General features: G+C 39.0%; 2 pseudogenes; both read left to right on the top strand.

The window, feature by feature from the left end:
• The first annotated feature begins 20,226 nt into the window (after positions 1-20,226).
• LOC111164803 (serine/arginine-rich splicing factor 11 pseudogene) lies at positions 20,227-27,020 on the top strand (annotated as a pseudogene).
• Positions 27,021-27,067: 47 nt separating this feature from the next.
• On the top strand, positions 27,068-28,459 carry LOC149749454 (uncharacterized; annotated as a pseudogene).
• The last annotated feature ends 43,630 nt before the right edge of the window (positions 28,460-72,089 follow it).

Raw genomic sequence — 72,089 nt, forward strand, 5'->3', positions numbered from 1 at the left:
GTACCTATTGAGATTTAAATATCTCTACTATATTTTTCATTTGTAATTATATCTGATTAGTTTCTAATTCTCTAAGCGATTGTCATTTCCTCTTTGGTGACGCCCCCTAGTTCTCTATCACTCTGATAATTTTAGAAATTATTCTTTAGAGTTTCTTTGAGAGGATTCCCTTTTATCCAGTTTTCAAGTATAATCCTCCTCTTCCTTGTGTTTGCTTTCTGTCCCTCCTTGTGGTCTCTTCACATGTCCATCATGTCTTATCCTTCATCTGGATTGCATTAGTATCCTGTGTGCCTTGGGTTATGGGCGTGTCCCTACGGAGATATTTGACCTTTGCTTTTACAGAGTGATCAGCTTTTTCACAGAATTTGGTGGAGTTTAAATGTTCATTTTTGAAATTACATTCATAATACACAGGATGTGTAAATTTGGACTCTACCTACAGAGCCCAGGTCTGGAAGTGTAATTTCCTCAGCCCCCTTCTCTACCCACATATACACTTACAGCCCGGATAGACAGAGAACCTCCTTGCCACTTCCAGTTTCATGGGTAGAGTTATTTAAATTCCTTTTTTTGGAGGAGCTACCCCTGTAGGGTCCTGGCTTCACGCAGAAGCCTCTATTCCAGTCTGTCATCTGCTATCCACGGGAAGGGTAATAAACGGAGGCCCTAGGACATAGGACCAGTATCTGATCTGAAATTCTCCAGAGCAAGGCATTTGTACTTTGTTTCTGGAATAAGAATTTATTTAAGCTCAAATACATATACTTTTAAAATTACTGTTACATTTTTCACATATTTTTATCTCTATGGGCAGAGATGGGAAAGTTCATTTTAATTCATTCAGATAGGTTCAGGAGAGGGCATCAGTTATGTCCAGGACAACTTGAATGTCAAAACAGATGTCTGACCCCCCTCACGTAGTAATGGCTAAACTTCTAGCGTTTATGAATTCAGTAAAGATACTAAATGAACGTGTGTTTTATTAATCACCACTATATACACGAGAAATGTGGGTACGGATGTACAAAACGTGATTATTCAGCCTAATTCTAAAGGAAATCATTTGATTTATGTATTAATTTCTACACTCATTACAATAACCAAAAGATTTCTTAGGTGTGTGTGACCAGTATATTCACATAGGAGTGTATGTACCCCTACGGTTCTGCTTAACTACTTTGGAGACTAAGTTTATGCTTTGGTATATACCCTCCATTCAGGACTAGCTACATGAACCTACGTTCCTATACATAATCTGTAGCAACCGGTGAAAAGTGCAAATGGGAGGCCCGTTTTACAAATTATTAAGAATTTCAAGATAGAAAGCAGGGCATTAAGCTGCCTTCTGAGCAGGGAGTTCCACGTGACTATACAAGTCACAAGCCCAGGAAGCAGGCTTTGCTTCTCTCTCTACTACTTCGAGATTCAGTAAACCTAATTCACTCATTGATTCAATGTGTTTTTTTCTTCTTTTTTGGGGGTGAAGTAGAAATGAATAGCTTTATTGCTTTGCCAGGCAAAGGGGGACACAGCGGGCTCCTGCCCTCGAAAATTGTGTGTCCCCCCCAATGTGTTTTTATGAATTTTCAATGTCTTAAGTGCTGTGATAGAAAATGAACAAAAGGAAATAACATTTGTAATTAAATGACTGCATAAGTATTTTATAACTGTTTCACTAATTAAGTTAAAATTAGCAACTCTGTTGATTTTCAAACAGAATGTCTAAAATTTCAAAAATGCAATACAAATATTTAATTTGCACTCTTCTTTAAGAATCTTCATTCATGGGTGCTTAGGAAAGTCTGGATTCTATGTAACTATTCCATGATTTGTCACACAATATAGGATAAGGAATTCTTAAAGTGGTGTAGAGTTACAGAGCTATGACTGGGAATTAAGAACATCACAAACGAGGACAGCCAGCGAGGTCTCCCCTGAAAGGAGACCCCGGCAGGAGGGGCAATGCTGGATGCATAGATTTCAAGGATGATGGTGGAAGTTCTTTTTCTTTTTTTTGAGTTGAACCCCACGGAGAACTCAAGATGGAGACAGTTTCTGTGCTCCAGCAGATCCATCAGCAAGAACAGCTGGAAACTAAATATAGATAAGGCTCTAAACACAGCAGTTAGCACGATTAAGACTCTTGACATGGGAGCAACCAGACTTAGGCTAAATGCAGATGCTCTAAAACCTCAAAGCCTCAGGAGAAGGCAGGGTCAGCAAAGAGAAATGTCAGAAACCCACAGCACAGGCAGGCTCCCAGGTATTCGAGGATGGAAACAAAGAAAAGTGACTTTAAAATAGAAGCAATCAGTATTATTCCCAGATTCCAGCGCCTTGGGTTCTGAGTCAAGCGTTTTGAATCCCGGCTCCACCACTAACTAGGTCTGTGCCTTTAAACATGTTGCTTTAATTCTCTCAACTTCAGTTTTCTCATGTACTTTATGGGAGCACTGAGTGAGTTAAGCCAAGCAGAGTTCTCACTTCAATGCCAGGTCCATAATTAAGTACTCAAGAAGAGTTGAAGCAGAAAGATTCTTTTGGGAATCCACAACAAATGATGGTGCCTAATATCATGAAAATGGCTTAGGAATGAGTACCGTTTGGCTCTTTTCAAGCATTTCCTGTAACTCAATATTTCCCATACTTGTACACAAATTGGAATCCCATCCCCGGAAATTACTAATACCTGTGTCCTTCTCCCTGAAACTGTGATTTAACTAGTCTAGGGTGTGGATTGGACTTGGAATACTTAAAAGAATGCTTAGCTCGTTCTAATGCACAGGCAAGTCTGGGAACCTGGCTCTAATTTGTTCTGTGACATGAAAAAATGCATGAAATCTCATTTAGCCTCAGTTTCCCTATCTGTGACATGGATAGGCAGAGAGAGGTATAGAATAAGGACTCTATGTTTGGTTAACGGCACCAGATTGGCACACAGAACTAACTGAGGGTGAATAAGGTTTTAGTCACTGACTAGCTCTGCAATTAAGGCCACTTAAGTTCTCTGTACTTCAGGTTTCTCATCTATAAATAAGGTACCTAGAACTGTAACACTCAGAGGGTTATTATAATATCTAAATAAGATAACCCATATAAAGTACAAAGACTAGGACATGATTAATCCTCTAAAGAATGTTAGCTATTATTATTAACGTTATTTTTAACTCACAAGCATTGCACACATTAATTATTGAATTGCTGATCTTGCACTCCCATTTCCATATTGATTTATTAACTTCAGTATTGATTTTATTAAATAGCCCCTCCCCGAACTCTAATTTTCTCAACTTGGGGTTGCTCTGTGACCCTTCTACTCTCAGCTTCTCAGAACTTCAGAGAAAACTAATATTATCAAGAAATAACACATCACTCTATGATATTAGCTCAGCTCTTTGTACCTAAAACAACCCCCCAAAAATCAATAAAAAAGAAATGACACATCAAAGCTTCCTAAGGTGAGCAAGTAAACAGCCTGGACACTATGATAGCATACCCTGGATCTTATCAGAAATCTACGGTTCTAGAAAGAAAATAATAAGTCCTAAGAAAACTCAGTATTATGTAGTGGATTATTTTTTAAGAATGAAAAAGGAATAGAAAACAAATTGGAAAAGAAAAAATTCAAGGAAAACATTTAAAAATTTTAAAAAAATACTATTTAGAAATAGCATCTATTCTCTCAAATAACATATGCAAAATAATTATCAGGAAAAGAAAGTGAGTATTTTTTAAGGGTCAAGAGTCCACCGTGGCTTGTTTGTTTGTTTCACATGGAAGGCAGCAATGGACCACACTGTAAAGGTCAGGGAAGAGGCAAAGAACTGAAGATAAAAATGGGAAGTCTGGAGGAGAGAAATAAAGAGAAAATCAAAGTATACAGTTCTCTGTACCTCAAAGGTAGCATATATTTCAGCCTGCTCTTTACAAACATTTCCCCCCTCACTGAGGCTTTTCTTATTTTTATCCTCCCTACCCATGCTTTGTCTAGGGCATGGTATCATGAAACTTTCCATTAAACTGGTTAAATGGTAGAGAAGTAGCAGAAAGAGATTGTGAGGGATAAGACAAACGTAGAACAGGAAGCAGTGGCAGCTGAGCCTGGTCAGGAAACACCTCAACTCATTTACGCTTAGTGCCACCAAGTAGCTCAGTCAACTTAGAGACCACATGCTTTAAACTCAAAGACCAGGACTGGTGGGAACATCCTCATAATGTTATTATCATGCACATATCCCTTTTCTATTAACATTTTTTTAACATCTTTATTGGAGTATAATTGCTTTACAACCGTGTGTTAGTTTCTGCTTTATAACAAAGTGAATCAGTTACACATATACATATGTTCCCACATCTCCTCCCTCTGGCGTCTCCCTCGCTCCCACCCTCCCTATCCCACCCCTCTAGGCGGTCACAAAGCACCGAGCTGACCTCCCTGTGCTATGCGGCTGCTTCCCACTAGCTATCTACCTTACGTTTGGTAGTGTCTATATGTCCATGCCTCTCTCTCACTTTCTCAAAACCCAGCGGCATAGGACATTTCTTAAAAGGATCCCACTGAGAGACGCCATCTGATCTCTCCTTTCAAATTAAAGTTTTACATCAAAACTCATCTTCACTGAGAATAAAATGGAGTCATTTGGACAATGTTCCTTCCCTTTGCATGTTTAGATAAATTACAAAGCTGATTCAGGCCAAAGGCAAATGAAGAGAAGTTGATTAAAACAAACAGACATTCACCGCAAAAAAACAAAACAAAACAAAACAAAAACAAACAGACATTCAAATATGGCTTGAAAGTTAAGAAATGCATTTTATATCAAAATGAGGATTCAGTGAATTTCAGTCGAAAGTACTTTATTCTCCCATGGATTCCAATATACTGCAGGTCGAGTCATAGGAATCTCATATTGCTGAAAGGAATGATTTATTATATAGACGAAGGCTGTAAGTAAGAACTTCGAAGGGTACCTTGCAGTTAGCAGAGAGTGAACTGGCTGGCTGGGGCCAGTGATGCTGGGTTCATTAAAGGGCTCAGTATAGGTAAGGTCCAGCACTGTTCAGAATGAATTAAAGAGGTGATTTTCTTAGTTCTAGATGCTTAGGTTTTAACAATGATCTACCAAATTAACTTAGAAATTAACCGATTGAGTAAAATCAGGGGGTGAGGGTAAGGGCACTCAGGCAGGTGGTAACTTACTACAACTGTCAGATAAAAGAAATCAAGATGAATAATATCAGTGTTTACCAAATACTTACTATACGTTGTGGATTGATTTAAGTGCTTTAGATGCATTAATTTGAATCATCACAGTATCCCCAAAGAAGTGGAGATCCTATCACTGACCTAATTAAGCAGCTGAGAGTACAGATTGAATAGGGAAGAAGAAATCTGACTCCATCTTAGATCTGTTTCTTTCACTTTAACCTTTGTGCTCTGTTGCCTGTGCTTAGTCATGCTGGCTCTGCACCTTCTGTAAAGGAATGTTGCCTATAGCCTGATATAGACAGGATAGCCCATTCTCAAAGCTCTGACCTTTTAAGGTATGTTTCCTTTCATATAGAGAAAAAAAGTTTCAGAACAGATAATAATATTTGCCTTACTGGAGGTCTACAGGAACATTGCAACCTGACCTATGTGGACAGCTGCAAGAACAAAGGATTCCCACACCAAGAAGTTTGCAACAGCTAACCATGCCCCTCCCTCACCTTGCCTTTAAAAATGCTTTGCTGAAACCCTTCGAGGAGTTCAGGGTTTTGGGGGCATAGGCCACCCATCTCCTTGCATGGCCCTGAAATAAACCCTTCTCTGCTCCAAACTCCGATGTTTAGGTTTGCTTGGCCTCACTGTGTGCCGGGCACACGAACTTGCGTTCGGTAACACAGAGGCACAGAGAGGTGAGGTAACTTGACCAAGGTTCCATGGCTGGCAAAGAGTGGAGCAACATTTGAGCTACACCACCCAGTTCTGAAATCCTTGCTCTCAGCCACCACACCAAGCAACGAAGACTGAGCTGAAATTCAGAGATTGAGTTCTTATCCAAACATTGCAATTGCATGGGGTGAGGTCCCAGAGTGGAAGAGGAACAATGTGACATGTTGAAGACACAGGGAAGCGCAAAATCCTGGAAGGAAAGACCTCAAGTTTCCCAGAAGTTCTAAGGACATAGGGGAAGGAGATGTTATCTGTCAAAGTTCAGAGCATCACTCCACTGGGAGGAACACATCCTGAGACCCAAAGGCAAACTGAAATAACTCCATGGCTATCATCATGGAAAGCAAAGTGATTATACCAGGAATAACTTCCTTGAACAATTTGTGATCAAGAAGAAATTAAAAATATAAAAAACAATTTCCAGTAAAAACTTATTTGAGCAGTTTGTATTAGGTTACACCAGATTACCTTTAATATTTACTTCGGTACCAAGAACCACGACTAAAAATGCTCTAGCTAAAACTAGGGTAATAATCAGGATGTAGGGTGGCCAGTCATCTTTGTTCACCGAGAACGTTCATCATTTTAACACAAAATGCTGCATCCTGGGAAATCCCTGAGCCCAAACAAACAAAAGTGATTTTCCTGGGGCAGGTAGTCCCAGTTTTAAAACCGAAAGTCCTGCTCCCAGAGAACCTAACAGTCCTGGGCAAACCAGATGGTTGGTCATCTTACCAGGATAATACATTAAATTAAAGTCCTATCCTAATTATCATGAATTGAATCTCAAAAGAGGGAATTTACATGGTTAAAAGTTATTGACAGAAAGACATTTAAAATGAGGGAGAAAGAAGTCAACTTGAATATAGTAAACTGTAAAAATATGTATCACAGATTTAACACATTGTGCAATAAAAATATATAAATAGATGTTAGAGCTATCAAATGATCTCATAAGTAGGATCATGCAATGCTAATTCACACCAGCTTTCTTACTGGCATGTTATTTTCAAGAATACTGTTATCATCACAAATACTTTAATTCAAAAATACATCAATAAATATTTTTTAAAGTAACATTAAGTATGGTAAAAGCAATAATCAGGGCAATGAAATATTGCACATTTTCGTTTCCTTGTTATTCTCGGCAAAAGTAATGCATATGATAATTGAATAAACATATCTGAAATCAGTGCAGAGATGTGTCGAATTTATCCTTTGGCGTGAGAGTATTTCAAGATTTAGATGTCAAATACTTTTAAACATATGTTTAATGGGCAAATTTTAAAAATAGTACCACTTAACCATTTTACATTGTTTTTCGGTTACCCAAAAGATTTGCACATAAAGTCAACACTGCAGATTTATATACCACCGTCTGTGCAAGAAAATCACTGAACACTGAGTAATTTAATGTTAGCTTGCATCTGGGTCTCAGTGAACCGTATAGTGAATAGAAAATGTTCCGGGTGAAGAGTGTTAAATCCCTTATATCGCTTAGTCTGATCTCCATTAAAAAGCAATCAGGTTCAGAACAACTAGTAGAGTGCGAAGAAATATTAGAAGACCGACAAAACTTTCCCACCCTGTCTTCACAGGGCCAGGTAATGCCATTTAAATTCTCGTGAGATACAGAGCTGTTCAGCCTTGTTCCCTCTGCTGATATAGCAAAATCTCCCCTACTTCTTTCTTTCAAAGATCTTTTGAATGTTAAGCAAAACGCTGCACTAAATCCAAGCATAATACCCTTCGACTAAAAAGAAAACGCGATAACTTATCACGGAAACCCAGAGCATGACCGCGCATGCACCAAAAAAGTGGTTTCTTGAAAACGACATTTTAAAACGAGTTTTAAAAGTGTTGTCTTTGTTTTGAAATACTGTGAGCTAAGCCGTGAGTAGTTGCTAAAGTAATCATCATTGATAAGCTGTGCTCAGAGGGAAGATACGGCAGAAAGACAGGAGAAAGAAGTGACCAGATCAGCCTAAAGGAAACATTCCTCCAAACTCCCACCTTATCGAGGAGACTTTTATAAAAGAAGCAATGCGCCAGGGCTATTTTCAAGGGGAGTTTCTGGAAGAAACAGGTGGTTGTGGTTCATTCTAAGAGGCAGGCTGTAGGCTACAAAATTATGACCACTCTGCAGAAAAATGAAGAGAATCTTGGCATCCAGGAGCACTAAGGATCCTGTCAGGTGTCCCAGGCAGTAAAGACATGCAGTGTCCTGGTGGCTCAGTGATGAATGATTAGGTACAGTGAGCACGAACAGTCCAAGCGAAAAGGCAGAGCTAAAAGGGAAAAAGCAGAAATGGAAAGTAACGAGCCAAAGTAAAATGTATTCGTTTTCCGAGGCTTTGACAACTAGGATTAAAAAGATATGGTGCCAGCAAGTGGTAGGGCGCTTACCAGGAGGACAAGGACATTCTGGCAGGAGCCTCGCCTCCACCAAGAGCATTTAAACAACATATATGAAACTCAATGACGTTCAGGGGTTAGAGAAAAGGATTCAGATAAACTGTAGGAACTAAATCAACTGAAGACCATAGGTAAAAGGGAGCAGATTCATGGAGGAGAGACTGCTCAATTGTTCTCAGGAGTAAACGACAGGGAAGAATACAGATAATACTCACTTTTCCCCACAGCAGAGCATGGTTAATCAACCAAATGACATATTTTAGGGACTTCCCTGGTGGTGCAGTGGTTAAGAATCCGCCTGCCAATGCAGGGGACATGGGTTTGAGCCCCGGTCCGGGAAGATCCCACATGCCGCGGAGCAGCTAAGTGCGTGCGCCACAACAACTAAGCCTGCGCTCTAGAGCCCGTGAGCCACAACTATGGAGCCCATGAGCCACAACTACTGAGCCCACATGCCACAACTACTGAAGCCCGCGCGCCTAGAGCCCGTGCTCTGCAACAAGAGGAGCCACCGCAATGAGAAGCCCGCGCACGGCAACGAAGAGTAGCCCCCGCTCGCCGCACCTAGAGAAAGCCCATGCGCAGCAACGAAGACCCAACACAACCCAAAAAGACACAAGACTATATTTTAAAGCATGCTGCCAACAGAGGTCACCAAGTTTGGGTCCAAAAAGAGTAATGATTAGAATAAGACTTCTATATATGAAGTGATCTAAGAGGAAAAGCAAGAGAATTACATCAAGTGACAAAAGTATTGTGAGAAACTCACAAACCCAGGGAGAATGGAATAGTGGGAAATACTGGAATGAGAGAGACAGAGGAAAAAGGAGGAGCGCTATAAACATCAGGGTGTATGGTATAGAAAACTGAATTTCATTCAATTTCATTGAATTGCAATAACCAAGAGCAAAGTGCTGGACTAGGATTTGCAAGGACAACAGGATGACTAATACACATGAAAGAAGATGTCTCTCAACTAAATACAAACATCCATGAGAGACAAAATGTGTCAGTGGTAGGCTGCCTAAATTACTAAGGAGACTTTATAAATTACTGGCTAACTTCACGATCCCTGGAATCAAATGGCCTTCCTTAGAATCCTGGCTGTCCTACTTACTATCTGCCTGCCCTTTGACTTGTTTTTTTTTTTACCTCAGTTTCTTCATCATTAAAATGGGGATAATAGGGCTTCCCTGGTGGCGCAGTGGTTTAGAGTCCGCCTGCCGATGCAGGGGACACGGGTTCGTGCCCCAGTCCGGGAATATCCCACATGCCGCGGAGCGGCTGGGCCCGTGAGCCATGGCCGCTGAGCCTGCGCGTCCGGAGCCTGTGCTCCGCAACGGGAGAGGCCACAACAGTGAGAGGCCCGTGTACCGCAAAAAAAAAAAAAAAAATGGGGATAATAGTAGCACCTGTTTCACAGAGTTGTTCAAGGCAGTTAAGTGAGATAATACACGCAGAACAGCTGAAATGGAGCCTGGAGCAGGATTGACATTGACAAATGTTATTAGTGTTGCTGTTGGTGTCATTATCATCATAACCTACAGACTGAAGTAAATTTTATTCTACTAAAGCAGAGTTCCAAACACATTCTTTACTTACATTCCCGACAGCTTAATCAATCAAAAGTTTGGTGAAACTAGCCTTATTTAGGGAGCTTAATTCTAATTCTTTTGGTTGTAGGCAGAAAAGAAATAGTTAATATTCTGACATCAAGAACTTCAGATCTTGATAATAAATGATAAGCATCACAGATTCCTACATGCTAAGCAAAGAAATATACAGCCAATCTTAGTTATTTATATATTTATTTCAATTTTTTGTCAGTTATGTAAATTGTAAATCGTTTTCTTCACCTATTTGTCTACTTGGGTCTTACATATTTATTTCAATTTTGTCAGATATATTGATATAAATTGTAAATAGTTTGCTTGGATTCTGTTTTCAGGTCATTTATGACAGTTGGCCGATATGAAAGTTTAAACTTTCATGTATTCAATTCTGTTGTCTTTTTCTTCTTTGTTAGCTGTTTTGGGATATATGTCCACATGCCACATTTATAACAATATTGATCTATGTTTCTTCTACAGTTACTTGGGGTTTATCCTGATGCTGAGTGTGAACTGGAAGACCTAACTTTAATTTCTCTATTTGGTGTACTTTCACCACTAATAAATAAGGTAAATTGAGAAGCTTTCCTTTGATTGCACTAAACTTAATAAACGTAAGAGGTATTTTTGCTCAAGTGTTTGAATAAATCTATTTGTAAACCGGAAAACAAAAAAAAAATAAAAGAAATATACACCCAAGACTCTATAGTTAAGCATTTCTTAAATGTACACTGCAGTGATGGATATTATCATTATTGGGTCTATCATCTCAAAGAAAGTTAAAATATATATGATCAGGCATGATCCTAAGGATGGGGGCTCCAAATTATAATCAAATTACCTTTCATTTCAACAATGCCTTGCAATTTATATAGCGGTCTAGGGAGGTTTTGGGGTTTCACAATGACATATTAACAAAATGACTATAAAAGATCCCTACGCAGAACATGGAAAGAAGCCAAAAGTGGGAAAGCTATTGCCAAAAGTAGCTAAAAACCTCTAAGGACGTCAATATGACGGATGTAAATCATGAATGGAGCCTTCTAAAATGATTAATAACAATACAAACTTTCTCTTTGGCTATGATCCAAGCAACAGACAGAATATATAAGATACAGGTAATAAGCAGGCTCATTGTCAGAGGCAGATGGCATGCTAGCCTTAGAAAATGTTACCTTTCTAACCCTGAAAGCATCACACCCTACTTTTAACACCCCCAGTAGCTTCTTAACTAGTACATGCTAAGTTTAGAACTTCTGATCATGACATCCAATGTCCTTATCTACCCGTCTCCAGTCTACCATTCCAGCCAAATTTTCCATCATTCTCCTTTAATGCAAAGTGTACCATAAATCTATTCCCATCAGACTAGAGAATATTCAATTTTACTATATTACTTTGAATCACATGAAAGTATAGGCAGTAAGCTACTTTTGACCCGCAAAATGACAATTTCATGTGGTTCAACCTAATACGTAACATTAAAAAGGAGACATTTTATGTTAAATTTTCTGCAAATCTAGGATAATTATATTCCAAGATTGTTAGGGAAACTGAATAGGTTAATAAATGATTTTGGTTAAAAAAAAAGACATAATTTTTATGAGTGTACTGTTTTAGGAATTGAGCTTTTGATGGATGTATTCCATTGGCTACTCCAGGACTCTCCATTCTTTTCCACCCTGTTCTGTGACTGGGAGACTAATCTACATTGAGCGCACCAACTGGCTTCCTTGTCCTCTGGCTCTTAATTGGATTTAGCCACCGGGGATCCCTGGCGGGATATCAGAGCGAAGGAAGAGCAGGGGGTTGGAATTTGGTTTCCTGCTCCGTCCATGCGGGGTTGCTTGAGGCTGGCTATGTATCCGTCCCCTGTTCCCATTGATGGTCACTCTGCTCTTCTCTAGGTTTCTGTGTTTACCTGACTCTGTTTCTGAGCTCCTGCAGCTGTTCCTTCCTTTTGCTGTTAAACCTGTGGTGTGATCAACTCCTCCATTATCCTCATGATTCTTCCACATGCTGCCCACACCTTAGTAAATGGTCTCCGTATTAAACCATTGTGAACCAACCACCCTAGTTTGAATATGTCATCTGTTGTGTGCTGGAATACTAACTGACACAGGGCTAGATTCTTTATATATGTTATTCGCATTTAATTCTTACAACCCTTTGAGGAAGATTTAATTCTTATCCTCACTTTATGGGTAAAGTCACTGTAGCTCAGAGAGGCTAGATAACTTGCCCGAGATCAAACAATTGGTTGCAGATATAGTGTTGGGATTTCAACAGTCTGACTCCATACCCTATGGTTTTGATGGGTGATGGGGATTTGCTGTGCTGATCTTGTAAAATGATGAAAAATAAATTTCAGAAATCATATGCTGATACAAAGAAATCGTGCTGATGACAAGTTTGTAGGGTGGATTATTCCTTAGACAAGGTAGGTTGTCTCATATGGTATGTTTTGGGGAAATGGTAAACAAGTATGGGAATAAAGTCTTAATTAGACACTGAAGACTTGCCATTTGATGTTCCAGATTTGTGTCAACGACCTAAGCTGAAATACAGAGAAGACCGACATTAAATTTTCTGACGATGCAAAGCTGGGATAGAATCAGAATTTCAAAAATGTTGATGGGCTGGAAAAACTAGAGAAGGCAAATGACACTGAATGGCAATCACTGCTGCATTGAGCTATGTTTGTATTAGTCAACTCTCTTGCTTGCTAAAGACAGAGATGCAACTCAAACAGGCTTAAGCAGAGAAGAAGAGCATTTACTGACTCAGGTAACTGAAGATTCTACAGGTGAACATTAAATAAAAGTTAAAGAAGGGCCTCAAATGATGTCATCAGATGAGATCTCCTCTTCTGTAGATTTCTCCTCTGCTTTCCTCTATGTTTACTCTTGAGAAGGTTCCTGTCACTGCACGGGTTGATATTTTGCTTCTCAGGTTCAGAAGAGAAAAACTCTCTTTGAAACATCTCTACAAATGACCCAGAACTGTATATCACTGGCTCTGAAATACTGGACTGTGGCCAGAGGACTGTGGTATCTGATTGGCTTGACATGAATCCCATGCCCAGCTCAGAGAGGGGGATGAATCCTCACAAACACATGAATACAACTTAGAGAAGGGTGATAACACTAAAGAAAAATCAGGAAGATGTGATTAACAGAACGGTGAGTGAGGGTTAGATTAGGCAAATACACCATGATAACTGATAATAGCAACAAAATTCAAAACAATTTCAAAAATACAGAATGTGGAAGACATAGCTTAACTACAGTATTACAAATATTAAAAAGGTCTTGGGGGCTTCCCTGGTGGCGCAGGGGTTGAGAGTCCGCCTGACGATGCAGGGGACACAGGTTCGTGCCCTGGTCCGGGAAGATCCCACATGCCGCGGAGTGGCTGGGCCCATGAGCCATGGCTGCTGAGCCTGCTCGTCCGGAGCCTGTGCTCTGCAACGGGAGAGGCCACAACAGTGAGAGGCCCGCGTACCGCAAACAAGGAAAAAAAAAAAAAAAAAAAAAGGTCTTGGGCTTTTCAGATGACATGAAGCTCAATATTAACCAACAGGGTGACTTGGATACTTAATATGGGCTCAGACTGGCTCAGTAACTGAAGTTACTGTAAAGATCCAATTTAAGAGAGAACATCTAGACATCTGCACAGCTTCAGAATCAAAATGAACTCTTGTGTCTGAGACGACTTGTTTGATTCTTTGGAAGATCACAGACTTGCGTCAAATACTAACTATTCAACCTCTTTTTTTTTTTTTTACTCTACATTATGCAAGAGGTCTGAGCTTTGCAATCACCAAATCAAGAGACTAATTTAAAATTCCAGTTCTCACAACCAGGATAGGTTGCAGTTCTCCAATTTCCTGGACCCTATTAACAGGCTATAGTTTGCAATGTTCCAGAGCTGAACAAAACTTCAAAGTGAGGAGTTCATTGTGGCTGACTCTGCCACACAGTTATCTCCTTGACATCTTTGCCACTCAGAGAGCAGAAGCCACTGTCATTTAGTTTAAAAAGGACAAAGCAGAGAGCATTCTGGGTTATATATCCCAAATGCATACATAGGAGCAGCAAGTATATGTGAAATCTGTAATTTCTTCTCAATTTTGCTATGAACCTAAAGCTGCTCTAAAAAAATAGTCTTTAAAAATATAAAAGATGAGGACTTCAGCTGAATGTGAGGAAGGAGAGTCAGAGAGAAAATGAACTAGTCCTTCTGATGATGGAAAGAGATGCTGTATGCAGAAACTTCCTTGTCATGATTTACTGTAAAGGGTATTAGATATGTGATGCCAAATGGTGGGGGGCAGAGGTAAAGACTCTGCTTTGTGCAATTAAATATAGCACATAAACACACACACACACACACACACACACACACACGGAAAACTTCTGGTAGAGAAAAAAGAGATAATTAAAGGGGAGGGGATTTTAAGAAATGGGGAAGGAGATTCAGTCCAGAACACAAAACCAAATTTCGTCTTCCACAGTATTTGTTGGGAAGAGAAAGCTACAAGCTTCTACCTCCCTTTCAATTTTCACTTCATTTCCAGTTGCCAGAAAGTTATTTAGAGATTCAGAGAGATGAGCTCTTCATAAACAACTTTTCTAATACCACCTCATTTCAAATGCTGAGGTTAGGTGATATTTAAAAATAATTTTATGTATAAAGTACTGTAATCACTTTTAAAAATTATTCAGAACATCCTGTTTCTACTTTTTTTTTTTTTACCCTCTGTATTTTGGTTTCCAGAACTTTCCCTCAAGCCAGTGAAGCTTGGAGACATTGAAGTCATATCTAGGTTGTCTATATGTGGCTACCTGGGACCTCAGCTGCTCCTGAGAAATGAGACTCAAATCTCTTTGCCATTAATCAAAGATAGAATTATAACTGAGATCTAAACAAATTTCTCTATCTCTAAGCCCCAGGTGAAGAGCTGGGGACTGTTCATATCCACTGCCTCCAGGGAAGAAAGATAATGAGGAAGGTAATCTGAATGACTGAACATTACTGAACAAGCACTTTTTAGTATAATAATTGTCAGCCTTGGCAGATTCAACTAGGAGGAAAACTGACGATAGTAGCTCAGCACAACTGTTCCAACCAAAATGACAGTAGAGCAGGCAGCAGGGGATCTGCTAAGTGGGATAAACAAATGGCCACTAAGAAGAAAGAGTCAAAGGAAAATATTCACTTAGGGTTTCAATTCAAAGCACCAACACGCATTTTTGCAGACCAGATAAGCTTTTCTAAAACCGCTCACTTCTGCTGCAATTTCATTAACCATATGTTTTCAGGACTATTATTCCTCACTGTCTTTCTCTCTGTACTAGAATACTCAATAGAGATATTCTCTTAAAAACACAACGCCTTGTCAGCCCTTTGCTACATATGTTCATATACAAAGGACATTGTGGCTTGACTAAAATCTCGTTTAAGGTAGTTCATTGGCATTTAATTAAAATGGACAACCCACCAGCCATTTTTCCCCAAGTCTGCTATCTGGAATGCTCAGAGAGCTACCATGGTAGGAAAGCAATTCCCTGCTCTTCCAGTGATGTTTTCTTCTTTCATTTTCTTCTCTCATTTTCATTCACACAAGTGACGGCAAATACCGTGAGGTTTACTGAATGAGTTACTTTTAATGCCTAAGAAATCCATCATCTGTTGATTAATTCATTCAAGACAAGTTACATTCCAGTTGTGATGGATAGAGTCGAGTCGTCCTCAGATCGGTTTTCTGTTTGGAGCACATTGTAAAATAGTCAAAAACAGGTAATTTTCTAAATTAAATTGTATTGGGAGAAGTAATTTATTTTATGGAAAAGTTTTAAGGCTTATCCCATAAAAACAAAGGAAAAGTTGAACCAAGGAAAACTTTACTGTAGATTATATTGCATGTATCCAACAGGTAATTGGAAAATATATGTACATATTCAATTATACCTACTTTGAATAAACAAAGAACAATCACTAAGATTTATATTAATTTTTATGTGACCAAAATTGAAGAATTTGAAGGAAAAATTATACTTGTAACTGTACTATAAATTAACAGTTCACTTGATTTCTCTATGTCAATAGTAAAGACTTCCACTTTTGGTTAAATCATTAAACAGATATAGGCCACATAATTTTTCCAAGTAAACTAAGCAGTTTTTAATGCCTTATATTTTCAGGTCTAATCTAATTTATAATTCTATTATTCCATTGAATATTACATATATTTAATATGTTATATATATATCTAAATAAAATTCCAAAATTCTGTGAATCCATTACAGTGCAATATAATATAGTATAATGTAATATAATATATATGTTTATATAAAATAAACTAAATAAAAACAACCCAAAACAGTGACTATTTCCTACTGACTTTCACAATCTATCCAGGTTTCTGACTTACTCCAAAAATTCAGTATGTGATACAGATCTCTAGAGAGTAAATTTAAATAAAGAAGGAGATAAAATATACACCAGGTGAAAGCTTAGGGCCTCTCCATTACAGACTATGGCAAAGACCACAAGCTGAAATTCCGTCAAGGGCCAGGTAGGTGGGAATGTAACTGGGTGTAAGAAATCCCAGGTAGAACTGGTTTGAGTTTTGGGGACCATAGCACATTGGAGGGTACCTGTCCTCCTGAGGACATTCAGATTAGAAAGAAGTTTAAAAAGATTCTGATCAAAAAAACAAAACAACAAAATAAACAAAAAACCCAAGTCTACAGACCAAATTCAGCCAGTGCATTTTGAACATCTTAATTCCTTTTCTGCAACATGTCACTTATTGTCATAATAATGCTGTGTAACAAACCACAGCAAATCTCAGTGGACTGAACGGATAAAGAAGATGTGGTACGTGTATAAAACTGAAAATTACACAGCCATAAAAGGAATGAAATAATGCCATTTGCAGCAACATGGATGGACATGGAGATTATCACACTAAGTGAAGTAAGCCAAAGACAAATAACATAAATCACTTATTTGTGGAATCTAAAAAAAATGATACAAATGAATTTATATACAAAACAGAAATAGACTCACAGACATAGAAAACCAACTTATGGTTATCAAAGGGGAAGGCAGGGAGGATAAATTAGAGTTTGGGATTAACAGACACACACTACTATATATAAAATAGATCACCAACAAGGACCTACTGTATAGCACAGGGAACTATACTCAATATTTCGGAGTAACCCCTAAGGGAAAAGAATCTGAAAAAAAAATATATATATATGTATAACTGAATCACTTTGCTGTACACCTGAAACTAACACAATGTTGTAAATCGACTATACTTCAATTTAAAAAAAAAAAAAACTCATTGGGTTAAAGCAACTGTCATTTCTTCTCATGCTCATGTTTGAATAGACTGGAATCAGCTGATCTCAGTGGGTTTGGCTGGGCTCATCTACAGCCTGCCGGTTCCATTCAAATAAGTTCCATGTGTCTCATGGTGGCACCCAGGCAGGATGGGCAATGGCCACTCAGAATGAGAAGGCAAATCAGTAAGGTTCCTCTATCCATCATGAAGCTGTGGCAGAGATGTGAAGTGAAACACAGTGAAATGACATATTGAAACTAATAATTTAACCAACCATATCTGAGCATTTGCTGTGTGACCCTGTGTAAGATATTTGTGGTAAAATCTCAGGCTCTAGAGATACATCGACCTGATTTGAATTCTAGCCAAGCCATTTGCTAGCTGTGTGACCCTGGGCAGGTTCATTAAATTCTCTCAATCTTTCTCTTTTTTAACTTTAGTTACAAATTTTATTTTACCCAACATATCGAAAACAGTATCATTTCAACATGGAATCCCTATAAAATGTTAATAAAATATTTTACTTTTTTGGGGGGTGCCAACAGTGTGCATTTCATACTTATAGGTGTTTAGTATCTAAGGACATTTTCTTCCCACCCAAGGCTTATTCTTCTTAAAATAGAAATAACAATAGGAATAATACCTATCTCATAGTTTCTATGCAGTAAATCAGATAATCATTTTAAAGTGACTAGCACTGTTCCTGGAACACAGCAAAACATTCAACATGATATGTTAGATCACATCATTATAAATTGCTTTGGAAAAGGACTTGGAATAGGAAAATCAGTATTTTGTTTTTATTATATCAACTGATATTGCAATCTCATTACTTAAAAGCAGATGTAAATTACTCCAAAGCATTTTTTAAGCCCAATTTACTTTTTCTGGCCTCCACACCCTGGAAACACCAAATTGGCAGATAATTAGATCAGTTGAAATAAAGACTGGTGGAAAAATCATTATAATTCGTGGTTTGCATCTGCTAAGCCTGGCATTTAGGCCATATTCTTGTTTACTCCAATCAAGCAGTATCATGGAAAATAAATGAAGAAGGGAAGGAAGGAGAGGAAGAAGGAAGGAAGGAAGGGAGGGAGGGAGGGAGGGAGGGAGAAACCAACTCTAAATAATTCCAACTGATCATGCAGGACCCTTAGGCAATGCTACGGGAGCTGGCAGAGGGCAGGAAGGAATTGTAGTTTGGTTGAAAGAGAGATGGTTTCTTAAAATTCCTGTAATTCATGTTTTGATAATTCAACATTATTGGCCCTGTATCATCCACTTTCTTGTTGGACAAAACAAACTGTATTAGTCAGCACACTTTTCATTTCAAAAGAGTGGGGACTCAATGAAGCTTAAATGAAGAATAAGAAATGGGGAAGGGAATTTGATATGAGCTGCTTCCAAAAAGCTGCCTTGGATTATCAACAGCTGCCTGGGACCCAAGCCTCCAGGATTCGAGCTAAGGCAGCAACACTCCTGAACTGCTGACTCAGCAAAACGGGCTCGGCTCTCCCCACTCCTCACACAATGATGGATAACGGATGTGCCATAAAGTGAGGCTGTGATTCCAACCCTGATTGGTCACAGGGCATGGGAGGCGGGCAGTTTATGGTGGGGGCAGGCAAATGAGTGTGGTCAAACAATATTTCAGGACCGTGAGCTCATTTGAGAGTTCTTAGAATTAAATAATTTAGGGATGCCACATTAAAAAAAAAATAGGGACCTTACCATATGTTCTCTTTACATTTTTAAATACTTTTTGTTTTGATTGAAGTAATATGGCTTTACAATGCTGTGTTAGTTTCTGTTGTACAATGAAGTGAATCAGCTCTATGTATACCTATATCCCCTCCCTCTTGGACCTCCCTCCCACTCCCCCATCCCACCCATCTAGGTCATCACAGAGCACTGACCTGAGCTCCCTGTGCTATACAGCGGTTTCCCACTAGCTATCTGTTTTACACATGGTAGTGTATTGAAGTCAAACCTAATCTCCCAATTCATCCCAACTTCCCCTTCCCCCACTGTGTCCACATGTCTGTTCTCTACATCTGCATCTCTATTCCTGCCCTGCAGATAGGTTCACCTGTACCACTTTTCTAGATTCCACATATATGCGTTAATATATGATATTTGTTTTTCTCTTTCTGGCTTACTTGACTCTGTATGACAGACTCTAGGTCCATCCACATCTCTACAAATGACCCAGTTTCGTTCCTTTTTATGGCTGAGTAATATTCCATTGTATATATGTACCACATATTCTTTATCCATTCATCTATAATTGATACAGCCACTATGGAGAACAGTATGGCAGATACTAAAAATAGAACTACCATACGACCCAGCAATCCCACCACTGGGCATATACCCTGAGAAAACCATAATTCAAAAAGAGTCATGTACCACAATGTTCATTGTAGCTCTATTTACAATAGTCAGGACATTGAAACAACTTAAATAGTTTAAATTATTTTTAAATACTTTTATTGCAAATCTACACTATTTCAAATGTACGATGTGTTACATGAGCTTCTGAAAGCCAAGTTGAAATTTTAACCTTCATTTATAATTTCCTTCGTATAGTTGGTTAAGGTCCTGTGGTTTGCCCTATGACTGTTGCCAGGTAACGGATGGACCACTGCCTACCTCCAGAGCAAGAAGTTTGGTATCTTCCCTTAAAGCCAGCTTTTTCCTCTGAACATCTTTTTCAGGGATGCTTATTAGCCAGGAGCGTAGTTGAGCTCACAGGAGTTTTAGTTCAATCGCTCCTAAACTTCCAACTAGCTCTGATTTGAGAAGAAGGAAAAGAACATCCACATGACACATCACATTGGGAAGAGCCAAGCAGCCAGGAAATTACTTGCTGACCTGGCTCAGGAACTAACCTATTAGGAGTCATGTCTCCCAGTGGCACTCTGGAGATCCTGGAGGTGACCGCCCTTCTGGTCAGCACTGAGAGTTAATAAAACAACAAACTTCTCACTTACGTAACAGGAGTGTGTGTGTGTGTGTGTAAGAGAGGGAGGAAAAGGGCGAGGAAGGGAGGGAGAGGGAGACACAACAACAGACACAACAGACACAATGTGTGTGTGTGTGTGTGTAAGAGAGGGAGGAAAAGGGGGAGGAAGGAAGGGAGAGGGAGACACAACAACAGACACAACAGACAAAGTGTCTGTGTGTGAGTGTGCGGGTGGGGCTGTGAGCGAGAACGAGTGGATTAGGGTTATTAGCTTTCTTAACATCAACACCAACCTGGGGCTGGTGCTGGGAAGATTTTCCTCCATGAAACAATGCACCGAAGTAAGATAAGTGAGATAAGAGGTGGGTAATGGTATCCTTTTCTTGTGCAAAGCTAGAGAAATGTCTTTTGTGATAGGGTTGTGGGGAGAAGAGGGTGGGCAGGACCGTTTGCCAGAGCTTTCTCAGGTACATTCGTTTTAGGAAAGATTATGCACAGAGTTGAAAATCTGGAACTGTATTCCCTAAAAACCATTCATCAGTTTCTGGGAATGTCTTTTTCTCTTCCAGCAGATCTGGGGACTCAGTTTGAAGACCATATATAAATTCTCAAGATCAGAGATTATGTCAATTTTTTTCACTGCTGTATCCCTGGCCCTAAACACCCATACTAGGTGCTCAACAAATATTTATTGAAAAAAATGAATAATAATGATTAAGTTCAAAGTGAATTTCAATCCACTATCAATATATACTCTATTTTCCATAAGTAAGTGAATGAAGGGAAAAGGATAGGCAAACCTTTTACTAAAGGGGAAATTAAACCATTACTTGGTCAATAAGTTTTAGTTATGTAAATTGTACTTCCTCTTTGGACAGAGAAAATGCACATTGATACACCGAATACTCTAGAAAATTCTGGGAAATTTTTAAAACTTTGTTTATATTTCTAAAACTTATTTGAACAGTGAATCCATTTTAATTCTCATTTAAAACATTTTAACATCCATGGAAACTACTGACCCTACAGCATGAAGAAATAAAGTTTGGAATATTTAATACATGACATAACATAGATTATTATTTGGTTAGCACTGCTCAATCAGAAAATAAGAGAAAATCTAATAAGAAAGGCCATCCACTTGAGAAATTTTACAAAAATAGTGACTATTAATTAAAGAAGAGAGTTTTGAGGTTCATTTCCAATTGCTTCATTATTCAATTACCAGACATAGAATATTTTGACTCCTAAAGTATAAAAACGTTATCAAAAGAAATTTAAAATTGATAACAAACTTCATTTCATACCAAATTAAAATTAAATATTGATACTTTTATTAAACAAATTTTATATAAATGTATATGAACTAATAATCATGGGCATTTAAAGACTTTATTGATTTCTCGCTCTCTGAGTGCAGTATTAATGCGACTAAAGCTTGGGTAACAAGGGAAAAGTTAATTTAATAACTTGGTAGTTGTAAAGAACGTTCTCTCAAACTAAGTTGTTTTCTGAATTTCTTCAAGGGGAAAAGCAATGTCTGAAAACATTTCAGCAGTGAGCATAAATTATAGAGAAAAGTAGTCATTTATATATTAACTGACTAGTGCCATGAGGTCAGAGGCTTTGGGTTACCCTTTACCCCTTTATTTCTCTCCTGTACAAATGTACCTGAGTCTGACCATTTCCCTCCCCTGTCCTGTTCCCTATTCTAAGACACTGTCATCTCTGGATTCTGGGTCATCTCCCAGCTGGGAGCCCTGCTTGAACTTCTATCTCACTAGAGTTTATTCTCCAAAAAGCATCTGGCTTTTAGAATGTATGTTAGACCATATCATTCTCTTGTTCTCAAGCCTCCCTTGGCTTATATAACACTTAAAGTAAAACTCAAAGTCTTTAATGCCTATAGCCTCTTGGGATCTGGTCCCTGGACACATTTCCAACCTCATTTCTTGTCACTCCCTTCCAACATTTCAGCCACACTAGCCTCCATAGTGTTCCTTGAGCATATCAAGTGTTAGCCTGTCAGGGGTGGTCTGCTAACCAAAAATGTGCCCTCTCTTACTCTCCCCCCCACCCCCTACCAAGGTCCCTGCCTACAGACACTCCACCAGCTATTACTGTACCCTGACTCATAGCTAACAATCTAGATTACTTGTAATCATCTGGTCACTTGCTGTTGCTCATCTCTGCCACGAAAATGCAAGATGTATGAAGGTATATCGTGATTCCTGTGTTGTTTGTTGCCTTAACCCCAGCACCTAGAACAGTACTGGTGAATAGCATGCCCTCAATAAATAATCACTGGATAAACTCATGAATAAAATAATTTTAAACATGAAAATATTTATTGCTACATTAAGACAATCTTTTAATACTTAAAATATTCAAAATTTCCATAAAGAATGAACATTCATTCCACCTCATAACATTGTACATGAGAAAATCTATATTCATAACTAAGAAAATATTGCCATATAAAAGGCCTGCTTCTTGTAGCAATCAAGAAATTTGGTTCAACCTCCTACACTGTTGATGGGAATGTAAATTGCTGCAGCCACTATGGAAAACAGTATGGAGGTTCCTTAAAAAACTAAAAATAGAGTTGCCATATGATCCACTCCTGGGCATATATCTGGAGAAAACTGTAATTTGAAAAGGTACATGCACCCCAATGTTCATAGAAGTACTATTTACAATAGCCAAGACCTGGAAGGAATCTAAATGTTTATGAATGGATAAAGAAGATGTGGTATATATATACAATGAAATATTACTCATCCATATAAAACAATGAAATAATGCCATTTAGAACAACATGGATGGACCTAGTGATTATCATACTAAGTGAAGTAACTCAGACAGAGAAAGGCAAATGCTATATGATATCACTTATATGTGGAATCTAAAATATGACACTAATGAACTTATTTACAAAATACAAACAGACTCACACACATAGAAAACAGTTTATGGTTACCAAAGGGGAAAGGGGGTGAAGGAGAAATAAATTAGGAGTTAGGGATTAACATATACACACTACTATATATAAAATAGATAAACAACAAAGTCCTACTGTATAGCACAAGGAATGATATTCAGTATATTGTAATAAACCATGATAGAAAAGGATATGAAAAGAAAATGACTATATATATATATATATATATATATATATATATATATATAACTGGATCACTTTGCTGTACACCAGAAACTAATGCAATATTGTAAGTCAACTATACTCCAATTAAAAATAAAGAAGAAAGTTGGTTCAATTATAATGTGCCCAATTTGTGATGAAAATTTTGAAAATAAAGCATACACTCTACTTTAACATACTTAACGTTGTGATGGTTTTAAAATATGTCTACAAATTTTTAAATTACTCAACTGCCTCCCATCCCCAAAGTGTGGCCCATCTCCACTGCCCCTAATGGACTGTGTGGGACTTGTGAGACTAGGTCCTTGAAGACATTGCAGCTTCCTCCTGCTCTATCACCAACTACCATGTGGTGAGAACATACAAGCAGCCCTTCGGGGACGTCCATGCAGCAAGTAACTGAGGCCTCCAACCAACAGCCGAAGTGCATCTTCCAGCCCTGGTCAAGGCTTTCAGTGACTGTAGCCACACTGCTTATAACTCCCTTCCAACATTTTAACCATCCTAGTCTCCATATTGTTCCTTGGACATCTCAGCTCCAACCGAATGAGGAACCCTGAGCCAGAATCACCCAACTAAGCCACTTCCACGACCCACAGAAATTACATGAGATGATAATAGTTTACTATTTATCCATTAATTTGGGGGTGACTTGTTATACAACAATGTATAACTAATACAGACATATAATACACCTTTTTCCCTAAAACAGGGAATTCCTAAAGCAGCCATTGATATGAAATTTTGCCTGATTTCTTTAACTTTTCTGAACCTCAGTTTCTTCCTCTGAATAATGGAAATGATGTTATCTCTCACGTCTATTTACTGTGAAGATTAAACAATGTATCATATGTACACAATGACTAGAACACTGCCTAATTAATTTTTTTTTTTTTTTGCAGTACGCGGGCCTCTCACTGTTGTGGCCTCTCCCGTTGCGGAGCACAGGCTCCGGACACGCAGGCTCAGCGGCCATGGCTCACGGGCCCAGCCGCTCCACAGCATGTGGGATCTTCCCGGACCGGGGCAAGAACCCGTGTCCCCTGCATCGGCAGGTGGACTCTCAACCACTGCGCCACCAGGGCAGCCCCTAATTTTGATTTACTTACTTTTTCCTCAATAAGGAGCCTGCAAACATATTATGTCACTTTGTTTACCCTTGTCTCAGAAGATTGATAAAAATGCAGTGAGGCCTCACAGTTACAGAGAGCTTGATTCCTAAATGCATCATGATACAAAACTTAGTGCATAAACTGTATTTGAAATAGATTTTCTCATAAAAATTTCTAGGAAAAAAGAGTATAATACTTGGAAATCCCACTGAAGCCTATGAAAACTTAAAAAGTCCCTCAAAGTAGTTAAACTGAAAATAACAATAGAATGAACGCATATTTGTAGAGGATTCTGTCCTCAGATGTCCCTCCGAGGCTGAAGGAATTGTGTCCATCTGCTGGGCATGCACCTGCTGACAGCCCTGATCTCAGCCTTCTCCAGGAATTATGCTCAGTTGAAGAGAGCTGCCCTCCCTGACATCACAGCCCCTTTCTTGGGGCAGCCAGCATCCACTGACGGGTTCACATGGGACTTAAATGTCCAGCTCCCTGCCCCCAGCTGTGCAATTATGAACAGGCCTCCCAGCTCCAATTCTCCCTTGGGGTGGCTGAGGCCTTTGTTGTGACTGCAGCACAGCCCAATTATTCCCTCTAACAGTTATTACTCCTGAGAGCATGCCCCAAGAAACTTCCTGTAAGCAAATCTCCATCCCAGAATTTGCTTTCTGGAGAACCCAAGTTGCACCTCCTCGTGGGTCTCACTTCGCACTTCACCTTCAGGGGTCTGCTGGCGTTACACTCTAGTTGTGGGTCTAGAGGAACAGAGGGAGGTGGTGAGGACACCCAGCACTGAGTCTTAAGGGAGGTCATTTCAGGTTCCTCAGGCAATGCAGGCTAGTCCCCCCAGAGGGCAGTGGAAAGAGATTGTTCTCTAACCTACGTGCTATTGTTTTAGGAATAGGAAATGGAATTAGAGGAGCACAGAGGGGCAGAGATTTTGTGATAATCTGCATGGTAACTCAAGGACAATTTTAAGAGCTATTAAAAAGTACAGAATTTGTTGATTATTATATGAATTTCTTTAATAATGTATCCTTAATGCTAGTGTATCGATAGGGTAATTCACCTAGGCAAGCACCCATCATGTTTTGACAGTATAATGTCGGAATTAAGATCATGGCCTCTAGAATCTTAGAAATGTGAGTTCAAATCCAAGTTAAGCTTCTCGCTGTCTGTAAATTCTTAAATAAATTAGTTAACCTTTCCCAGCTTTGATTTTCATATCCATATAATAGGGAATATAAGACCGACCTCTCAAAATTATTGTGATCACAATGAGATAATACCTGTAAACCATTTAGCTGTTTGCTCCATGTCTTAAAACCTCCATACGTGATGACTGTTTCTGTTTTTGTTACAAACACAGAAAGCAAAGGTACTAAAAGAGACTTTCCTGATGTTTGCAGTGGGTCATCTTAAAAGACAGGGCACCGCCAGTGTCTGGGACAGGAGGACAGAGGAGCCCTTCTCGTTGCTGGCCTTATGTCTTGGAATTACTTCGCTCGAGAGCGAGTAGGCAAGCAGCCCCATAAGCAATACTACCATCGTCCCCAGCACTGGGGGCCCGGGCCTCAGCGGTGGGCCGGGGGGCGGGGGAGGGCACGGCACCAAGGTAATCCAGGTGACTAATGTCTCCCCGAGCGCTAGCTCTGAGCAGATGCGGACCCTCTTCGGTTCCCTAGGGAAGATCGACGAACTGCACCTCTTCCCGCCTGATGGTCCGCCTTTGCCATTCTCATCCCGAGCCTGCTTTGTTAAGTTCCATCATCCAGACTCAGTAGTTACGGCACAGCATCTGACAAACACTATATTCGTTGACAGAGCTTTGATAGTCGTACCATATGCAGAAGGAGTTATTCCTAATGAGACTAAGGCTTTGTCTCTGTTGGCACCAGCTAATGCAGTGGCGGGTCTTCTGCCTGGTGATCGACTCCTGCCTACCCCCAACCCACTTACCCAGATTGGCGCTGTTCCACTGGCTGCTTTGGGAGCTCCTCTCTTGGTCCTGCCCTTGCTGCACTTGGGCTTCCTGGTGCAAACTTGGACTCTCAGTCTCTTGCTGCCGATCAGTGGCTGAAACTTATGAGTACTGTTGATCCCAAGTTGAATCATGTAGCTGCTCGTCTTGTTTCACCAAGTCTGAAATCAGATACCTCTAGTAAAGGAATAGAGGAAGCCATGACAAGAGTACCAGAGGCACACTTCCTAATTTCTGCTGCTATATGACCAGGTAAGAAGGAAGAAAAACGAAGGCACTCGAGGTCAAGATCATGTTCTAGGAGGAGGAGGATTCCCTCATCTTCTAGGCACAGGTGGTCAAGAAGCAGATCAAGGGCTTCCCTGGTGGCGCGGTGGTTGAGAGTCCACCTGCCGATGCAGGGGACACGGGTTCATGCCCCGGTCCAGGAGGATCCCACATGCCACGGAGAGGCTGGGCCCATGAGGCATGGCTGCTGAGCCTGCGTGTCCGGAGCCTGTGCTCTGCAATGGAAGAGGCCACGACAATGAGAGGCCCGTGTACCGCAAAAAAAAAAAAAAAAAAAAGAAGCAGATCAAGAAGGCGATCACATTCTAAGTCAAAGAGTAGACAATGATCCAAAAGTCCAAGACAGAGAAGATCTCATTCCGGAGAGAGGGGTAGAAGGTCAAGGAGCACATCAAAAAACAGAGACAAAAAGAAAGAAGACAAAGAAAAGAAATGTTCTAAAACACCACCAAAAAGTTACAGCACAGCCAGATGTTCCAGAAGTGCAAGCAGAGAGAGATGACGACGAAGAAGCAGTAGTGGCACAAGATCTCCTGAAAAGCCTAGGTCTCCCAAAAGAAAATTGTCTCGCTCACCATCCCCTAGGAGACAGAAAAAGGAGAAGAAGAAAGATAAAGACAAAGAAAGAAGCAGAGATGAAAGAGAACGATCCACAAGCAATAAGAAGAAAAGTAAAGATAAGGAAAGGGAACGGGAAAGAAAATCAGAGAGTGATAAAGATGTAAAACAGGTTAAATGGGACTACAATGAAGAGGAACAAGGGTATGACAGCGAGAAAGAGAAAAAAGAGGAGAAGAAACAAAAAGAACCAGGTTCTCCAAAGACAAAAGAATGTTCTGTGGAAAAGGGAACTGGTGATTCACTAAGAGAATCCAAAGTGAATGCGGATGATCTCAAGAAGAAGACATGGATATGAGTGACTGAATACTGCCTCTGTGGGAATCCAACTGTATACATGCATCAGTGTCATTCCGCTGTGTGATTTCTTAATGCTGTATTTGTTCATCGCAAATCTAGATGTATACAGCTCTGAGTCATCAATGGTTATAAAGCTCTTGATGTTGATATTAGTTATTTACATCCAAAATCTTTTAGAAAAATGATACATGAGTAACCGATTCTTGACAGGTAGAAATCTGATTGAGTAAACAAGCAGTTTTACTATTCTGGGTCTGCTTCATAACAAAAATGAAAAGCTGCACGCATCTACAGTAGGCATGGATCGTTTATGTTGTATGATCTCCTTTATTAAGTTTACTTACAGTATTTCCAGAATTTGATTCATTGCCGTAATAGAGCCATGTAGAGAATGCCCTGATTGCATGTTAATTGTGGCAGGAATATCCTAAATGCCATTCAAATCCTCCAACATGATGGATCTACTTATGGTCTTGTTTGTTGATATGACAAATTAACATCCTTGTAGTTACAACTGGAAATGAGCATTTGAAACAGATAATCCTTTAAGCCTTGTGGCTAAAATTCTGTGGCTTTTGTTTAACTTTGAAAGGTTATATATGCACTAACCTTTTTTGATGGCTATAATTAGACTTTAATTACAGAAACAAGATTTCAAATGAAACTGTCTTTGGCAGTACGTAAATAGCATATTTTGAAGTAGAGCTGTATACTTTTTCATAAGATGTTTGGGAATTTTTTTTCCTAAAATAATTTATTGAACATCTACATCAGTGAAAGTTATCTGCCTATCCTGAAGTCCATCTGTAAAAGAAAGTTATCTCTTGTCCTGATTTTCAATTTTCCACTTTTATTAATTTGTTTTAATCTCGTTGGAAAAGGGGGATAGTGCATTTTAAATTGACCTTCATATGCTTTTAAAAATAAGACAAATCTACTTGATAATGTACTTTTTAGTTGATCTCAAGTTGTATAAAACCAATAAATTTTGTGTTACTGTTACTGCAGCAGTAATCTGAGGCACACAGTGGTTCCATGTGAAATGCAAAGTAGTTAGGCAACTGTTTTCTTACAGGAGTTTCCAAGCTTCACTTTTGTGCAGTAAAAACAAAAGTACTATAGTCTGTGCCATGTTGGTGTACAGTTTCTGAAATTGTTTTACAAGACTTTGATAAGAAAACCCTTAAACTTAAAAAAAAAAAAACAAGAAAAGAAAAAAGACAGGGCAAAGAAGAAATGTAACGTAATGCTGAAGGGCCTTGCCCCTTATCTCAGAGATCTGGTTAAAGCCCTCAAACATGCGAACAATAGCTAGAAGCACCCTCCATACACCTCCACTTCCCTTTTGGGGAAACCCAACTGGCCTTTCTGCCCTTATGCTAACTTTATTCAATAAGTACAAATATAATACAAACATAAATAATATATAGTAAGAGTAGATGTAAATAGAAATATAAATGTTAACTATATACAGAAGAGGAGTTTAGTGTTCTGGAATTAATAAGTAAGGAAATTATTTGGCTTTTCTCTTGCCCTCCTCATAAGGCTTTGAGAGATCTGCCAAGAGAAGCACTAACAGAGGAGGAGGACCTTTAAGAGGGTGAAATAAATACCCCAGACACCAGCTAGATAGATGCCTGCAAAGCTGCAGAAACAGTCAAACCAACACCCAACTCAGATGTCTAGAGTGCTTGCGAGAGCTTGTCTCTGCTTGATTGTGAAGAGTGGTGCCTGCTTCTCCAGAAAGTTCTGAAGGTGGGAAGCCTCTGGAACATTCCCCAATAGCAGAGTAAAGAGTAGGGCAACAGGAGTTTATGGTCTGCACTCCCATGTTGGTGTGGCAGGGATACCTGAGTTGGCCCTGCAGGTGGGTGTATGACAGCATCCAGGTGTAAGCCAACTTGATGGGACCTTAATCAAGGAGGGCCTTGCTTGCTTGGGCAAAGCAAACAGATCAATCTGTTGAGGAACGGAGTGGGGGTGAGAATAAGCAAGTGGTAAGTTGGAGCATGTATTGCTCCAATTAGGCAAATACACAGACCAGAAATCTGGCAAAGGAGGTTGTTTCCAAAGAACATAAAATACACTGCAGTAGAAAACCAGCACAAAATACCTATCATGACCAGTAGCCACAAATTGTACCAGGAATAAAAGACATTTTGTCCTTTTTCTTTTAATCTCTACACTCGCTACGTTGAGTCTGGAAAAGTCAGAAGGGAGAGAGAGAAAAAATAAAACACAGATCACAGCCTTGTCTAAGTGGACTGGGGGAATCCGAGTAATATTTGAGGCTCAATTTTGAAATCGGATCACCTAAGGATTGTTTATCCCTGAGAGTGAGGATTATCAAAAAATAAGATTGTTCTTATAATTGAAAATGACGAGAGCTACTGTATCTTGCTGAGATGCCTTCAGTGCCAGGGAAAGGAGAGCCAGCAGAGAAAGGTTGAAAGGAATGATGGGAGAAAAAAAATGCAGTCTGTTTCTGTGGTGTATCATGTTCAGCCCATTCAGTAAGTTGGGATAGAGTTAAAAGATATTTCCAGATAGGAGAAAAAAATAGACCCTTTATGAGACAATTGTAGTTTTGAAGAATCAAATATGAAAGAAAGGACAAAAATGATATAGCCTTCTGTGTTCCTAAGGGGAAAAAAAAGGTGAAAAGATGCTGGGTGCGATGAAGGTGAAAAGATGCTGGGTGAGATGATTCCCTACCGGTGCACCAGGGGGCACTGTAAAAGCAGGGCAGCTTTGTTGTTAGCAGTAACTAGACCAGAAGAAGAAATGCAGTTCGGGAGGAACACCTATGAAGGTAAGTGGCGCGCACTTAGCTATTTATGTTTAGCTCACGTTTCCTAGTTGGTGGCTCAGGACCTGAGATTGAGCATAAATGTCATATGAACAAGAAACTGAAAATACATCTCTTCGGAAACATAATCCAAGTTGCTAAATAAATTTCACCTCTACTGGTTTCTTCACACTACCAATGATGCCTATCATCAGACGTGCCCCATTCCTGTTTAGTTTCCCTGCTTTCTAACATCCATAAATTCAGCAGTGGATGGTGAAAGTCTAGATCACACTCAGGCATCTAATGCGACTGTAAAGAAGCATTCTTCCCCTCTGTGGAAGTACTCTTTCAGTGTTCCTGCTTTCCAATTTACATCATTTAGAAGCTGTTACAGTAATGGCATAGGCATCAGAAAAACAAAAGGGAATACGGAAAAGAAGATTACTTGTGTCTGTGTTCTATTCATCACACTGCCTGTTGAGTTTATATCACTGGCTTCAGATTTATCCCGTTTCTTGTCTTTTATGACTGGAGACATTAAGGGCAACCTGTCAGCTCTGTAAAATAACATTTGTAATCCTCTAAATCTTCTCCATGTAATCTTTAATAACTGTCTTACGTTCAAGTTGACAGCAAAGCAAGTAATAAAATGCTTAATACCATTTTATAGGTCACATAACACAACAGTTTATTTTAGTTCAACAAGGCGATAACAGGTAACAGATAATGAAGTCACTACAGATTTGTACAACATAGTTTGTGAGTTGGCAACAGCTTCAGAAAAGCCTTAGAAAATCTTCTTTTGAGCTATAACAAAACAGAAGTGCATTTCCCATTTTTCTCTCTTTCTAATGTCTCATGAGAGTCAATCTCAGAGTTGCTGCACTTCAATTTTCAAAACCTGATGCCTATTATTATGTAAACAAATCAACTTTTTAATGGGAAAGGATGTCTTTCTCCCAGAACTTCAAATGCCAAAAGTGAAAGAAGCAAAGAAGTGATTATTCTACAACCATTTAAGAATACAAAATTATCTAAGACCTCTCTAATACAGTAACAATCACTGGCTGCCTGTGACTATTGAAATAAAAATAGAAATTAATTGAAATGCCATAAAGTGTAAAATCCATTAACTTTAACAAGATTGTATTCTTCCATTATGGCTTATCTCCATTTTATCTATTTTAATAGTTTAAACATAGCTATTTTAGAGGCTCTTTCAGATCGTTGTATAATTTCTAGATATCTTGGTGCTAACTCCACTCATTTTTTGCACCTAGTGGCACTACGTCTTCACAGGAACCAGACAACTCTTTGGCAGTTTAGTTCCAGCTCCATGCTTTTAGCAATACTACAAATCCTGTCCCCTCTGGCATCTGACCGTCCAGTGGTTAGGACTCTGCACTTCCACTGCCAAGGGCGTGGGTTCGATCCCTGGTCAGGGAACTAAAATCCCACAAGCCACATAGCATGCCCCCCCAAAAAAAGCCCAAAAAACAAAAGTCAAAATGCCATCCTTGGCATATCTGTGTGTAGTGATCTGAGAGCTAAATATTTCTCTATTTCCTCCCTCCCTCCCCGTCCATTACTCACTCTTGAACTTTAACTTTCATTATATTCTTTGGAAGATCTACTCCAGCAGTTGGATGTGCCTGGTTTCCTACCAGTTCAACACCATTCACTAACACCCCCTCTGGTTGGTGATTTTTCTTTGATCCTTTTTGCATCTTCTCTTCCTCATTCCCTCCCATATATTTTTGAGGTCTAATTCCTATAATAAAATTTTCATTCTACATACTCCTAGTTGAACCCTAATTGAACTCTTATACCAAAGATACTTGAATTTCTACAGCTGGTATGTGAGGAAGGACGCTACAGAAGTGCTGGCAAATGCACAACTGTGAAGAAATGCTTCCAGCTACAAGTAACAGAGAGTCTACTAATAGTATCTTAGATCAAAATGTCATGTAAAGCTAACTTAACAATAAATATAAAAGAAGGTATCTCAGAATTGGTACAGACACTTCAAGATATCATTACATACCAAGGCTCTAATTTACTCTCCATCACCCTCAGCTTTAATCTTTTGTTTTTATGTTTGGTGTTTCATTGTCACAAGAGGGCTGCCATGTCTCCAGAAATCACATCTGTGTTCAATTAGTAAGAAGGTATAAAGTGCAAGATTAGCAGCAGGTGTCCCTTGTGTTATAAAATCCAATGTTTTAACAAATTCCCCCCCAGCTGATCTCTCCTTATATCTCATTGGTCAGTATTGAGTCAAAGGAAAAGTGAGATCATGGTGACTCAGGCTAATATGGATAATCTCTTGAATATGGCTGAAGGGTCTACGTACCCTCACACCATAGGATCTCTAGCCACTGGCTAACAAATCAAGGTTCTTATAGCAGGAAAGGAATATACGAGGGGAAAGCAGGATGTTTATTGGGTAGGCAAGAGCCAGTGTCAGCCTTGGGATGGGGGGAGGAGGAACAGAATATATTCAGGATATGGCAAGATCCCAGTGGGGCTGGATTATATAGTAAATAGGTGATATAAAGGTAAGAGAAGCAACAAAAATGGCGTGCTAAACATGATGGACTTGACTCTAGAAAACTGAAGTTCATAGAAGAGTTTGAAACAGAATGACACAAACTTATCAGTGTTTTAGAATGGTATCTACTACAACTTTTTGGTCTCTAAGGGGAAATAAAATGTCTCCACAAAGACTCCCTCTTCCCATTATCATCCCCTAAGGAGGCATGAAGATGAAACCCCAGGATTCCAGACCACTTTTCTAGGTGCAAAAGTAGTAGATACGCCACAGCATTGATAAGCGGGGACTCCTCTACATGGCCCTCTTTCCCTTCTGTGTCCCCTGAAACAGCCCAGACCAAACCAGCAGCCTAGGGAACCTCAACTAAAGGCAGGCACCTTCCTTTGCTCCCTATGTCCCCTGTTGCTTTTGTGCTGCTGTCTGGTACAGGATGGATTTCAGAGTGCTAAGCTCTTGGCTACACTTAGAGAAAAGAACAACCTAAGGCAAATGAGACTTTGCTGCTCTGCTATTCTAATTGCTTTATTTTTTGTATCACAAATTGGCTGAGTTCTGTACTGTGCCCTCACATTGATAACAGTGCTTTCCTAGAATTGAAAACACATTAATTTCCTTCTTGGTTTGATAATTTTCCACAAATGTATCACTTAGAACTTTAAACATAAACAAACTTATATTTTATGAACATTATCTATTCACATTTTTTTAAAAAAACTGGTGATTTTATCTATTTAAAGCACTATCTATGCTCTGGATAAAGAAAGGGGTTCACTTATTTTTAAATAGTACCACCTAAAATTATTTTTCTAAAGAGACAAGACAAGCAATACATCCTACAGAGAAGCTGATGTCTGTGAAGTAACTGCTTTCTAGATACATTGTTCCTAAATTTTAAAACTTTATATTTAGCATGTCACTGGGTGGCACACACATTGCTAATTTTTTCCCGTTATAACTTGTAAGAGGGTGTTAGTTGGGTGCTTTGTTCAATATTTTAAATTTACACTTAGAAAAATGAAACAAGTTTCTATGAGGGTTCCTCCTGGCCTTGGACACATTATGATGAGGGGACATAGAAAGGTGAGGCTATTTTCAAAGGACCAAACAGCTGTTTTAGTCACAGAAAGTCCTACAGTCACTCAAGGATAAAGAGCATGAGAAAACACTAAATAAAGATGATAAAAAAATAAACAAAAATTTCAAATGAAAAATCAGAATATTTATAATGCTAAACTTCGTTAAGCGTCCAAGAAATCTAGATAAATGATGTCACCAAAGCAAACCATTGCAGCATCCCCAGGTTTATAGGTAAACCAAGCAATTACAGAAGCATAAACATTAACAAATGAGGTCACTTCCAATTATGTTATTTGTCAACATTTGACAAAATTCAACATCCATTCATGATAAAAATCCTCATCAAAGTTGGTATAGAGGGAACGTATCTCAACAAAATAAAGATCATTTGTGACAAACCCACAGCTAACAACATACTCAATGGTGAAATGCTGAAGGCCTTTCCACTGAAGTTGGGAACAAGACAAGGATGCCCACTCTTGATACTTCTATTTAACATAGTATTGGATGTCCTAGCCACAGCAATCAGACAAGAAAAAGAGATAAAACACATCCAAATTGGAAGGGAAGAAGTAAAACTGTCACTATTTGCAGATGACATGACACTATGTATAGAAAACCCTAAAGACTCCACCAAAAAACTATTAGAACTAATAAATGAGTTAAGCAAAACTGCACAATACAAGATTAATATACAGAAATGTGTTGCTTTTCTATACACTAATAATGAACTATCAGAAAGAGAGCAAAAAAAAATTTCGATTAAAATTGCATTAAAGAAAATAAATACCTAGGAATAAACTTAACCAAGGGGGTGAATGACCTATACTTTGAAAACTACAAAACACTGATGAAGGAAATTGAAGATGATAACAAGAATGGAAAGATATCCTGGGCTGACAGATTAGAAGAATTAATATTGCTAAGATGGCTATCCCACCCTAAGCAATCGATATATTTAATGCAAACCCTATCAAAATACCCATGATACTTTTCACAGAACTATAACAAATAATTCTAAGATTTATGTGGACCCACAAAAGACCATCAATTGCCAAAGCAAACTTGAGAAAAAAGAACAAAGCCAGAGGAACCATGCTTCCTGACTTCAAACTATACTACAATGCTATAGTAATCAAAATAGCATGGTACTGGCACAAAAACAGACACGTAGATCAATGGAAGAGAATAGAGAGCCCAGAAATAAACCCACGAACCTATGTTCAATTAATCTACAACAACAAAAAAGGATGCAAAAAAAGGGAGGCAAGAATATACAATGGAGAAAAAACAGTCCCTTCAATAAGTGGTGCTGGGAAAACTGAGAAGCTACATGTAAAAGAATGAGATTAGAACATTTCCTCACACCTTATACAAAAATAAAGTCAAAATGGATTAAAGACATGAATGTAACACCAGAAAACATAAAAGTTCTACATGAAAACATATAACACTCTTTGACATAAATCATAGCAATATTTTTTTGATCTGACTCCAAGGCAAAGGAAGCAAAAGTAAAAATAAACAAATAGGACTTAATTTAACTTAAAGGCTTTTGCACAGCAAAGGAAACCATTGACAATGAAAAGACAACCTACTGAATGGTCGAAAATATTTGCAAATGATGTGACAAACAAGGGGTTAATATGGAAAATATACAAGCAGCTCATACAATTCAATATAAAAAAGTTAAAAATGGGCAAAAAACATGAATAGACATTTTTCCAAAGAAGACATACAGATGGCCAACAGACATGAAAAGATGCTCAACATTACAAATCATCAGAGAAGTGCAAATCAAAACCAGAATGAGTTATAACCTCACAACTGTGAGAATGGCTACCATCAGAAGTCTACAAATAACAAATGTTGGCAAGGATGTGAGAAAAGGGAGCTCTTGTGCCGTGTTGGTGGGAATGTAAATTCATCTAGTCACTGTGAAAAGCCATATGGAGGTTCCTCAAAAAACTAAAAAAAACATACCACATGATCCAGCGATTCCACTCCTGGGTATATATCCAGAAAAAGAGAAAACATTAATTTCAAAAGATACATGCACCCAATGTTCATAGCAGCATTATTTACAATAGCCAAGATACGGAAGCAACCAAGTGTCCATCAGCGGATTAATGGGTAAAGAAGATGTGATATATATTCCATACACACACACACATACACACACACAATGGACTATTACTCAGCCATAAAAAAGAATGAACTTCTTTGATTTGAGTCAATGTGGATGAACCTAGAGATGATTATGCTTAGTGAAATGAGGCAGACAGAGAAAGACAAATACTCTATACATTTACATGTGGAATATAAAACATAAAAGAAATGTATATAAGAAAACAGAAACAGGCTCACAGATACAGAAAACAAACTGGTGGATACCAGTGGGGGAGGGAAAAATGAGGGGCATGCTAGGGGTGGGAATTAAGAGATACAAGTACTATGTATAAAAAAAATAAGCTACAAGGATATATTGTACAGTGCAGGGAGATATAGTCAAGACTTTGTAATAACTTTAAATGGAGTATAATCTATAAAAGTACTGAATCACTATGCTGTACACATGAAACTAATATAATATTGCAGATCAACTCTACTTCAACAATATATCTAACGTGAAAAATAAAAAACAATTATGTTGTTTGTAACAACTTACAATTTCAAATAGATTCAATTCAATCACTTCCTTTAAAGTTCTAGTGAGTTTATTAAGTTTGCATTATACATGATTAATATATAAAATCTACTGTACTTCTAAACAATAACAGTAAACAATTAGAAAGCGAAATTTAAAAAATTAGTACCATTTGAAATAATATTAAAATTTTGAAATACTGAGGGGTATAACAGGCAATACATGTGCAAATGTTTATGCTGAAAACTACAAAGCATTACTCAAAAACTGAAGATGATTTAAATAATTTTTTTAAGTTTCTATAGCCACTTTTCTTTTTTTTTCAGTTGTACATATACTAACTTTAATCATTTTTATTAATCTCTATTTTCGTATGTCTTCAGAAAGCATTTAGTACATTGAAACATTTCTTTGAAAAGTATAGATGTTAACCTATATTGAGAAAACAATTGAATCCAGCATTCCCCATAGTTGGTCAAAATTTAAAACATTCTACATATTCATTTACCAAATCTATGAATAGAATACAAAATGTCCACAGACTGAACACTCTGAAAGAGAAAGGCAGTGTGATATTCATGAAGTAGCTCAATCCTGGATGCTGAATGTTGGCTTCACACAGGGTTAGACAATGCATGTTTCTGCACTGCAAATTACCCTCCTCTCTTACTACAATAACTATAATATTTGACAGATAAATACTATTCCAGTTTCCATCCCCTTCTTCATATCTCTAAATCATCTTAATCAAACTCCTACCCAATGTAGAATCTCAGGAATATTTGTGGCACATGGCAACCCATCTGAACAGTGGGCAGATGCATCCTTCTCTGAAAGTAAGAAGCAGTAGTTTAGATGCAAACCTGACAACGATTTCATCTGGCTTCATACTAGGGATCACTGAGCGACTGAAGGAAATCACTGGCATTTGCCTCCACATCATACCTTTAATTATTAAACCCCACTGCAAATCTGCCATCACTGACCTCCGGCCATTCTCAGGAGCCACCTTTGAAGTTAATTGTACCTATTCCTCTACATGACTCTCATTTTTTTAACTTATTATTTTATGTTGGAGTATAGTTGATTAACAATGTTGTGATAGTTTCAGATATACAGCAAACTGATTCAGTTATACATATACATGTATCTATTCTTTTTCAAATTCTTTTCCCATTTAGGTTGTTACATAATATTAAGCAGAGTTCCCTGTGTTATACAGTAGGTCCTCCGTGGTTATCAATTTTAAGTATAGGAGTGTGTACATGTCAATCCCAAACTCCCTAACTATCCCTTCCCCCTGCCCTTCACCCCCGGTAACCATAAGTTCATTCTCTAAGTCCCTGAGTCTGTTTCTATTTTGTAAATAAGTTCATTTGTATCATTTCTTTTTAGATTCCACATATAAGCAATATCGTACAATATTTCTCTTTCTCTGTCTGACTTACTTCACTCACTATGACAATCTCTAGATCCATCCATGTTGCTGCAAATGGCATTATTTCATTCTTTATATTGGCTGAGTAATATTCCATTGTATATATGTACCATATCTTCTTTATTCATACCTCTGTCGATGGATATTAGGTTGCTTCCATGTCTTGGCTATTGTAAACAGTGCTGCAATGAACACTGGGGTGCATGTATCCTTCTGGACCATGTTTTTCTCAGGATAAATGTCCAGGAGTGGGATAATGGGATCATATGGTAGCTCTACTTTTAGTTTTTTAAGGAACCTCCGTACTGTTCTCCATAGGAGCTGTACCAATTTACATTCCCACCAACAGTGTAGGAGGGTTCCCTTCTCTCCACACCCTCTCCAGCATTTGTTGTTTGTAGATTTTTGATGATAACCATTTTGACTAGTGTGAAGTGATATCTCATTGTAGTTTTGACTTGCATTTCTCTAATAATTAGCAATGCTGAACATCTTTTCATGTGCTTCTTGGCCATCTGTACGTCTTCCTTAGAGAACTGTCTATTTAGGTCTTCTGCCTATTTTTTCACTGGGTTGTTTGTTTTGATGATATTAAGCCACATGAGCTGTTGTAAATTTTGGAGACTAATCTCTTGTTGTTCATATCATTTGCAAATATTTTCCCCCATTCCGTGGGTTGTCTTTTCATTTCATTTATGGTTTCCTTTGCTGTGCAAATGCTTTTGAGTTTAATTAGGTCCCAATTGTTTATTTTTGTTTTCATTTCCATTGGTCTGGAAGGTGGATCAAAAAAGATCTTTCTGTGATTTATGTCAGAGAGTGTTCTCCCTATGTTCTCCTCTAAGAGTTTTATAATGTCTCACGTCACATTTAGGTCTTTAACCAATTTTGAATTTATTTTTGTGTGTGGTGTTAAAGAATGTTCTAATTTCATTTTTTCACAAGTAGCTATGCAGTTTTCCCAGCATCATTTATTGAAGAGACTGTCTTTCCTCCATTGTATAATCTTGCCTCCTTTGTCATAAATTGACCATAGGTGAGTGGGTTAATTCTGGGCTTTCTATCCTGTTCCGTTGATCTATAGTTCTATTTTTGTGCCAGTACCATATTGTTTTGATTACTGTAGCTTTGTAATATAGTCTGAAGTCAAGGAGCTTGATTCCTCCAGCTCTGTTTTTCTTTCTCAAGACTGCTTTGGCTATTTGGGGTCTTTTGTGTCTCCTTACAAATTTTAACATTTTTTGTTCTAGTTCTGTGAAAAATGCCATTGGTAATTTGATAGGGATTGCATTGAATCTGTAGATTATCTTGGGTAGTATAGTCATTTTGAAAATATTGATTCTTCCAATCCAAGAACATGGTATATCTTTCCATCTGTTTGTGTTGTCTTTGATTTCTTTCATCAGTGTCTTATAGTTTCTAGAGTACAGGTCTTTTGTCTCCCTAGGTTGTTTTATTCCTAGGTATTTCATTCTTTTGATGCAATGGTAAATGGGATTGTTTCTTGAATTTCTTCTTCTGATCTTTTGTTTTTAGTGTACGGAAATGCAACAGACTTTTGTGTACTAATATTGTAACCTGAAACTTTACCGAATTAATTGATGAATAGTTTTCTGGTAGCATCTTTAGGATTTTCTATGTATAGTATCATGACATCTGCAAACAGTGACAGTTTAACTTCTTTTCCAATTTGGATTCCTTTTATTTCTTTTTCTTCTCTGATTGTGCTGAATTCTCTTAACTTTTGTGTGTCTGTAAAGTTTTTGATTTCTCCATCAAATCTGAATGAGAGCCTTGCTGGGTAGAGTATTCTTTGTTGTAGGTTCTTCCCTTTCATCACTTTAAATATATCACACCACTCCTTTCTGGCCTGCAGAGTTTCTGCTGAGAAGTCAGCTGATAACCTTATGGGAGTTCCCTTATATGTTATTTGTTGTTTTTCCCTTGTTGGTTTTAATATTTTTTCTTTGTCTTTAAATTTTGACAATTTGATTACTATGCGTCTTGGCATGTTTATCCTGTCCTTGGTTTTATCCTGCCTGGGACACTCTGTGCTTCCTGGACTTGGGTGACTGTTTCCTTTCCCACGTTAGGGAAATTTTCAAATATTATCTATTTGAATATCATCTATTATCTCTTCAAGTATTTTCTCAGGTCCTTTCTCTCTCTCTTCTTCTTCTGAGACTCCCTATAATGTGAATGTTTGTGCATTTAATGCTGTCCCACATGTCTCTTAGACTGTCTTCATTTATTTTCATTCTTTTTTCTTTATTCTGGTCTGCGGCAGTGATTTCCACCATTCTGTCTTCCAGGTCATTTATCTCTTCTTCTGCCTCAGTTACTCTGCTATTGATTCCTTCTAGTGTATTTTTCATTTCAGTTATTGTATTATTCATCTCTGTTTGTTCTTTAGTTATTCTAGGTCTTTGTTAAACATTTCTTGCATCTTCTTGATACCTGCCTCCATTCTTTTTCCAAGATCCTGGATCATCTTCACTAGCGTTATTCTGAATTCTTTTTCTGGAAGTTGCCTATCTCTACTTCACTTGGTTTATTTTGGGGGGTTTTATCTTGTTCCTTCATCTGGGATATAATCCTCTGCCATTTCATTTCATCTAACTTTCTGTGAATGTGGTTTTCATTCTGCAGGCTGCTGGACTGTAGTTCTTGCTTCTGCTGTCTGCCCTCTGGTGGATAAGGCTATCTAAGAGGCCTGTGCAAGATTCCTGATGGGAGGGGCTGGTGGTGGGTAGAGCTGGGTCTTGTCCCTCTGGTGGGCAGGGCCATACTCAGTAAAACTTTAATCTACTTGTCTCCTGCTGCTGGGTGGGCCTGTGTTCCCTCCCTGTTGATTGTTTGGCCTAGGCGTCCCATCACTGGAGCCTACAGGCTAATGGTGGGGCTAATGGTGGCCTGCGGGAGGGCTCATGCCAATGAGTATTTCCCAGGACTGCTGCTGCCAGTGTCTTTGTCCCTTGGTGAGCCACAGCTACCTCCCGCCTCTGCAGGAGACCCTCCAACACTAGCAGGTAGGTTTCACTCAGTCTCCTATGGGGTCACTGCTCCTTTCCCCTGGGTTCTAGTGCGCACAAGACTTTGTGTGTGCCCTCCAAGAGTGGAGTTTCCGTTTCCCCCAGTCCTGTGGAAGCCCTGGAATCAAATCCCACTGGCCTTCAAAGCCAGATTCTCTGGGGGCTCCTCCTCCTGTTGCCAGACCTCCAGGCTGAGAAGCCTAATGTGGGACTCAGAACTTTCACTCTAGTCGGAGAGCTTCTGTGGTACAATTGTTCTCCAGTCTGTGGGTATGGGACTTGATTCTATCACAGTTGCGTGCCTCCTACCTTCTCACCATGGCTTCCCCTTTGTCCTTGGATGCAGGGTATATTTTTTGGTAGCTTTCAGTGTTCCTTTGTCGATGGTTGTTCAGCAGTTAGTTGTGATTCCAGTGTTCTTGTAAGAAGGGGTGAGTGCACATCCTTCTACTCTGCCATCTTGAGCTAATCCGTCTCATGTATGTCTCTCATTTTCCAGAGAATGAACACTAGCTCAATATTTCAATGTACTTCAAAATTATCCCAGATTATTTTTGAGTCTCTGTTTGGCAGATAAGGAAGCTGAAGTATGGAACATACGTTTTATCCAAGGACTCCAAGAAGGTAAGTAAAATCTCTAATTTTGGGAAATTGAGATTGACATATATACACTAATGTATAAAATGGACAACTAATTAGAACTTGCTGTACATAAAAAAAAAAAGCTCTAAGTTTTTCTTTCTGGCTGTGCAGTTAAATGCCTAATACATATGCTCATGCTATTTTCACTCTGCCCTTTCTATATACAGGTGGTACATTTGGTGACAGCCTCATCTCAGACCCAAACCCGGGAAAGATGGTTCTTTGGGGCCCTAGTCCACCATCTTCCATCTGCTGACTTTCCAAATAAAGTCGCTCTTTCTTGCCTCAACACCATTTCTCGATTATTGGCCTGTCATGCAGCGAGCAGTATGAGCTTGGACTCGGTGACAAAAATACAGAGGAAATACTAAAGGTTGGCTGAAGGGTGGGATAGAGGAGAGGAACCAAGGAAACTAAGCAACTAAAAGGAAAGGTCTAGATTTGATTCCTAGTGCCCTGGAATACATATGCTTCCCTGAGGCTATGCTGCTTGATTCTAATTGAGGTTCCCTGGGGCCCAAGTTAAAAGCTTCTGCTCTCAGTACACAGAGAAGCTAGCTCTCTTCTTATTTGGTTTCCAGTTTCATTCTTTTCAGAAGTGCAGACTTCCAGCTCAAAGTACCTCAAATCACCATTGAAGTAGAAAGCTCTTCAGACATAAAAAAGCAGCTTCCATCAGGGCAGAGATGCGTGGACTTAGCAAGCTAAAAGCAGCCTTGGAATACACCTCCTGGAAACAAAGCTAGGTTCTGGTCAAAACCCAGACCTTTAGTCATCTTTAAGTCCCAAATTACTCATTGAAATCATAATTTGGAGACAAATCCTATCCTACTCCCCTTTCAGGTCCCCGCTTTTCGTTTTTTAAGTTGCTTTAATTTATAATTTGTTTTATGTAACGAGGAAATTGGTAGCTAGAGGAGGGAAAATGAGCCTAATTTCCTCTGAAGGAGGTTGGGGTGAGAAGGGTAAAACGCCATGATTTCTCCCCTGTTAATGCTTTACTCCTTAGGGTATGAGGAGTTTAAATTTCCAGAAATTCAATCTTTCTTGAAATTTAATAATTGCCTTATTTTTAGAGTATAAAAAGCCACACTCGGGCTTCCCTGGTGGCGCAGTGGTTGAGAGTCCGCCTGCCGATACAGGGGACACGGGTTCGTGCCCCGGTCCGGGAAGATCCCACATGCCGCGGAGCGGCTGGGCCCGTGAGCCATGGCCGCTGAGCCTGCGTGTCCGGAGCCTGTGCTCCGCAACGGGAGAGGACACAGCAGTGAGAGGCCCGCGTACCGCAAAAAAAAAAAAAAAAAAAGCCACACTCAACGACCTTTCTTGAGTAGAAAAACATTGGCAAGGAATAAAAAAGCACGGAGCCTAGTCCATGGCCCCCATTACAAGACTATGGCACCCATTACAAGGCTATGCAATTAGTTTAGGCTTTTAGTTTTTCTTTACCTGTAAAAGGAGGGTAATACAGGTTTCCCCGCTATCTGAAAGTAGTGTGTTCCTGTGAAACTTTCCCTAAGTGGAAATGGTGTAACGTGAAGATGCAGTGACCTAACAGATGCACAAAATAAATCGAGGTAAAGCATAGATGCTTCACAGCAACAGTTCAAAGCCATTGGTGACTTGACGCTGAGATGCTGAGTGTAGTTCCCGGGGGAAGGGGAAGGATTTGGAGGCGATGCCACTCTCAGGGGTGGGGTGGGCTTGAAGGTGGGGCGTGAGGGCACTGCCTCTATCACAGCTGCTGCTGCAAAAAAAAATGTTGAACACTGTTTTTGCTTTTCACTTTTTTTTTTTTTGTAAAAGCAAATATCCTCTTCGAATTTCTTTCAGTTAGCAAAATCAAGTAATAAAATAATGTAAGTCTTCGTAAAAGCAAAGTGGTATAAAGCAAGCAAACTTTCGAAAAGCGGGGGATGCTTGTATTAGCTTCCCTACCTTTCTAGTTTGTGGTGGGCATTAAAGGAAGGGGAGCTTGCACAGTAGGGATTATGAACTGTTAGCTGAATTAAGGAATACATTTGGAATCTCTCTAAATAGGTAGAAGCACACTTTTAAGTGTCATAAAAAATGCAGAAAGAGGTTAAATGCCAATCCCATAGACTTCGCCAAGGCAATATACCCATTTCTACCGAGAGAAACATTTATTTCCCATCAAGCAACTTTTTACAAGCAAGATTATTTTACATAATTCACAAATGGTTTTGCATCCTTTAGATGCAAAACCTTGTGTGTTGAAAGGAACATACTTATTAAAAATCTGGTTAATTTTCTTTTCTGCTTATCCTACAGTACATTGATTTAATCTTTCCTGTACCTTTCCAGGGATCTTCAAATCTAGTTCCTGAGTATTCTGGTACCCTAAGTAACTCTTGGTGGACATTAATATTTTCCTGGGATAATTTTTTCTGTTTCGGTGTACCTACATGATGAAGACATCTAGAGTGAAATTCCCAAAGGGTTCACAGAAACAAATGTCAACAGCTGAGTGATTTGCTTGCCTGTGCCAGCTCGTTTGTTCTGAACAGAAAAGGCAAAGACAAGCTGATCCCACAATGATCAGATGGACTGAAGGCACTGATTATGTCAATGCGAGAATAATTAGACACATAGTCACCATAAACAGCCTTTGAAGTGTTTCAATAGCTATAATTTCATCCATTGCTATCATCTAGCTCTTAGCAGAGAAGCCAACTCTCAATTTTTCTGTGGATGGATCTAAGCAAAAAGGATTTGGTCCATTGCTTACTACTAGAAGATTACTAATAAGTGGTAGTTGAACAAGAATCTTATATATTGGTCACTTCTGACCGTTGCAAGTGAAAATTATACAAGCAGACTACTTCCCCGTTTTAAATTCCTGATTCAAACCTAAATTGGGACTGCCTAGTATCACTACTGTAACCGAGCAGGACCCTATGAGCCCTTCCCAGAACAGATCCCACCCATGTCCTCCGCCTGCCTTTTGTCTGTAGAAAAACTTTAGTCAAAGAATAAATTTAATCAGAGAAGTGAGAAAATGCAAGAAAGGAAAACAGTCAAGCAAGACAAAATGATACTTTAGCCATTAAACAAAGTCAAAGATCTTTAGTTCTTCCGAAAGGGCTATAGAGAATATTCTGAGCCATGGCCTTTGAGCTGTTCTGCAGATACTGAAACCCCCATCAGCTGGGAGACGTTACTTGTATGCCACCCACAAGCATGTAGACCCCAGAACAGTTGGAACAGAAAGGTTGATGATGCCGACTCCCAATGACCTCACCATCAACCAATCAGAAGAATGTCCACGAGCTGACCACGCCCTCCTCTTTGAACGCCGTAAGACTCCTCACTACCCCCTCCAGGGCGGGACACACAGTCTTGAGGGCGTTAGCCCGCTGTGGCCCCCTTTGCCAGGCGAGGCAATAAAGCTATTCTTTTCCACCTCACCCAAAACTGTGTCTCCCTGTTTCTATTCGGCATCAGTGAATAGAGGCTGAATTTAGGCAACACTACTGTATTTCTATAGTTTGCTTAATATTCACAATATGAGAAAATAACCTCCTTCTTTCTTCAAAATTTATGCTCCCATCCTCTACCCAACTCTCATTTGATTACCTTACATATACTTCATTGAGATGGCCATGCCCTTACCTTCCCATCTCAGATCAATCGTCCTTTTCCCATCACCGTCCCCTCCTGGGATCATGGAGAAAGGCAGCCTCTGACCATCAAGGGTGCATCCTTCCACTGGTACACCGGACCCCCTCTCTTTCACATCTTTATATTAGGTACATTAGTTCTGCTAGTTCAATGGTCTCAAAATGTGGTCCCCAGACCAGCAGCATCACTTAGGAACCTGAATCAGAAACTCTGGAGGGTTATTCTGAAGTCTTATAAAGTTTGAGAAACCACTGAGTTAGTTCAGTGGCCCTCAATACTAACTACATATTTGAATTATGTGGGGAATTTTTATTTTATTTATTTTTATTTTATTTATTTATTTTTTTTGCGGTACGCGGGCCTCTCACAGCTGTGGCCCCTCCCATTGCGGAGCACAGGCTCCGGACGCGCAGGCTCAGCAGCCATGGCTCACGGGCCCAGGCGCTCCGCGGCATGTGGGATCGTCCCGGACCGGGGCACGAACCCGTGTCCCCTGCATCGGCCGGCGGACTCTCAACCACTGCGCCACCAGGGAAGCCCTCTGTGGGGAATTTTTAAAATACCAGTTCCAAAGCCCCACGCCAAGAGATTCTGATTAACTTGGTCTGGGATTGACCCAACCATTGATGTTTTAAAAATTTTCCCACATGATTGTAGCATGACACCAGAGTTGAAACCACTGAGTTGAAGCCTTTCCCTCTCCTATATTGTCAACCTCAATGGTCGTTTCATAAGATGTTTTTGCCACCATAGTCTGTCACGTAATTACTTAGGAAGTTATATCTGTTCCTTGTCTACCTCTTCACAGCTAATGGGTCCTGAAAACCCATTCTGTTTTATCACACAAGTTAGAATGTTACTGATGCTGTAGGTCCTAACAGCTCCAAAGTTGCGAGGATCTTGTGTCAACGACCCCGGGAAACTTTAATGAATAGACAATTGATACAGTCGTCCATGCAGCTGACACGACTGCTTTAAACTCATGTGTTGAGAGCACTCATTCTACTTGTGCCTTTAGAGAACCCAATGTCCACGAGCAGCAAACAACGAAGAAATAAGGAATCTGCTTTCATTCTGTATCTTGATAGAAACTCATAAACTTTAAAGGAAACTAAACTTCATCATGTAATTCAAAGTTGTAAGTTCTTTGCCCCTCAATAAATTCATCACAGTTGTTATTTGTATGCATAATATATAGCTGTAATAGCTATATTATACATATATATTTGTATGCATCTATATAGCTGTAATAGCTCTAGATTATAGAAACATATCAATAAGTATAGATTATAGGTATTCAATCTACATATATGTATATATAAAATATATATGTATTATGTATCTCCAACTATATTATAAAACTCTAAAGATTAACAAGCATATCTTAAATCCCTTTATATCTACCACATTACCAATTAAAATGTAATAGATGCTCAATTAATGATTTTTGTTAAATGCTTGTTGTTAATTTAGGTTAGCTTATTAATTTATTTGCACAAAATTCTTCCTACCCTCTTCCTATATTCCATCCACCCATGGGTTCTACTTTAAGATGTCAGAAGTAGTGTGCTACAGACTGGTTTGGGAACGTGAGTTTAACTCCTTATTCTCACATTTAAGAGCTCCATTCCTTTGATCGAGCTCCTTAACCTCCTTCTCCCACAAAATATTGTATTAATATCCAAATTCGTAGCTTTCTAGTGAAACATACAGATATGTACACATGCTTCTAAAGCTGTGAAATAATGTAAAAGTTCAGAATTGTTACAATAATGGCAGAGGCAGAAATGAGCTAGCCATTCACCACAGCAGTTTCCTCTTCCCCCTAAGCACACAGCCAGCCTGCTCTCCTAGCAGGTTGGTGTTCTAGAAGATTGAATATCTTAGCCTCCTGTTGGCCAGAAACACCCACATTACGTCAGGGCCAACTGACAGCTGCCTGTCTCGGTACGTAAAAATCTACTGGATATTGGTACACCCACTCATGCATGTATTATCCATGGTTGCTTTCAAACTAAAACAGCAGAGCTGAGTAGCTGTGATAGAGACTATATGGCCAGAAAATCCTAAATATTTACTATCTGGCCCTTTTCAAAAGAGGTGCAGTCTACTACTTCAGCAAAAACAAACTATTACTCTATAGATCCACTGCAATTGTTAGATATGCTTTTTACAGCACATAGTATTACCCCTGCTAACACAAGGATCTCCCATTCTCTTAAAGTTACTATCTATTTCTCCCCTTAGTAGTCCCAAAGGCAATGGCTTGCTCTGTGGTTGCTTCTTTGTTTTCTTTCATGTTTTTAATCTATCAAGCCAAATAAACGGTTTGGTACTACAGTGTTAGGAATCTTCTGGTTGGAGTATGTTTATCCACAGAGCGTACGCCTGTGAGATATTCTCTGAAGAGCAATGATTATTTGAATATCACACATTACTCTTGAAAATGATGCCTTGTATTCAAGCAAGATAGTAAAATTAAACAAGGTACTATTTTCTCACTTACTATGGCCACCATCTGTAACATATGCATGTGACAGAGACTGCCAATTGTCTGCCAATATCCATTTCCTCTGAGCCCTTCATTGTTTTAGCTAAACTCATGGGTGCCCAGAAGAAACAAAAAAGATTACGTTACCCAGTCTCCCTTGCAAATAGCTATGCTATGTGTCTATGACCTGGCCAAAAGAAGTAAGTGAAAATGAGGTGTACAAATTCCAGGAGTGCGAAAAGGATGCTTTCTCCTTCCGTGGCTTCTGTCCTGTTTGCTGAAATGTAACATGATGGCTGGAGCTATGGAGCTGTTCTTGGACCTCGAGGTAGAACTTAGTTATTGAGTACGATGCTTCAACAAGAGAGAATCCCTGGTGATTTTTAAATATTTATTTATTATTTTTGGCTGCATTGCGTCTTTGTTGCTGCGCGCGGGCTCTCTCTAGTTGTGGCGAGCTGGGGCTACTCTTTGTTGCGGTGCGCGACCTTCTCATTGTGGTGGCTTCTCTTGTTGTGGAGCACGGGCTCTAGGCACGCAGGCTTCAGTAGTTGTGGCGCCCGGACTTAGTTGCTCCGCAGCATGTGGGATCTTCCCAGACCAGGGCTCGAACCCCTGTCCCCTGCACTGGCAGGCGGGTTCTTAACCACTGTGCCTGGAGACTTCCCTGGTGATTTTTGAGCCATTATACCAACCAAGGACATCCTACTTTCACATGAGACAGAAATAAACATGAATTTTAAAAAAAGATTTTAAGTTTGAGTCTGGTCACTTGAGGCCCAACTTAATCTTATTTGATAAAATAGAAAAGTGAGCTAGAAATTAACGATTTATTAATAAGAAGAAAAAGAAACTAAAACAGTGAGATAATTTTAAAACAACAAAAACCAAATAGCAGAGTATCAAAGTGATTATCAAAAAAAAAACCTGTATAAAAGAGATAATATTTTTGAACTATATGAATGGCCCCTGTCTCTCATATTTCTTTTAATCAACATTCCTGCTATTCTGCCAGTAGCATGGATTTGACTGTAAAGGTTTAGGGTGGTTACAGCAGGAATGCAAAAAGAATGTAAATAATCAGCTTCTGACACCCAAAAGATAATCCTGTTGCTAGTACTGAAGTAGGGCTTTGTCTAGAACAAGAATATTGTACAAACTTAACTAAAAAAGTCAGAACCAAGCATGGAAGGAAGGGCTGAAAACATAAATTTTCTCCATTTGTAATTCGAAATAATACCCTTTTACCCATAACGTTGGGCTACAAGGCATGTAAAGGTGTGTACAATGTATATAGGATGTAGAGAATGAGAAAATCCAAAGTTTCCGTGAGAGGAAGATGGAAGACAAAATATGAGATAGCACACAAAGGGGGCTCTGGATAATTTCTTTCCCTGATCTTTATAGATGACAGAATTAGAAACATCCTGACAGCACTGAGTCTGGGGAACCATTTTCTTTGTTGCTGGGTGACTTTCAGGTCCCACCTTAGCTCTGCACCATCCAAAAAGCAAGAGCAAATGCGTGCATGGCTCCTAGTTTCCTGTGGTCTGAAATTGTTGTGGAAGAGACTTAGAAATGTCCTTGGTCTGCGGAGAGACAGAGCAGGGCAGGAACCAGTGGGCAACTCAGGAAGAGGTTTAGTCTGGGATCCTTGGGCTCCAGTGGTGGAATCACCCCTCCGCCAAAAATACCCAAGATGAAACCTTACTTGGGAAAGGAGAAAACCAGACAGCATCACAGCAAGAGCCAGTGAGAATCCAGAAAACACTGACCAGTGAGAACTGAGATTCATCCTTCTCTACTGTAACTAAGCTGCCTTGCCTTCACACCTAGATATCATTAAGAGAAGAACACAGGAAGGGGGACGGGCTCAAAGAGATTGAGCACTATATTAAAAGGGCTAGTTTATCTAAAAGGATATTTTTTTAAAGATATCATTAAAGATATAAATTGTAAAATTTATACTGTACTATGAGGTATCACTTCAGACCAGTCAGAACGGCCATCATTTAAAAGTCTACCAAAAAAAAAAAAAGTCTACAAATAATAAATGCTGGAAAAGGTGTGGAGAAAAGGGAACCCTCCTACACTATTGGTGGGAGTGCAAATTGGTGCAGCCACTATGGAAAACAGTACAGAGGTTACTTAAAAGGCTAAAAATAGAGTTACCATAGGATCCACAATCCCACTCTTGGGGATATATCTGGGGAAAATTCTAATTTGAAAAGATACATGCACCCCTAATGTTCATAGCAGCACTATTTACAATAGCCAAGACATGGAAGCAAACTAAATGTCCAGATGAATGGATAAAGAAAATGTTGTGTGTACACACACACACACACACACACACACACACACACACAATGGAATATTACTCAGCCATGAAAAAGAATGAAATAATGCCATTTGCAGCAACATGGAAGGACATAGAGATTGTCATACTAAGTGAAGTAAGTCAGACAGAGAAAGACAAATATCCATATGATATCACCACTTATTTGTGGGATCTAAAAATGATACAAATGAACTTATTTACAAAGCAGAAAGAGACTCACAAAGAAAAAAAAAACGTATGGTTACCAAAGGGGAAAGGAGGGAAGGGATAAATTAGGAGTTTGGGATTAACAGATGTATACTATCACATATAAAATAGATAAACAACAAAGTCCTACTGTAGAGCACAGGGAACCCTATTCAATAGCTTGTAATAAACTATAATGGAAAAAATTTTTTTTAATTGTACCATTTTTTTCTTTATCCAGTAGGTAGTGATCATAAGAAAGATTATATCAGCCAAAAGAACCAACAGAGATGTACATATTCCTTGCACCCCTAACTGTTCTGTGAGTTAGAGATTACTGTATTTACAATGTTCAAAGAGAAGGCATGTAGACACCACTTCCTTTTAATTGTGGCAAAGAGCTTTTGAACAGACTACTTTCTTAAAAGATTAAAATAATTTATTTGCATATCTCTTACTATTTCTGAGATGTAGAAAAGAGTGAAACAGCTACAGCAAAATGAAACATAAGAATGAAGCTTAATAAATTAATGGAAACTTCCTTTAAGTAACTTCAGAGGAAAATCTATCAATTTATTCCAAGTTTAGACTATCCGTAATTTCCTTTTATTCTGTAAACATGTTATAATGTCACGTTGAGTGGGCCACCAGTGCATTGAATAGGCTCAGTTTTCCTCCAACAGTCTCTCTTCTGTTTCTATTATTGCTATTGCTGCTGCTGCCGTTGTTATTATTATTTTCACATTGCTCCTACCTGGCTCCAATATTAATATATAGATTTCTTCACCCGTTTATCATCAGAAAAATAAATGTGGCTCAGTCTCCTACATTTTCCACATCATATTAGAGCGTATGTCCCTACTTGCTGGGTAAAATTATTTGCAAATATAATCCTAACGGCTATCATTAGTGTTCTGTGATAGCCAACAATTTTTATCTTTCTACCCTAAATCCACCCTTCATTGTCTATTCTGTAAAAATGTTGACGGACCCTGTAAAGACCTGCCATGTTATCACTGGCGTGGTGTTAAGCTTTGTCGGCAGAGGGCGCTAAAGGGATCCAGGAAGAGGAAACTTTCTTGGTTCTGATGAACTCTGGGATAGGCTCTTGCAGTACAAGCCTTGGGCGGCTTCTGCTCCCAGGAGCTCCTGGTGGCTACCCGCATACAGTAGTTGTCTGGGGGCAGTGTCCCTTGCCACTCCCCCAAGGGGCTCGTGACCTCAGTAACGTTTGCTCTCCAGTGGGCCTCAGATGCACCCTCTCCAATGAGGTTTAGATTTCAGCCCTGGGAAAGGGGTTCTTCCAGTTCCTAATGATTCCTTGGCTGCACTCAACCCAAGGGGTAATGGGTGCTCCCTGTATGTGCTCTTCCTTTATTTTTTAGAGACCTTATGGACACCATCCGGTCTGGGGTAGGGTTAGGGTTAGGGTTAGGGTACTATTAACCATGAATCATTACATGCCTGTAATGATTACCTCGATCCCCTGTTGTAAGGATAATTCTCTATATTAAGCCTTTCCTGTTCAAATCAGTAGATTTTCTGCCCTGGGAGTGGTCCCAGGGGACAGACCTGCAAAGATGGGTTTCGGGAGGGGTCTGGTTGTACCCTTGAGCTTGACTGCAGCGCGGAGCTCTCTGTTAATGGTACATGGCATTCTAGGAGCCCAGGGCACGCAATGAAATCACACTTAAACTTGCACCTGTGGCGTACTGTGATAAAGCGCCAACTGAAGCAAGTGTCTCGAGAGCCCAAGTGGCTGCTGCACTTGACCATTACGGCAGTGATGATGGCTACAAGGACTCTGGTAAAGGAGAGGTGTTTTCTAAGTGCACTTGAGCACTTACAGAATAAAAATGACAAGCTCTCCGCTCAAGTCACAGCCTGAGGAGTAGGGAGCTACGGTGAGAAGCATGACACGTTATTTGATTTATTGTAGCCAGAGGGCTGATCTTGCTAAAAACCAAACTCGGTATTTCATTGGGCGAGTTGCTGAATGCCAGCAACCCTTGCAAATCCACAGTTCGTTGCCTTCTCTACCACAATGGAGCTGGGCCCTGTGAACATTTCTCCTTTGCCGGTTGGCACGATGCTAAAGTCTGCTAAGAGAACCTGGAGGAGGAATGGGTTTCTCTTCGGGGTCCTGGCATGTTCCTTGAGGTAGCCCGGAAGCACCTCTGATCTGTGCAATGTCCTGCTCCAGCCCCACCCATGTCTTCAAAGGGCCAGCTCCAGGCATTCAGGGACTGCTTACTCAGAAGTCCCTTCAGGTGGCTCAGGGCAGACTCTTGCTGGCAGGACATCACCTGTGAATGGCTTCTGCTGGTACCCCCTTGAGCAGCTTTGCAGCCTCAGAAAACTTGGCCATCCAGATGGTCATGGCTGCGCCTGTTTGCATCTTTGCCTATGGCATAGGGGCATCTTCCAGATCCTTTTCCATCCATTGCACACTATTGAAGTCCTAGGGGCTGGGTCCTATTCCTGTATCTGTTATTACTATACTCTTTATAGTTCTGTTTATTGCTAGCTGGTCCCCCATTATAGCTAATAATTTTTTTTTTTTTTTTGGTACGCGAGCCTCTCACGGTTGTGGCCTCTCCCGCTGCGGAGCACAGGCTCCGGACGCGCAGGCTCAGCAGCCATGGCTCACGGGCCCAGCCGCTCCGCGGCATGTGGGATCTTCCCGGACCGGGGCACGAGCCCGTGTCCCCTGCATCGGCAGACGGACTCTCAACCACTGCGCCACCAGGGAAGCCCAGCTAATAATTTTTGATGTTCAGATTTCTGTGTGCTCTCATCTTCTCCAGAATTCTAACTGATATAACTCTTAAATTTTCAATATTTTAGCTGGGGAATAAAGAAAGCATGAAACTAAGTAAGATACGATTTAATCATAATCTCCCAGGAATCATTCCTTTTTAAGTTCTGTATCACTACATTTAAGTTCTTTATCACTTCATCTATTCTTGAAATGATCTAAAGTGAGTTAGATGTAATGAAATAACTATTTGGAACATTACTTAAGTAAAGTTAAAATTAGTAAACCGATCAAAACTTAGTATTACAAAAAAGCCTGTATAAGAAAAATGAGCAAGATATGATTTGGTCCTATTTATTGATAAAATTACTGAGTTTAGTGAAGCCAAAATCTCGGAAAGGTCTGTTAAAATTAAGAGCAAATATTTTATATATGTAATTCTGAAGGAAAGATTAAACAAACATAACAGAAGTGATATAACTGAAATGCGACTTTAGCTTTGCCTAATAATATTCTCTTAAACTTCAGGGGAAGACCATTTTTCTCTGAATCCAGGAAGAAATCTTAGAATCTACTACATCCCTTGGTTTATTGGCTGATATTTTAAAAGTAAAAAATTATTTCGTTATGTTAATTATAAACATAGGGTCAACTGCGAATTCTCAAGGACTGAAGTTTCACTCACTTCAGTTAAAGTAAACGGACACGAGCCCTCCACTCTACTTAGGAAGAAGATAGGATGCACATTACTCCAACAGGTGTTTTCAAAAAGTGGTCTTCTTTTTCTGTTTCTGGTCATTCTTATGAAATTCTTATTTCTTTTGTCGGATTTAGTATTATTGGATAACGGGTGCAAAAGTAATGAAACTAGATGTAGTTTGATAAGTTCAAATTCTGGTTTGATATCTCATTTTTGTATATACATCTTCTGTTGCATCTTGGTGCCTTGCTTGAAATGGCAAATTTAATATTATATATACATATGCACACATATAGTTATATTACATATTATTTACTATTTTACTTAATAACATATAACATTTTGATTGATAATATGAATTAATTTGAAAGAAATTTCATGTTATTGAAAGTTTCACATCAAACAATTTTTTTTTTTTTTTTTTTTTGCGGTACGCGGGCCTCTCACCGTTGTGGCCTCTCCCGTTGTGGAGCACAGGCTCTGGACGCGCAGGCTCAGCAGCCATGGCTCACGGGCCCAGCCGCTCCGCGGCATGTGGGATCTTCCTGAACCGGGGCATGAACCCGTGTCCCCTGCATCGGCAGGCGGACTCTCAACCACTGCGCCACCAGGGAAGCCCCAAACAATTTTTTATAATGAGAAAGTTATGAAGGGCTTCTTAACTGTTTCTTATTTTTTCTTCTGCAAAATCACTTTCAGTCTTTGACACATTTGTTGTTTTACCAATTGCTTAATTTGGCATGCTCTAAAAATCTCCACGGTTAATCATGCTAAAAGTAAATTTAAAACTCAGACTTAGTTAATATTTTATCAAAGTACATCTTCATAATTCCCTTGCATAATTTCAACTTCTGAATTCAAAACCATTTTGACTTTTACAGGCTTATTTTCTATCTTCTGATATAAATCAACATTTAAAAGATTTGAACAATGTATTTTAATTTCATGCAAGCAATTATAATGCTTATTATTGTCACTTTAAACTATATTATTTATACCAACTTAATGTGTGCTCATGAAAAAGGAAAAAAGTAAATCTACATTTTTTTTAAATGAAGAGATTTAAGTACTCCATGTATTTTGTTTGTTTTGTTTTGTTTTGAATTGGATTGAAGTTTTCTGTTCATTAAATAAAATGTATTCTTCCGGGAGAAAGAACAGATTAAAAGTATAAACCCTATTCGGTAAAGGCATCTCTACATTGAATCTTAAGAAAATAAGGAAGAGTGCAAAATTCTACTAGTTATGAGCATCCTTATTCTTAGCCTAAAAAAACGAAGCATAAACCCTGATTATAGATTTTTAAGGAAATTTGTCAGAGGCATTGTTCTGTAGAAACCAAACATTAGAAACTTACAGAGAAAATCTGTAGGCACATAAAAATATGAATTAAAGTACATAACAGTACTCTTTGTTCTTTGATTGCTGCCTGGCTAGAGAAGCATGAAATCAAAGTACTGTGTTATTTGCCTATCTCTACAAATATCATTAAATTTGATATTAAGTACGGGTTCCTCTTTCAAAGATTTAAAACAGAAGGAAAAATCAGCAAAGAAGTAGTAAACACCTGAATTTTAGTAATTTATAACTTATTTTTATATATTTAATCATAAGGTGCATCTTCTCTTGTTTCTATATTTAAAAATACGTTAATACAACTGAATAAAAATCACGCTCAACATGGCTTCGTTCATTCATCTGTTCACTCACTCATGTACCCATTCATTTGAGTTATCAAGGGCCCATTCTATTCATGGGCCAGGACTTCAGAGGTTGATCATAGAATCCTGGTATTCAAAATGCTTACATTTTAGTGAGAAACATTTTCACATGAAAACTAAAAGAAATACGAAAGTATAATTATAAGGGCTCCAAATGAAATGCCAAATGTGCTTGGAAATTTCGAGAAAAGGAAATGGCCTGATTCTGTTAGGAAGAGTAGGAGAAGGAAAAGATGCCCCTGAATGAGGTTCTGTTTGAGATAAATCCTGAAGAACAAGTAGGATTCCAGTAGCTAGTGATGCAATAATAATGGAAGAAAGCTTTGAAGTCCTGGATGTACCATATTTGGGATACACAGGGAGAGTACCTGGGAAGTCACATAGGAAATGAAACTAGAAAATTATTAAGGTCATGGGCATCGAAGGGCCTGTATCGTTTGCCAAGGATGTTGGACTTTGACCAATAGGCCAGTGTTTTCTAGTCTGATATATTGAGGCACACTTTAATGATTTACCCCCACCAAAAAGGAGTCAAATGCTAATATATAGTTGATAAATACAAATGCATAATAGCATAACATACCGCTATGATCACCCCAACAATGCTGCAAAACGAGCCAACAAAAACTTGAGTGATATAAAACATAAGCACTGCAAATCAAAACTACAATAAGGTATCACCTCACACCAGTCAGAATGGCTATCATCAGAATATCTACAAATGCTGGAGAGGGTGTGGAGAAAAGGGAACCCTACTACACTGTTGGTGGGAATGCAAACTTGTACAACCACTAGGGAGAACAGTATGAAGGTTACTTATAAAACTAAAAACAGAGCTACCGTGTGATCCAGCAATCCCACTCCTGGGCATATATCCAGAGAAAACCATGGTTTGAAAGGATACATACACCCTATTGTTCATTGCAGCACTATTTACAATAGCCAAGATATGCAAACAACCTAAACGTCCACCAACAGAGGAATGGATAAAGAAGACGTGGTACATATATACACTGGAACATTACTCAGCCATAAAAAAGAATGAAATAATTTGCAGCAACATGTACGGACCTAGACATTATCATACTAAGTGAAGTAAGTGAGACAGGGAAAGACAAATATATGATATCACTCACATGTGGAATCTGATTTTAAAAAGTTGATACAAGTGAACTCATTTACAAAACAGAAACAGACTCACAGATAGCTAAAAAACAAACTTCTGGTTACCAAAGGGGAAACGTTGGGAGGGGAGGGATAAATCAGGTGCTTGGGATGAACATACACACACTACTATATATGACAGATAACCAACAAGGACCTGCTGTATAGCACAGGGAGCTCTACTCAATATGCTGTGATAACCTATTTGAGAAAATAATCTGGAAAAGAATAAATATATGTATATGTAAAACTGAATCACTTTGCTCCACACCTGATACTAACATGTTAGTATGGTTGTAAATCAACTATACTTCAATAAAAATTTTTTAAATAAGTAAATAAAATTAAGAAACCGAAAAAAACCAAACCAAACCATAAGCACTTATTGTTCACTTGTCTAGAGTCAGCTGAAGGTTTGGCAGCTCTGCTAGTCATGGCAACACTCATGCACAAGCTCATATCACGTGTCTGACTGGGTCACTCCTGTTAACATTTTATTGCTGAAAGCAAAGCCTGTCACATAGTTGAGTCCAGTGTCTAGGGGCAGGCGGATCACAGCTTCCCCACCCCTAAAGTGGGAGGAAGATGTAAAGTCACATGACAAGGAGAGTGGATACTGGGAGAAGTGAAGCCCTGGGGCAAAATGATACAATCTATCCCACATAATAAAGAATTAGAAAAACTCACCAGGAAAAACAGTCATCGAATTGTGTCTAAATCATTTTCTGAGTTTAAAGACTAATGACTTTACTATTCTACTATTATATAAAATGAAAACATGTTTCTTTAAAAAGAGCAAACCACCCATCATTTAAAACTCAGAAAGCACTCTTTTAATACATGTAAATCAACCTACCCATCAATCTACCTATGGATACAAATTTTCAAGGATATATTACTGTTAGAAGCATACAGGGTTATAAATAATTTGATAAAAATGCAATTTGAATAAAATATGTTAAATTTATTTTATTTGATTTTCACCAAAAGTAAAAGAAGTCAAAGTAAAATAAATAGAATGGCTGAACATCATACGAATATTTCTTTTCCAGGATATTATGAAAAAGTTCATTCATGAGTAAAAACATTTTGAAAAGTACTAAGGGTTGAAAAGCTTTGTGATTTTTTTGTTTGTTTGTTTGTTTTTGTTTTTTTTGTGGTACGCAGGCCTCTCACTGTTGTGGCCTCTCCCGTTGCGGAGCACAGGCTCCGGACGCGCAGGCTCAGCGGCCATGGCTCACGGGCCCAGCCGCTCCGCGGCATGTGGGATCTTCCCGGACCGGGGCACGAACCCGTGTCCCCTGTATCGGCAGGCGGACTCTCAACCACTGCGGCACCAGGGAAGCCCAGCTTTGTGATTTTAACAATAAATTTTATTCTCATCTATTATATCAAGTGACACTCCATTATGAAAAACAATCAGAAAGTTAGCAAGCATTCAGCTATGTCCTCCTACCTACCCTTTTCCAAATTCCCACTTTTATTACTCATGTTACTCATGTTTTTGTTTCTGTTTTTCACCGAGGCTTAGTAATATTTGGATTATGTTCTATAATTCCCACAGCCGTTCAGGCTTTAGTTCTATTATTAATATGGGTTCTAATAAAATTTTGTATGAAGGTATAATATATACACAGAAAAGAACACATATACTAATATTAAGGTTTTATAAACTAAGGAAACCCATACAACCATACCCAGATCACAAAATAGAACTTTACTATCACTCCAAATAGCTCCAAGCCCATTTGCTTCCTTCCATTAACTAGCCATATCTATCTCAGGGAAACTAGTACCTTGATTTCTAAACTAATAACAGTTTAACGCTTTCAGTTTTTAATAAATGAGTTAAAAACTGGATTTTATTGTCCATTTTTTAATGAAAGGCTTATTGCTATCAAGTTCCCCAAGTTCCTTCATATTTAAATATGTATCTTTATATGTGTTTCCTTTACACTTATAGTCATTAATATACTGTCATCTGGCATCAAGGATTCTATTGATCATTTTCCTTTCTAACAATGATCTCATTCACATTTTCATGTTTGTATTTCAATAGCAAGTAGTATTGTTTTTCCAAAAAGTCTCATGGCTCTTTCATGTATCTTGCCTTTATACTTAAATGATAACTTGGCTAGGTATTTTGTTCTTAAGTTTTACATATTTAAAAAATTCTGAAATGTGTAGGCATTGCATACCCCCTTCTGTATTTTAATTTTGCTTAATAGAAATACAAAAGCACTGTATCAGATGAGTCGGCCAAGAAAAAGACAAGACAGATTTAGAAGTGCCAGACATTTATTGGAGGTAACTTTTATGAGAGAGAAAGACAAGAGGGAGATCAGATATATGCAGGGGAAATTTTCAGACAAAGACACAGGTCTGACACCCATGAAAAGAGAGAGGGAGGAAGGAAGAGCCTCAAACTGATGTATGGTTCTGAGAACATTTCAGCCATCCAATGAGGAACCCTGGTTCCAAGACTGCCCACTGATGAGTCCTGGGCTGGTGGGAAAATGGTTACAAGCAAACATCCCCACCATGATCAGTAGTTCACATTTCCACACCAGGAGATATGTGATTTCAGATCAAATGCCCTGGCAGATCTTAAAGACAGTGTTAACTGTGGGTTCTCAGCTACTACATGCCGAACGGCCGACTGGCACATTCCTTCCTGAAGACACACCTCCACGTCTGCTAGGGCATTATCTCTTTCCCTTTCTAGATGCCTGGACTTTTATGCTTCATCCTTGAAATCAACCTTGAAATCAAATAATTTTGTATTATAGCTTTATTTTTTTCTGGACCACTCTGTGTCTTAATTCTTCACATCCATTTGCTTCTTTATTCAAGGAATTCTTTTGTGCCATTATTTTTTCTCTTTCTCTTCCATCAGAAGACACGGGTACTGACCTTTCTTTTGAGAATTTTCTTAAATATTTTCTACCTACTTTGACTCTGGAGGGTATATCCTACAGTATATCCCACTTCTATGAGGTGAGACTCTAGGGTTGTTGATCTACCTCCTGACCAGTATGGAACTCTGGCTGCTGTGAGCCTCGGATGAACTCCCTCCCTCTAAAGATGCTGCTCTGATACACGGAATCTTCTCCTCTCTCTGACTTTTCCAGAGTGCAGCATATGAAAATGTGTGGCATGAAAATAAGCTCTTTGATCTTAGTTTTGTTGCTATTGCTGACTAACTGTTTTAAAAATAAAACCATTATTTATTTTACTTAGTTTTGAAAGCAGAAAAGATTCCATTACCTGGCATTAGTTAACATCTTTACTGTTCAAGAAAAATTAATTCACTATAAATTAATTTTTAAAACCAATTAATTATGAAAGAAATAGGCAATTTTTCATTTAGCAAATATCATATACTGTATTTCAAAATTCTTGAATCATGGAGCTGGTATTCACCATATTATATCTACTAATGCCACACTGGACTATTGATGTAGAATTTATTTTGAGAATGCTCCTCTAAGTGACTAAAACATATGTCTCTAATGATAAAAACTGAAAGTTTGAGGTTAGTTTTGAAAGTGGAGAATTGGAAATAGAGTAGATGGTAGAAAATTTATGCAGAAATTCAACCATTCCTCAAGCAGGAATAAATTGGGAACTGGTCATTGACATAGGGCCAAAAAATCCACATTTGAGAATGTTTGAGACTTACTATTGAAGAAATACAGGCTTCTTGAATTATCATAAAATTCCTTAGAAAAATAGAAAAAATAACTGACAAATTATAGCCAAAATCGAATGAAAAACGAAATAGAGACCTACAGATTTCTAAAAAGAGCTCTCCCCATCAGAGAATAATGCTGACAAATGCTCTCCAAATACAAAGATTAATAAACTTAACTCCTCAAAAAATGCTGAGGAGAAATTTTGTTTCTCCTCGATGTCCTGCCCCCTTGAAATTAAAGCCACTGGCTCTTTGCCTAAAATAAAATTGAGAAGACATCCCTGTAATAACCTAAATGGGAAAAGAATTTGAAAAAGAATGCATACACATATATGTATAACTGAATCACTTCATTGTACACCTGAAACACAATGTTGTTAACCAACTACACTCCAATATAAAATATAAATGAACGAACGAATGAATGAATAAATAAATAAATAAATAGACATCCCTGTACTGTATGATCTCTTCTTTTTGAGGCAGTCATAATGAAGGGATATTTCTAGCCTCCCCCATGCTGTCTGGGACATGGAACAGGAAGGGATAACTGGAAAAAGAAAATAACAGACATTGATATCTGTGGAGTTTTACAATTAGGTCCACAATTCTTCGACGTTCCTCCCTTTGAGAGGTAGAACCTATGCCTTTACTCCCTTGCAATGACTGGATTTATCCAGAGAGAGTGGGATTTATAGGAAAAGTATGAGTAGAGGACAGGTGTTTAAAAGGACTGACCAAATAACTGATAAACCCAGCTGAGTAGAACTGGAAAAAGTCCCTCAAGCGTACATCCACACAGAAGAGACGCTAAGGTAAGCAGTCCTCCTGGGCCTTATGGAAGACATTGGACTCACAGCGGACCTTAAAGCATAGGAGGGATACCAATAGATGGATGGAGTGGAAGGACACCCAGTACCAGATACCAGTGAAGGTCAGCGGGTCCTGACTGGGGTCTGTGGAAAGGCCAGACGTCTAGTGTTTACCTGGCAATGAGTGGAGCTATTATAAGAAGAATAAACAGATTGGGGTCTGCCTGTAGAATTCTTAAAATGCTAGGCCTAAGAACTGAGTGTATGGTAAGTACACTTTATCAAAAATTTCCAATATTAAATGTCAGCCTTTAAGATATTTTCAGAAATGATAAGACTCTGAGTGTTGTGCTAGAGATTTTAGGAATAAATAAAATGGTAAACGTGAAGTCAGGCAACCTTGTATTGAATACAAATACTCAGGTCTACAATGCAATCCATGGGGCGTGTTATAAATGGGCCACCCCCAAAGTTTTTAATGCTATGGTTTCTGAGGTGCATTAACTTGATGTTAATAGAAGCTTAAAGAAAATGAGATTTTGTTGAATCCTAATGCTCATAATCAGGTTCTATTTGGACTACAATTTGTAGAAAAATCAACAATCTCCTGTCTTTTCTAGCAGTACTCAAAATGCATTTAGGAGTGAAAAAGCACCAAAATTTACCATGAAGCAATAACTAAAAAATGCTTAATTTACAGCAAAGTACAAAACAATAAGATACATAAAGAGAACTATTTATCTATCTAGACTTCCATGAGTGTGTATGTGAGATGCTGGAAAAAAAGCAAAATAAAGGGATGTCAGTTCCCTGAGCAGGTTCCATGCGCGAGTCTGTGTGTTAAGTGTCCTCAAAGAGGTGAAATAATGTGTCTGCTGTCAGCCTGGTAGTAAGCGGCAGAGATGGAGTTTAAAATTTAATCTAAACGACTGAAAAATAGCATATTATTACTCCCACGCTGAACCATTTTCCTATAAGTTCTATTTATAATGTGCAAAGACTGGCAACATCAGACTAGAAAATGACACATTTAATTTTGCAAACTATAGCTTCTATAAAAAACAATAAGGGTATGTAAGTTTTGCAGAGTTTCAGTTCGGCTACAAACCACAGAAAGGATTCTCTGGCAAAAATAATACCAAGTCAGCAGTGTTCTTGTGCCCATAAACTGTGGACCCAAAGGAAGATGAAATCAATTATCCAAAAAAAAAAAAAAAGTCCACTTCTTGGAAATCTTAGAATGAACCCAAGGACATATTTTAAATCATCTGGCGACTGTAGACTTTTAAATTTTACAAATGAGCGAGCTGAAGCCTACAGATCTACTCCAAGGAACAGAATGAGTTAGTGAACGAATTGGGCTTCTCCAGAGATCAAATTTTATGGGATGTAGTATCCTGTTACCTTTTTAATATACCACATCAGGTTTCTTTTTTTTCTAAACAGAATAAAAATTAAAAAGTGTTTATATGGGAAAGCGTAGTCCTGCTATGAAAGAAAAGCATCAACCATGATCAGTTCTCCTTTAGAACTCAAAATACCGCAGGACTGGTAGTCAAGACAACTGTATTGTCTGTGTTCTTTCCCATGGGGATACCTTTACCCATTGAGGGCTGTCAGTACTTCTAAACCTGGCCAGTATTTACTGAAGTACCTGATATTTGCCAGATACTGTGCTCAATGCTTTATATTCATGACTCCATTTCATTCTTCTAGTTACTATATGAAGCAATCCAGTTACTTTTATTCTCATTTGAAAGGTGAAGAAACCAAAAGAGAATGAGGCTAGGAGTCCAAGTTTGCTTAGATCGTAAGAGGAAGATCTGAATCCTGGCAGTTTTGAGTCAAGAGTCCTGTACTTAAAGGTTATGCTAAGCCAACACCCCATCTCCCACATCACTGAGATTTAATGGACAGTATGTCTACTCAAAATATAGTCTAGGGCTTCCCTGGTGGCACAGTGGTTGAAAGTGCACCTGCCGATGCAGGGGACACGGGTTCATGCCCCGGGAAGATCCCACATGCCGTGGAGCGGCTGGGCCCGTGACCCATGGCCGCTGAGCCTGCGCGTCCGGAGCCTGTGCTCCGCAACAGGAGAGGCCACAACAGTGAGAGGCCCGCGTACCGCAAAAAAAAAAATATATATATATATATATAGTCTAAAACCGCAATAGGCTGGCTCTGGAGTACTGAGGACCTCCTAGGAAAGTTAGCAACTTCTTTGGTGTCACTGGCCAAACAACGTACAGGTAGAGATGAGAAAAATATACGTTGACAAAAGGAAAACTGGGATTAAAAGAAAAGGAAAAAACCTTACCTCATCTTTAAACTAAGAGGGTGTTCTGACTGCTCTCCAAGCCCTGGCTAGTTCTAAGATTTAAAAAAAAAAAAAAAAAAAGTCATGTGCTTTTCTATATTTGCTCACAGCACTTCATACATACTTCTGTGGTCATTGTGACAGGACTGATCACTTGCATTGGGGTAATTTTTCAAAATATGTGTTTGTCTCTCCTGATAAACTCTGAGCTTCTTGAGGGCAAGGGCCATATCTAAATTCTCATTAGCTCACCAGTGTCTACCATTTTGCCTGGAACAGTAAGTGTTCAATAAATATTTGGGAAAAAGTAAGAATTAAATCATATGGTTACAAAATAAGTATTTGCCCCAAATACTACCCAAGACTACCAGACTGCCCTGGGCTGCCCTACAAGTGATATGAATGATTTGGTGATTTTGATAAGCTTGTATTTTCAGTCTACTTCTTTGTTTCCCAAATTGAGTCTGAGGAAATGATCTGAGTATTGAGAAATTCTCTTCGATAATTTATTTTTGCATTTTGTATGGTTTTTGTTTTTTGTTTTGTCTGCGTTGGGTCTTCACTGATGCACACAGGCTTTCTCTAGTTGCAGCGAGCAGGGGCTACTCTTCGTTGTGGTGCGTGGCCTTCTCACTGCAGTGGCTTCTCTTGTTGCAGAGCACGGGCTCTAGGCACGTAGGCTTCGGTAGTTGCAGCATGAGGGCTTCAGTAGTTGTGGCTCATGGGCTCAGTAGTTGTGGCTCACGGGCTCTAGAGTGCAGGCTCAGTAGTTATGGTGCATGGGCTTAGTTGCTCCGTGGCATGTGGGATCTTCCCGGACCAGGGCTCGAACCCGTGTCCCCTGCACTGGCAGGTGGATTCTTAACCACTGTGCCACCAGGGAAGTCCTATCTTTGCATTTTGATGATCTGGAAAACCAACATAACGTTTTGGATCATCTGGGCGATCCACAAAATTAAAACTGAATCCTGTTTTGCAACCTCAGTGCCCACGTTTGGGTTGGTGCCTGTGGTCACACTGGTATCATGTGAAGATCAAGCAATACCATTGATGAAATAAAAATCTCATTATAGTTCAACCAGAAGCCAGGAGTAGGAGAACTGAGTCCTCGTGTGGTTCATGTCAGAACAGCAAACTATACCTTAGAGTAGTCGTGAGGGGTAATTTCACACTGGAAGGGCTCATCTCATTTTGAGAAAACACTAACATCCATCTTATTAAACTAGCATGATTAACCTGAATTGTATGGCTTCAAAATTTTATTTGAATTTAATAGGTAAATCAATTTTGACTTTAGTTATACAAAGTCGAGCAGCATTAGGAATTTGTTCTCCATTTATAATCATATATCTAAAAAATATACAAAATATAATACGTAAAATATATATGTATAAATAAAAATATATAAAAATACATTATACATAAAAATCACACTATAAAAATAATTTGCCTACCTTGGTGAGGGATGGAGGCCTGTGAGTGTCTTTCCTTTTCATCTTTAAAAGGTATCTATGTAGTATTCAATTTGGAAACAAACTGATCCAGCTTTTATGGAAAATGCATTTCTGCCAATGCAATTGCCGTCACTGCCAATGAGGGATTCTGGCGAATGCATCTGCAGAAACCTTCCATTTCCCTACATATGGCATCCTCTGTAGAGGGCCATCGCTCTCAGCTTTCATGGGCACTAAAATTCACTGAGTGTGCCTCCTGCTATCAAAGACTGCTTGAAAACAGAAGATGTTTTATTACTTGTTCACTATAATCTACTTTGTTGATTCTTGACATTGCTCTGCTTTAGAGGAAGAATAATGCCGTTCTTCTGCAGGTAGTATTAATGGTGCTTGGACTCATTTTTTTAACACAGCAATTTCTTCTATTTCCCTGACTGTAAATGTTTCATTCAATACTTTACAACCCCCTGAGTTTGGCAGGAAGTTCCTGTTGGGATGTGTACTTCCTAGTGGTGCTTCCCTTGCTTCATTTTTTAGAATTATGAATTTCTAGTGCACTCTACATAAAAACTACAACATGAAACAGCGGCATGAAAATGAGCCCAAAGCTTTTAGCCTCTTTCTACCCACGCTAGAAAGAAAAATGGTTCCAATCAAAAGCATGAGAAAATAAAGAATTGTTATGGGAGATGAACTGCACCATCTAGCAAGTATGAATCACATATTCTGTGCCACAAGTCACACTTCCTGAAAGTATAAAGTCTGAAATCAAAAAAAAAAAAAACAACAACAGTCTATGAACTTGAGTGAATTAACTAAAAGGATATTTTCTCCAGGGAATCCAATGACTGCTGCTGTACCTGAAGGGAGTTCGGAAGAACGGTCCACGTTTTATTGAAGTCTGTCGCTAAGTGCCACAATATCTTAATACCAACCCAGTGTGATTAGAAAATCAAAGGGATTCAGAAGATTAAAATTGCTGACATGTTGGAAATTGAACTCTGTTTGTGCAATAAAAAGAAATGGAATCCCTTTATAAAGAGATTTGGGAACTAGGATAAGTATTCACTTTTACTGTCTATTTGGGGACAACATTCATTCATTCATTCATTTGCATGTGGCAGGGCTATGGAAGGTAGGCAGAAGAAATTAGGATCCTCTGTATATCAGAATCATGAGACAGGGCTTCCCTGGTGGCACAGTGGTTAAGAATCCTCCTGCCAATGCAGGGGACACGGGTTCAAGCCCTGGTCCGGGAAGATCCCATATGCTGCGGAGCGACTAAGCCCCTGTGCCACAACTACTAAGCCTGCACTCTAGAGCCCAGGAGCCACAACTACTGAAGCCCACGTGCCTAGGGCCTGTGCTCCACGACAAAGAGAAGCCACTGCATTGAGGAGCCTGAGCACCACAACAAAGAGTAGCCCCCGCTCGCCGCAACTAGCGAAACCCTCACGCAGCAACGAAGATCCTTACACAGCCAAAAATAAAATAAATTAAAAAAAAAAACAAACCTATAAATGTGCATGCTCTTTAAAAAGAAAAAGAATCATGCGAATGACACTTTTCTCTATTGTGAATACAAGTACCAAATAGTGCATTTTAGCACACCTAAGACAATGAAACTTATTGCCTCTTTTTTTTTTCTTCAGAGACTAGTGTAGTAGTTATTTCAGTTCTAAACCTGGGAACTGATCTAACAGCATATATCTGTTACTAGGGTGTTACTTTAAGTAAACATCAATAATGTTTGTGTTACTGTAAATAATCATAAATAATTTTTAGTAAATCAAACAGTGTCACTATCGCACGCTTCGTCATTCTTTACAGGATAAACCACCCCCGGAATTCTCGGAAAATCAGAGATCCTCACACTTCAGCTCAAGCAATTCTAAGTTAATAGGACTGGAGTAGAGTACAGGTTTTTGCAACTACAAAATACTCCATAGGCTAGTCTTGCTTGTGACCTGAGTTGAAAACCACCGGTATAAACATTAGGTTATAAGGGAACTGGTCATCAAAAAGAACCAAGTTTTCCCAATAATAAACCTAGCACTCAACACATTATGTATCACACCAACACTTGTGTGAGGTGGAGGCAATCGTTGCTCCCATTTGACAGATGAGAAAACTGAGATATGGTTCTGGGTTCAGCTGTAGGAAATCAACGTCTGCACCTCATAGGCTCAGCCCACAAAACAGAGAGGACCTGAATGGGCAGCATTTTAGGACCTTCTGCTTTAAATTTCCGGGAGAGTCTGGGGAGTGTGTGCTGTGATTTTAGCTTGTGGTTGTCTGCTCTGAGACTCCTGTTAGTAAACCTGAGTCTCTCTCTCTGACCAGTTCCTGCCCCCTTGGTTCAGTACCAGCTCCTGCAAGCCTAGCCCTGAGCCAGAGCCCAGCTGGCAGAAGGCTCTGCCCTCTTGCCTGGTGCTGAATCCTTGCAGCTGAACTGTCTTCCAGGGTCTCCTCAAATTGCCTCCATGGCCCACCTTCCTCTAGAATCTCTCTCTTACTTAAAGCTGAGACGCTTGGCCAGTTTGGATCTGTATCAACATAGATGCAACTCCGATTCACTATGATCCCTTAACTTGATGATTTGGTCCCTCCTTCTTCCCTGGAGGGGTCAGCTCATCCTTTTTCCACTCCAGCCAGTCCTGGCTGGCTGCTGCTCTCTTTCTAACAGCTCCTTGATGGGAGCTCCCAGGGGTCCTCACCTAACTGATACGGGGACCTTACTTAATTATGCAAAAAATGTGCAATTACAGTTTTTAAAAGGCAATTTCCCTTTTGACAGAACATTCTGTTAAACTTTGGAGATTCTTTCTGGGAGTGTGGATTGTAAAATGAACTGATGTATAGAAAGCGGAGGTTATACGTGAAAATGCGAATTGTTAAACTTTTTGAAATTTATTTTTTGCAATATACTTTACTGTCAATATTGTTTTTTCTTTTCTTTCCTTTTCTTTCTTTCTTTCTTTTATTGAAATATAGTTTATCAAAGTGGCAAACTTTTAAAAAATCCTCAATTTTTCTGAAATAAAGTGGGGCCAGTTAGCAATGAAATGCTTTACATGCAAATAGGAATCTAACATGACGTGACTTCTTTAATAACTATAATTTCGTAACTTTGTTTAAATTATAAAAACAATATATGCTTAATGCAAAACAATATAAAACAAAATTATTGAGTAATACCATCCATAGCTGATTGCTAGTGGTTGGTCTAATTCCTTCTCTAGTCTCCTTTATTCTGTGTATGTGTTGCACGATGCCAACTGTATGAATGTATGTTATTTACATACATATGTAGTACAGTTTTAATAATGTTGGTTTACGTAGATATTTATATACAAAATTTTGTATGTTGGCATCCATAGGCAAACTTAATATCATAGCAGGTATTTTTTTTTTACCATGCTTTATTTTCAACAGAAATTTCTCTTTCATTTTAATGCACAGATTGGGTCAGAACAGCTGTCAAGTGTGTGCTTTTCTCCCAAGAGGTGATTTTCAACACAGAAGCTCTACATATAATGGAGCTTCTTTCTCATGGTCTGTCACGGCATGACATTTCTTAAGAGGAAAGAAGTAAGAATGGGTGAAAGGAAGCTACAGTTTGATGGGGAGAGAGAGAGGAAGATTTGAATGATGGGACACATTTTTTTATGCCGGTCCCCAGGACACGATGGCCACATTAGTTTATTGTGTATGAACTAATAAGCCGTTTGCAATTGGACAATTTAAAGTTCAAATTCAGGCTTTGCAACTCATTATCAGAGTGGCCTTAGGAAAGTCACTTCACCTCTTTGGGCTCAGTACTCTCATCTGTGAAATGGATATAATCTATAATTATTTCACAAAGGTGTTATAAAAGTCTAAACAAGGTTAGTATGAAAAACATTAGGCAATAGTGCTTACACAGGGTAAAGACTCAACATACAGTAGTTATTATTTTTCTTCTACCATAATACCACTGTTTCCTTAAGGTGTACCCATCAGGGAAGGAAACTCTACTCGATTTCTGCTCCTTGAAGCCACAGATAATGAAAGTCAACTCTTGGTGATGGCAGGCCATTTTGGAAGGATGGCTCAGCCAGAGGTGAAACCCTACACATTCATTCATTCACTCATTCATTTATTTAGTCCCTTCCCTTATACTCATTCACTCAATAATGATTTATTAATCTCATAGTATGTCCCAGGCACTACACGCATCTGGACATATAAGAATAAATAGAAGATACTGCCCTGTGTGCAGACATGTAATATAAGCCCCTAATGTGTCATGGCTACCATTACGGAAGTGTGTACACGGTAAGGCTTGAGCTATTTAAGGATGGCATTGTGGCTTCTCCCTGGCAAGTGGAGAGAAACTTCTTAGAGCAAATAATTTTTGAACTCAATTTTGGAAAGGAATAGGTATTTGTCAGATGGATGCAGCTGTAGAAAAACAGGGCTCTTCAAAGTGGAAATAGTGAAGATGAAGGTAGTATGAAAAATGTCAAGAGAACTACAGGTGCAGCACAAGGTATGGGGGTACTACCAAGGGGAGTAAAGCCGAGGATGCAGCCGTCAAGAGAGGCTGGATTTAGCTGAGAGTCTTGTATGTAAGGACCAGCAACATGAAATGGATTCTGTAGATGATTTTTTTTTTTTTTTTTGGCCATACTGCGTGGCATGCGGGATCTCAGTTCCCTGACTGGGAATCAAACCCGTGCCCCCTGCAGTGGAAGCTCAGAGTCTTAACCACTGGACCACCACGGAAGTCCCTCTATAGATGATTTTAACAAGTGATGCGCTGAAGACTTTGGGGCTGTGGAGTGTGGTGTCATCAGGTTGTTTGGGAAAGGTCCCTCTGGTATGGTTGTTAAAGGCAGATTAAAATGGTGTAAATTCAGAGACTACTAAGACTATTATAAAAATTTAGCCTTAAATGGATGAGTATTTAAACTAAGGCAGTGACATGTCAGGGCTCCATGTTGGTGCTTTATACTCTCAGGAGACTGTTTTACATTTTCTAAATGTGGAAAAGGAGTCTGTAAACAGCTCTATTTACTTAGTAATAATTCAAGAAAAGAAGAGGAACATCTGGAAGGTAGAAATCTGCCCTGACCGTGAACTTGGTAAACGTAAACTGACTAAATATGGATGAGAGCGTCAACTTAGTAAACTCAAAAACAAGCAAGCAGAGCAGTTACTCCGGCAAAGGACACCAGATTGGACATGGCAGAGAGAGGGCCCCACTGGAGCTACTGGCAAACTCCTGGGGAGCCCACAGGATGATGCAGTCAGCAAAGGTCATTACGTTCGGACCGTGAAAAAGCCACACGCAAGTGACTGAAAACTGTTGGATTAGACACTTTGGACCTTTTCCTAATATACCATCTTGGCATTGTGTTCAACCACTGCTGATTTCCCTATATATTTCCTTTCAGTGACTCAGTGAATTCAGCTCATGGTTTTGTTGTTTGACTTACACTGGTAGGTAGATGGTAGGCTGAAACCCATGAAAAGTAGAAGGCATCAGATCAAAGTTTTATCTGTTATTTCTTGTGTTTCTTTTGACCACTTTCCAAATGCTTTTGCTCAGGACTCTCATGAAAATCTGAACGGTGAAACGTGGACTTAACTCATTGTTCTGTTGGTTCTATAAAGAATAGAGACACAGGCTGGGTTTACAGGACAGAGAACACACTACCAACCAGGGGAAAGCACAGGAGAGGCTATGTTCAGTTTTAATTATGGCTTGTCTACTTCCATCAAAGGCATCCCAGTCATTAAAAAGTAGAAAACCTGGCTGCAATAATATACATAAATTAATCAGACTTTTTTTTAACCTCCATTTACGCTAATCTCAAGGGCTTGCAACCAATTTTACTTGACTTGAACACTAACAAAGTCAAGATGATGCATTAAAACCAATAAATAACTATAAATTAACATGTAAATGCCACCAATGTGGCAGTGTCCTGAACTTAGAAATGGTTAAGGCTGGTGTTTAATAGGGTATTATTTATTAGCCCTATATATGATTAGCTTTAACTGAAAAACTGTCTCTCTTTTGCAGAAACTGTAAGTAGAATGATTTCTGAATTTCATAGTCGGGGAAATGAAAATAATTAATGGATAACCACAAGAAACCTTTTCAGTGATTAATAATTTTAGGCTGATCATTTTCTTCTAACCATCAGAAACCAGAAGAAATAATGCACAAATACATTATACAGAATAGAAGCTTTAGAGGACATGAATAGAATGACAGTGGTGGGTGAGGACTTTAATCACACTACTCCCTTCTTTATTTCTTGTTGATAAAATTATATTTTTCAGCGTTACCAATTTACATAAATCATCTATGAATATATTTTATTTTATTAATATACTGCACTTTCAGACTTAACTTTATTTTCACTCTTTATAAATAAATGAGGGCTAGACATACATAGATGCAGTTTGGAACAATGAACCTAGGTGGTATATTGAGAAAGCTATGCACAGAGAATCAAGAGACATGAGTTGCATTCTTGAAAAAGAGAAAAAGCTTTTTTTTTTTTTTTTAACATCTTTATTGGGGTATAATTGCTTTACAATGGTGTGTTAGTTTCTGCTGTATAACAAAGTGAATCAGCTATACATATACATATATCCCCATATCTCCTCCCTCTTGTGTCTCCTTCCCACCCGCCCTATCCCACTCCTCTAGGTGGTCACAAAGTACAGAGCTGATCTCCCTGTGCTATGCGGCTGCTTCCCACTAGCTATCTATTTTACATTTGGTAGTGTATATATGTCCATGCCACTCTCTCACTTCGTCCCAGCTTACCCTTCCCCCTCCCCGTGTCCTCAAGTCCATTCTCTACGTCTGCATCTTTATTCCT

This window comes from Delphinapterus leucas, chromosome 4 (genome assembly GCF_059928025.1).
Source record: "Delphinapterus leucas isolate spDelLeu-1000000601 "Yukka" chromosome 4, BTC_Dleu_Yukka2, whole genome shotgun sequence".
Taxonomy (NCBI): domain Eukaryota; kingdom Metazoa; phylum Chordata; class Mammalia; order Artiodactyla; family Monodontidae; genus Delphinapterus; species Delphinapterus leucas.